Source organism: Carlito syrichta, unplaced genomic scaffold (assembly GCF_000164805.1).
Source record: "Carlito syrichta isolate Samal-C Ts95f unplaced genomic scaffold, Tarsius_syrichta-2.0.1 Scaffold304669, whole genome shotgun sequence".
NCBI lineage: Eukaryota > Metazoa > Chordata > Mammalia > Primates > Tarsiidae > Carlito > Carlito syrichta.
In genome coordinates this window covers 84,219-148,421 of record NW_007248765.1, presented here as the reverse complement: position 1 = coordinate 148,421, position 64,203 = coordinate 84,219, and the positions used below count along the sequence as shown (strand labels likewise).

At 38.7% G+C, this 64,203-nt stretch overlaps 1 protein-coding gene across 1 annotated transcript; it reads right to left on the bottom strand.

The window, feature by feature from the left end:
- Window positions 1-11,428: 11,428 nt before the first annotated feature.
- LOC103262935 (potassium channel subfamily U member 1-like) lies at window positions 11,429-51,110 on the bottom strand. The gene is made up of 9 exons (XM_021713679.1): window positions 51,031-51,110; window positions 48,689-48,785; window positions 39,315-39,539; window positions 37,459-37,645; window positions 28,471-28,524; window positions 24,258-24,397; window positions 16,422-16,622; window positions 14,545-14,663; window positions 11,429-11,885 (listed from the first exon to the last, which is right to left on the bottom strand). The coding sequence occupies exons 1-9, from the start codon at window positions 51,108-51,110 to the stop codon at window positions 11,429-11,431; spliced, it is 1,560 nt and encodes a 519-aa protein (XP_021569354.1).
- Between the last annotated feature and the right edge of the window lie 13,093 nt (window positions 51,111-64,203).

Genomic DNA, 64,203 nt, shown 5'->3' with positions numbered 1-64,203 from the left:
CCCCCTCCTCCCCCCCATAGTTTCCCAGTACCATCAGTCATTTTCTCATAGTATTGCATTGGATGTTCAAGGTCCATTATATGAGTGAGAACATGTGATATTCAGATTTTTGTTTTTGTGAGAGGTCACTCAGTATTATAGACTCTAGTTCCATCCAGGTTGCAGCGAAATTCATGATTTTGTTCTTTTTTATGGCTGCGTAGTATTCCATCGTGTATATGTACCACATTTTTTTAATCCAGTCCTCTTTTGATGGGCAGCATGGTTGTTTCCAGGTTCTTGCTATTGTGAACAATGCTGCGATAAACATACGTGTGCAGGTATCTTTTTTATAGAGTGATTTGTGTTCTTCAGGGTATATTCCCAGTAGGGGGATTGCAGGGTCATATGGAAGGTCAATTTTTAGAGCTTTTAGGAATCGCCACACTGCTTTCCACAGAGGTTGCACTAGTTTACACTCCCACCAACAGTGTAGAAGTGTTCCCTTTTCGCCACACCCTCTCCAGCAGCTGTTATTTTTTGAGTTGTTGATAATTGCCATTCTGACTGGAGTTAGGTGGTATCTCAGTGTGGTTTCTTTTTGTCTCTTAATCGCTCATATTTTCCATTTATTTATCTCTTCATCCTACTTTTTAGATAAATTCTTCAGATTTTCTGTATCTAATATATTGCTTAACTAATACATTGAATTTTTAATTTTATTAACTATTTCTGGAAGATTTAATACTTTTTCAACTTTGCCTATTCAGTTTTTCACAGTGCCCTCTCTTTAAAATTATTATTTCCAATTAAATTTTAAATCCATTTCATCATATTAAACATATCAATATTATATTTATTTCAGATTGTTCTAATATCCAAAGTCTGGGGTCATACTAATTCTCATTTGATTTGTCTCCTCACTCCCTCTTAGGAGGAAAATTTCCTATGTCATTTATTATTATTATTATTATCATCATCATCATTATTTCAACAGTTTTGGGGAATACACATAATTTTTGGTCTGGGCTTTGAGAGTACCCGCCACCCCCACCTGTCCACATTGTACCCAATAGGTAATTTTTTTGTCCCTCAGCCCGTTCCCCCTCCTCTTTTTGAGTCTCCAGGGTCCATTATACCATTCTCTATGTCTTTGCATATCCTTAGTTTAACTCCCACTTATAAATGGAACATGTGGTGTTTGGTTTTCTGTTCCTGAGTTAGTTCGCTTAAGATGATGTTCTTCAATTCCATCCAAATTGCTGCAAAAAACATTATTTTATCCTTTTTGATAGTTCGATAGTATTCCATAGTGTATATATGCCACATTTTCATTATCCACTGGTTGGTTGGTGGGTATTTAGGTTGATCCACATATTTGTGATTGTGAATTGTGCTGTGAGGAACATGCAGACACAGGTGTCTTTTTTATATAATCACCGATGTTCCTTAGGGTAGATACCTTAGGACAGTGTATAAGCATTCCCTTTTCGCTGCATCTGTGTCAACATTTATTTTTTTTTTTAAATTAATAATGGTCATTCTGACAGGTGTAAGATGGCATCTCATTGTGAATTAAATTTATCTCTGATGATGAATGGTGTTGAGCATGTTTTCATGTTTCTTGGCACCTTGTGTATCCTCATGTCATTTCTAATTTGTTTATTGGCTTATTTTCTTTTTCCTTTTGAAATCAATTTAATTTCTACTTGATGGAGTCCTGTGTGACCTGAGTTGTAGAAATCTTTTTTGCAAAGGATTACTCATTACTTTCTACTAGTCACCTCAAGAGTATTACTCGTCTGACAACAGACTTTTTTTCCATGACAGTCTTAGTTTTAAATTCCTGCCATTATCATGTAAATCTGGATACTACATAGGTACATGATATGAGCTTGGGTCTTCAATGTCTCATGACAGGTGTTTTCTCACCCAATTGCAAATGAAAGATAAATTGTTTTGCTCCTTTTTTGGGCCAGCTAAAGAAGACAGTCTATTGTCTCTTTCACAGATGAGCTGGTCCTTCCCAGCTGATGATTAAATTGCATCTCGATTCTCATCTATGTCTTATGACTCCCTATGGCATTATGATCCCAGCTACTGATTAAACAGTCTTATGTATCAGTCCTATGGCTCTCACAGACACCCTCTCTGAGTTCCCTGTTGTTTCTGGTTGCAAGTTTCCTTTTTTTTTCTTTTTCAAATTGCTGTTTATTTTTTAAAATTTTGTTATAACACATAGAATTTCTGAGTGTTTGTAGCAGGGAAAAATTTGTTTAACTTCAGTTAGTCACTTCTGAAATCATACATGACAGAGTTGCCTTTGAAAAACATACAGTTGACTCTTGAACGATGTAGAGGTTAGTGACACCAACACCACACATAGTCAAAAATCCACATGTAAATTTTGACTCTCCCAGAACTTAACAACTAATAGCCTACTGTTGACCAGAGGCTTTACCAATAACAGTCAATTAACATATTTTGTACATGTATTATGTATTATATTTTTGCAATAAAATAAGCTAGAAAAAAGAAAATGTTATTCAAAAAAATCATAAGAAACATAAAATATATTTAGTCTTCTTTAAGTAGAAGTGGATCATCATAAAGGTCTTAATCCTTATAATCTTCACTTTGAGTAGGCTGAGGAGGAGGAAGAAGAGAGAAGTTGGTCTTGCCATCTCAGAGGTGGCAGAAGTGAAAGGAAAGCTGTGTAAAAGTGAAGACATGCATTTTAAACCTGGGTAGTTCAAGGGTCAACTGCAAATCACATTACTCATGATGTTATTTAAATTGTTAAATAGTTTCTTATTGGACTGAAAATCATATGTAATCTTTTTTTTTCACACAGTGTATAGTCTTTCTTAACCAGGTCCTGACTCTCTCTCCAGTCTCATCTCCTATAAATTGTTCTCTGGTTTATTCACTGTGCTCTAACAATGCTGGCTTCCCATCTCATCTTCTGCCTCTTTCAACCAGATCGTACGTTTTATGGAGAAAGCAACTTTGTCTTGGTCATGACTCTATCTTTGGCATCAAGCACAGTGCCTGACACACAGTAGGAAAGGAATAAATGTGTTGAATAAATAAAAATAGAAATAATGTTCAAAATATCCTAGTGTGACTTCCTTTTTTTATAAACAGTAAAATGAGAAGAGAAAGGTTTACAAACTTCCCCAAGATAAAAAAAAATCTCTAATGAGATATCTACAAGTGCTCAGGTCTCCTGACTTCTCTGTCCTGTGTTTTATCTGGTGATCACTCTGCTGGTTATAGAACGTCTGTATCAGAAACTTGGGAAGAGAATGAATAGAGTATAAATGATCCATGCCCTACTTCCCACTTATATGAAAAATTTTGTGAAACATATGTATATATAAAATTTTCTTGGGATGGAGTCTGTAATTCTCATCCAATTTTGAAAGTGTCAAAGCCCCTTTTCCCTTCTTAAAAACTTCTGGTTCACATATTGTTTGTGAACTAAGTTCCTTGTCTGTTTTCCCTTGTCTTCATTACAGTTCTTCTAAATAAGCCCTGAAAAAATTATTATGAATTAAATATCCACAATAATGCTGAAGGATCTGGTGTTATGACTTATATGATTAAAATGTTGCCATTTATAGGTGAAGAGTTTAGTTCTAGAGTAACAAAATCACCTGACACACGAGTTTAGGGATACTCTGCCAATTTTACTTATTAAGGTTGACAATATAAATGCTCACGTGTTGGCTATAGTTGCACATGCCTTAATAATTCTATAGCCAGATTCCTAGTACCCATTTATCTAAAATACTAGAAAATAACATATTTCTCATTTAAATTGCTCTATTCTGTTGGAAATACAATTATCTGTAGGATATGTTTTGCTCTGGTGACCTGAGGTTGAGATGCTAAACAGATTGGTCAATATGTGCACAGCAGTGGATTTGTGGATTTTGCATATCCATAGGACTAATCCACAATTTCTTTCTCAGGAATATTTTGTTTTTACTAAACCTGCTATGTGTATTAAATGGCTAGGGGAATGAAAAAAAGGGAATGATAGGGTCTTTGTAGTTACCATTTGTGCCACATCTTCCCTGGCTACGGGCCAGTCTTCCTTTTCTGAGAACAGTCCTTCCTTCAAAGGCACCCAGCTCCTCAACCATTAATAGTTGGACTGTAGTGGCCAAAGCTCAGCCCATCACATACTTTTAGAAATTAGGATTTGAGATTCAGAGACGGTTCGTCAAATTTCTGATATATTTCCACCTCGATCTATAACTGTGGGATTTTAGGATGATATAATCTTGTCATGTATTTGGATAAATAAAGAAAATAATTCTACAAAGGGGGGAACACTCAGGGAAGCTTCAAAAACGCTAAAAAAATTCTCTTCCCTTGACAACAACTTTCCTTAAAATTACTGTTTTGTATACATATTGAGGTGTTTTTTTTTTTTTACAACAAAGCTTAACTAAAAATTTTATTTCCTGTGGATGTTTGTGTTTTTCTTTTAGTTTGTTTCATTTATTTTATTTGAATATATAGAGAAATGATGCCTGTAAGTCCTGGAGTCAAATAAACCATGCTTGAATGTTGATTCAATCACTTACTAGCTAAGCACAATAATTTGGACATACTTATGCTAAAAATTCATATGTTTTTTTATCTGAAATTCAAATTAAACTGTGTCTGTTTCACTTTATCTGGCAACACTATTTGTAGCATAGTTTCCTCATTTGTAAAATAGGAGCAATAATATCAAATCGGCAAAGATGTTTAAAATGTGAAGGATATCATAAACATTAAATAAAACAATTTATGAGAAATATGGCTTATTATTTTCTTTCGCCTTCCACCTATGCTGTATCTATGATGAAAGAGGGTTTTGCTTACAAAGTTCATCATTATGAGACCAACAGTTGGGAGTGAAAATTTTCTAGGTGTGCTGAGCTTTTGTTTACTATGGTAACGAGAAATGCCTAGGTGAAATGACTTATTAAAGATAAGATTTATACAGCAGAGGATTGTTTTATTTTGGAACATGGAATGGTGGAATATTTTATACCTTCTATGCAATGATGTCTCTAATCTTGAATCAAAGAATTTGGAAGGTTACATTTTTTAATCTACCTTATTTCACTGAGCCACCCTATCTCAGGGTACTCTAATTTTATTAAACATCTACTATGTGCCAGGCATATACCTAGGTCTTTGTTATAGACGAATTGGTTTCCAATTGCAACCAGCATCTCCCCATCTGGTTTTTACCTCTTCCTGCAAAATGAAATAAAGTTAAATAGAATCAAATGAAAAAAATTTTATAAAGCATGAGAGCAAAAGAGAAATAAATATATATTAGTTTATTATTTCTTTGCTCTGATATATATAATATACATACAAAGCCCTCCTCAGGAAGAAACCACAGGGAGAAACTGCTGCTCAGTGCCTGGTGCCTGGCTTCACTATCACCGCCTTGAGCACCAGACCACATACTGGCAGCAAAAATCATGGTGAGAGCCTGAGGAGGGGGCCAGAGGCTGAGATCCACCAGAGGAAAAGACACGGGCACTCTGCCATCACCATCATCCTGGAACCTGGTCAGAGGAGTACTCCAGAGTGCTCACTATTGAGCAACAGAATGGAACCCCACATCTCTCTGGAGTTGATCATCATGAACCAAAATGTATAATACATGATCCCCAGAGGGACAAGGCTGGTGTAGAGTTGCAGTCACCTCATCTCCCATGCTATCCAACCATGGGACAGCAGGTGTGATCAGAAGAGGAAGATCCAGCCATAGAAGGGTAGGGGTGATTGCTGAACCGATCCAGCCTCTTTCCCCCAGCAGTCCGTGAAACATCTAACCCACACAGAAGGAAGTCTGGTCAGAGCATGTGGCTAAGGGAGCCAAACACACAGGTGGATCTGGGAACAGCTCTTGCACTGAAAGGACTCTCCTAAGGGGTGAACACAATGCACCCACTGCCAGCACCACCTAGGGCTGAAACAATTCGGGGCCTCTTCTGCAGAGTGGGGCTGAGAGAGGAGGTCCAAAGACCCATTAGGGACCCCCACCTCCCTGCCAAATTTGAAGGGTGGAGCCTCACTCAGCGGGGAGCAAACCATTCCCCCACCACGTGAAGAGCAGAAGGGCAGGACTAGAGGCCAGGGGCCCCTTCCTTCTCTGTTATCCAGTAGCTGTGGAGGTTGAGACCCACTGGCAAAAAGGAAACTGGTTACAGAACCTGTCTCAAGAGGAAGCTCCATGCTCACAAGTTTTGTTTTTTTTCCCTTCTTGTTCTATAATTTTTTTCTACTTTCTTTTTTCGCGCACGTGTGTGTGTGTGTGTGTGTGTGTGTGTGTGTGTGTGTGTGTGTGTGAGGGTATATTTGTTTTTCGGTTTTCTTTTTGCTTTTCTTTTCCTTTTCTCTGTTCTTTTTTCCCCCCTTACATTATTTTGGTCTCAGGGCATAGACATACATTCCCATCACATGGATATATTGGGTGTGGTGGGAAGTGGGTCTCAGGAAGCCCACACCCTAGTCAGTGAACATTGTGACCTGCAGATAGCTTCTGAATCTTAGCTCTCCCCATTCCACTTCATTAAATTTTCAAAACTGCAAAAAGAGAGCACAGCTTCCCATTCCCAGCACTGATTCGACATTGAACAAATCCTCTATTCAGGAAAGGATGGGGGTTGATCAATCAACAGAAGTAAAAACTATTCCCTTTGCTCACTGAGGAACTAAATTAAAGAGAAAAAAATAAATCTTTCACAAATGAGGAAAAATCAACAGAAGAACACAGGTAACCCCTAGAGTCCTAAAAAGGCAACACCCAAAAATACAGATCACTGAGCTTGAAGAGTGGAGATCTCCCAGAACGACTGATCTCAGAACACAAATGTAAAGATCAGGGATTAGATGAAGAGAATAAACAAGAATCAAAATAAATAAGAGCAAAAATGAATGAAATGGTAGCAGAGATTTGGGGCATAAAAAACAGTGTCCATGAAATATATAACAAACTGACAAACATGAAAAACAGAATGAATCAGGCAGAGGAAAGAATCCCAGAGCTTGAAGGCTGAAATATGGAATTAACACAATCTGTTAAAAACATAGAAAAAAAACTCAGAAAAAATGAACAAAACCTCCAAGAGATATGCAATTATATCAAAAGGCTGAACTTATACCTGATTGGTATCCCTCAAGTGGGAAGGGGAATGGGAAACACTTTGAAACGTGCATTCTATGAGATCATTCAATAAAACTTTTCCCATTTCACCAGAGATGCAACCATCCAAACACAAGAGATTCAGAGAACTCCTATAAGGCATCAAATGGAAGACCAATCCCTAGACACATAGTAATTTGCCTACACAAAGTAGGTATAAAAGAAAAAAATCCTAAAGGCAGCAAGATAGAAAGGTCAGCCTAAGTACTAGGGAAGAGCAAACAGAATAACACCAAACTTATTCAAAGATACAGTATAAGCTAGAAGGAATTCAAGTTCAATTTTTAAAAAAATTTTATTTTAAAGTTGAAGGGTATAATTCAGGATCAGGTACACAAATGGTCATTATACGGGTAAAGTTTGGGCCTCACTTTGGTCCCCACTTCAGCTAGTTTGAGATCAGGTACCCTTATTGATGATGTATGCCACCCTCCCCAGCAGTTTCCTACTACTGCCAATTTCTTTCTTGTAGTATTATGATAATTGTTCAGAGTCCACTTAGGAGTGAAAACATGTGCTATACAGTTCTTTGTTTTTGTGATAGATCACTGAGTATTACAGGCTCTAAATTCACCCAAGTTGCTGTGAGGTTCATAATTTTGTCCTTCTTTATGGCTTCATCATATATATGTAACACACTTTTTATCCGGTCTACTTTCAATGGGCAGCATGGTTGGTTCCATGTTTCTGCTATTGTGATTAGTGCTGCAATAAACAAGTATGCACAGGTATCTTTGGTATATTTTTTATAGTTCTCAAAGAAAGGCAATTTTAACTAAGAATTTCCTACCCAGCTAAGCTAAGTTTCCAGCAATAGAGAATTAAAATCCTTCCCAGATATCCAGTACCTAAGAGATTATGCTGCTTCCAAAACAGCTCTACAGGAGATGCTTAAGAAGATATTGAACACAGAGGGGAAAAAAAAGACCAAGAAGTTCACTAGAGTACAAGCAAGCACAGAGTCAATAGAACATGCAGTGAATCCACACACATTAACGCTAAAGTTAAAAGAAAGCAAGATAGAATCCCAAGAGCCCTAAGACAGGGATAAACTCTAATATTTCAGTAATCAGTCTGAATATGAAAGGACTAAATGCACCACTGAAAAGACACAGAGTGACAAACTGGATAGAAAACCATGAGCCAACAATCTGCTGCCTCCAGGAAATCCATCCCACTACAAAGAACACTCACAGACTCAAAACTGGAGGCTGAAAAAATGAACTTTCAGGCAAATGGAAAACAGAAAAAGGCAGGAGTAGTGATTCTAATATCAGATAAAACAGCCTTCAAGCTATCAGAAGTTAAAAAGGATACAGAACTTTATATATTAATAAAAGGTTCAATCTACCAGCAGGAAATATCCAACCTAAACATATATGCACCCAAGACAGAAGCACCAGGTTTATAAAGCAATTGAGAAGTAAACTAAAAGAGAACATTGACTCATACACAATTAAAACTGGAGACTTAAATATTCCACTAACAATTGTAGATAAAACATTGAGGCAAAAAAAATCAGTGAGGTGATCTGGAACCTCAACTCAACACTTGACCAAATGGACTTAATAGACATCGACAGAGCACTTTACCCAACAAATACAGAGTATACATTCTACTCATCAGAACATGGAACATACTTCAAGATTGACTTCAAAGGAGTCTGTTAAAAATCTCCTTGCACTGACAAATGACTTTGGTAAAGTTTCTGAGTACCAAATCATTGTGCAAAAGACAGTGGTATTTCTAAACACTAGTAACAAACACAGAGAGAACCAAATAAAAAACAATTTCATTCACAAGAGCCCTTCTTCCCTCCCGCAAAAAAAACCCTTGGTCTCTTCCTAATCAGAGACGTGAAAGGTCTTTAAATGAGAACTATAAAACACTGCTCAAAGAAATCAAAGAGGACACAAACAAATGGAAAAACATTCCATGCTCATGGATCTGATGAATTAATATTGTTAAGATGCTCATCCTACCAAAGGCAATCTACAGAGTCAATGCAGTATGTATCAAATTACCAACATCAATCTTTTTAGAACTGGAAACAACAATACAGAAAATCATATGGAAACAAAAAAGAGCACAAATAGCCAATGCAATCCTTAGCAAAAGAAATAAAATGGGAGGTATCACACTTCCAGACTTTAAACTTTACTATAAGATTATAAAAATCAAACAGGCTGGTTTTGGCATGAGAACAGGCATGTAGACCAATGGAAAAGGACAGAGATTTTAGAAGCAAAAACTTGTTCTCTCAACCAACACATTTTTGACAAAGCCATCAATAACAAGCACTGGGGAAGGAGATCTTATTTAGCAAATGGTTTTGGGAAAACTGACTGACCACATGCAGAAGAATAAAACAGGACCCATGCTTTTCACCATATACAAAAAATCAACTCTAAATGGATCAAAGACCTAAACATAAAAAGTTCAGACTATAAGAATCTTAGAAGAAAACACAGGAGACACTCTTATGTACATTGGAGTAAGCAGCCAATTCTTGATCATAACCCCAAAAGAATTTGCTGTAAAAGACAAGATGGACAAATAGGACCTCATCAAACTGAAAAGTTTTTGCACAAAGAAACCATCAAGAAAGTGGGGAGAGAACCCACAGTGGGAAAAAATATATTTGCTAACTGTATATCTGACAAAGGTCTACAATCCAGAATCTACAAGAACCTCAAGCCAAAGGGAAAAAAACATATAGCCCTATAGAAAAGTAGGCAAAAGACATGAATAGACACTTCTCAGAAGAAGACACACAAACAGCCAACAGATACATGAAAAAAAAGCTTAGCCTCACTAATCATCAGAGAAATGCAGATCAAAACCATATTCAGATACCACCTAACTCCAGTAAGGATGGTCATCATTAATAAATAAAACAGGTCGGGCACAGTGGCTCAAGCCTGTAATCCCAGCACTTTGGAAGGCAGAGGTGACGGGATTGCCTGAGTCTATAGGTTCGAGAACAGCCTGGGCTCAGAGACCTTGGCGAGATATCATCTCTACAATAAATTTTTAAAAAATTAGCCTGGCATGGTAGTGCATACCTGTAGTTCCAGTTACTTGGAAGGCTGAGGTGGAAGGATCTCCTGAGCCCAGCAGGTCAATGCTGGGGTGACCATGAGAGTGCTACTGAACTCCAGTCTGGGTAATGGAGTGAGACTCTAACTCAAAAAAATAAAATAAATAAATAAATAGATAGATAAATAAATAAGTAAATGAGTAAAACAGATGTCGGCAAGGATGCTGAGAAAAGGGAACACTTCTACTCTGTTTGTGGGAATGTAAATTAGTTCAACCTCTATAGAAAACGGTGTGGCAATTCTTAAAAGAACTAGAATTGACCTTCCATATGATCCAGCAATCCCCTCCTAGGAATATACCCAGAAGAACTCAAACTTGCACACACATATTTATTACAGCACTACTTACAAAAGCAGAGACTTAGAACCAACTGTGCTGCCCATCGAAAGTGGACTGGATAAAGAAAATGTGGTACATATAACATGAACCTCAAGTATTACACAGCCATAAAGAAGGACAAAACTTATGGGCTTTGCAGCAAGTTGAATGGGTTTAAAGTCCATTATACTGAGTGATCTGTCACAGAAATAAATAACTGAATACCACATGTTCTCACTCATAAGCAGGTCCTAAACATTTATCACGATATTACCAGAGAGGGATCGGCAGTAGTAAGACACTGCTAGGGGAGGGAGGGGACACATAACATCACTAAGGGAACCTGATTCTAAACCAGGAGAAGTGAAGACCAGTTAGAGGTCCAAACTTCATCAGCACATAGACCACTTATGTACCTAATCCTGACTTGTACCCCACATCTTTATAATAAAATAAAGTAAAAATAAATAAATAAAAATTTGAAAGAAAAAATATATATGATTCTTGACTTGTAGAGGCCCTTTATTTCTTATCCCCATCTCTAAGTCATTCTCATTTTATTCTGATTACTTATATTTTCTAAGCTAGGGAATCCAACAGAAGTTCTTAAACACAGATCAAACTATCACGTTTTCTGATCAAGGGAATTAGGGCAATGAACTTTCAAACAAGAGCACGTCTCATATATTTATGATATACTTATCATAGCATAAGATTTATCACACCAGATCAGGTGGGCTTAGTTTGGACTAAGCAATGGGCACAAAAATTGCATACTTCCATTTTTATTTTCCTTGTTCAAAGTTACCATCCCTGGAGATGCTTTGAACTTGGTTGTGAATATGAAGAGTAATCATCCTCCTCCTCTGAGGTTTCCTCTTCATTTTTGTTCACATTTTCCTTTCCATTTTCTTTCATGTTGTTACCTTGAAGTATCCAGGATGATTCAATATTTCTTGTACCACTCTGGTCCAATGTTTTTTGCTCATATTCAGATTGGCAGCTAGTTCTTGGCTTCATATAACGGTCTGATGAATGCAACCATTGTGTTATAGTCTTGCTAATTGAGTCAACTGGGGGAAGACAATTTATGTCTGCATGTGTCTCTGATGTCAGTGACACTATATTTGCCATCTCATATGGATTTTCAGATGAAGCAATATTATTCCTTTTATAACAATCAGTGCTGAAAGGGATGGCACAGAACACGAGATCCGAGGACAGCAGCTTGAACTCATTGGCTGGCCGGGTAATCACAAACCTGTAAGACAAGCCCAAGGTGAATGCTGAGCTTGTGCAGCAGGGGTTGTGTGGCCACAGTCAGGGGTCAAAACAAAAAGGTCATTTTGCTGGGCCATAAGAGGAAATGTTTTTGTTTTGCTTTGCTTCACTGATTTCTGATTAATAGTGAACATCTTTGGTGCCATGCAATAGGAGAGGTCCTAGAGTAGGAATTAGGGGTTTCCCTTTCATCCCTGCCTCTGAACTAATCACCTTGGACTCCTTCTCTGGGCCTTGCTGTTTCTCAACACTTTAACAGAAGAAGAGTAAGACTATGGTTTGGCCTGGTTGATATCTAACAGCCTTTCTGACTCCAGGCTTAGCTGCCTTTAACAGATACTACACTCATGAATTCAATTGACACAATATTGAGTACTTAGCCAAGCTTTACCAAACCAGAAGATTACATATATTTCAGTTATTTCCATCCTAGTTGACAAGGTCTACCCTAACCTACTGCTTATGCCACCAATTTTCACACAGAAGGTAGCCTGACCATTGAAGGAAAGAATTTACCTAAAAAATAGACAAACAAACACAAAAACACCAAAACAAAACCAACAAACAAAAATTCAAAGGTTCACTTGAAACTTTGCTATTTTGCGATTTGGCAAGCGGCAAATGTCACTGAATCTTAAAGAACACACACAGCCTGGACCTGCCTGGAAAGACTGTAGGGAAGCGGGGTTCCTCAACACACTCTCAGGCATAGCAAAGCACCAATAAATGTGAGTTAAATTAATTAGTACACCAGTGCTTATATTGGAACACTGAGGCAGAGTAACCCTGAATGACCTTCATCCTGCATTTTCTCACTGCTGCCCAAGTGACCACCTCTTCCTTCCTAACATGAACCTCAAGACACCATTGACCTTCTTTCACTATCCACCCACTTCTACCTTTCATAATGAGTCCTCTGTAGCTTCCATTATATTCTAAAGAAGATCAAATATTCCATTTAAAACAGAAATATCCTTTCCCCCACCCCCTAGGATCCCATCAAGTATTAGCTACATATTCTCTCAATTACCATGTTGCAAAGATTGTCCATAGGTTTTGAGGGGAAAGGATTAATTCAGAGAGAGAGAGAGAGAGAGAAAGAGAGAGGAGAGAGAGAGAAGGGCAAGGGAGAGGAGGAAAAGAGAGAAGAGGGAGAGGAGGAGAAGAGAGAAGAGGGAAAGGAGGGGAGGGGAGGAGGAATGGGAAGGGAGGGGAGGGGAGGAGAGGGGAGAGGAGAGGAGGAGAAAGCATAACAGCATCATTCATGTTTCCCAACACTGTTTACAGAACATCACTCCTCCCCCAATGTCATGGGTGAGTGCTGTAGAGCCATCTCACCTTAGCTCCTAACTCATCAGTGTCATCTATAGACCTCCATGCTTATCTAGGCCTTTGGCTTTTGGGATGCATTTTCTTTCAAACACTAGTTCCCCTATCATCTTGGGGATCAGCAGTGTCGATGTGGTTTACAACTCCAACATTCCAGCATATTTCTATTATGTCCACTGCCCAGTGATCTTTCTCACCTGCCCGCTCTCCTAGCCATCCCCCTAAACATTATAATTTCCTCACACTGTCTCACTTCTAAAATCTCAAGTTTTAGTAACTCACTCTCACTTCCCATATTCTTTCCCTCTCATTCTCTTACACTGAGTGTGTTTACTCTTAGATTCATTAGAATTTTTTGATCTTTTGTCAGTTCACTTCATAGTCTAGCATTGCTTCGAAAATCCAGAATAAACCTCCTCTTCCACTCTCAGCAGCTAAGCTGTTACCTCTTTCTCAGCTCCTTATAATACTTCTTCCAACTTTCTCTCAGCAATGGCTATACCATGAGAAATCTTAGTGACAAAAACTCCTGTAAGCACAGCCCTCACCTAAAACTACATGTGCTTTGGCATCCATTCTCCTCCTCCTTTTCTCCTATAGGCAGAAAAACTGTTGTTGTTTTATCTATTTAAAACCTCTCTACTTTGTGTAATTTAGTTTCCTTCTCCTTTCTCCTGGAACAAATTTCCAACAATCCATTTTCACTCCATTCTTTTAACTTCTCTTTCTCTACTGAGTCCTGTTTACTCCCACTGTGAGGATCTTATTTTGGACCTACATGGTTGTGTTGTCTCTAGACTGCACCCTGGCTCTTCCGCTACTGCCGTCCGCACACAGTTCCTCTGTCTTCCTGATGGCTGTCAGAACAATCTTCTTGTACACTGAAATCTGAACATATCACTGCCATGCTTTATACGTACAAAGCACAGTGGTTAGAAAGAAAGTACTCAATCAATATTTACCCAATACATCCAGTGGAAAACTTTCCAGTGAGGACACTGACTTCTAGTTTTCGAAAGTTGCACAGACATGGATGAAGGGTAAATGACAAAAGGACCCTGATTTAAAACCTAGGTCTTCAAGTTTCACTAGAAACAGAAACTCCATTCTCTTTACATGGTCCACATTAACTGGACCCTAATTATTAGAGTTCCTTTTATTTATATCCATTCTGACATCGTTAATTTCCCACCTACCCTTCCTTGCAACTGTGGACTCTGAGCTCTGGATTTCTCTTTCACATCGAATAAAGAAGCTTTGCTTTTTACGCTTGGGTGGGTGACTAAGACTTTCTAAACTAACATATTCACCTTCTGTGTTCTGGGTTGCTTTCTAGCTCCTCTTCATCTATCAGGCGATATAAGCCAACACACAGGATTCCAAGAATATTTAATGAGCCACAGAACAGTTGTCCAAAGGTGTCTCTTGGCTGAGGAGAGAAGGGAAAAATGAATGTCTACCAGACATTTTGATCAAGCAATAACAGGCACTCACTGGAGTGTCATTTGCCTTTCCTTAGAGTAGTAGCTTTGACCCTACAGCCATACCCTCATATCTTTATGGTGGCAGTGTCAAGGGTCTAGGCAATGAAATGTATGCTTAGTTTTGATACTCTAAACCCAGTGATTGGTTTTATTGTTCTAGCTCTTTCAAAAGCCTCTGGTGGGTGTGGTTGTGGCATGTTGTTGTGCTTGTCTTTGTTACCATTGCTGTTCAGGTGACCACTATAAATTAGCCATGAGTGAAAGGTTGGGAAATTCAGCCTTTAAGGTATATAATGAGTTAGGATTTAAATGACCTCCTGAGAGTCATCTTCTTATCCCATTCTAAAACCAATCACGGCCCCAAGCACTTGTCTTGTCATTGCTATAACAACCTAAGGTCACTAAGAGTAGAAAACATGTTCAAAATCCTGTAGCAGCAAATGGGTTCAGTAAAGTCAAAAGAGAACAGTCTGTTTTGTTCTGTGATTACTCAGGGTAGAGAATAAAGTAAGGAGAAGACATCAATGGAGAGAGGAGTGGGGGCCAGTCTACCGCCCTCTCTGATGCCCATAGGAAGCTTCCAGGGGCAGTTTTCTGGGCCTATATTCACTCACAAGTCCACTGGAGGTGAGGAATCCAGGGCCACAGGCATGCAAATGTCCATACCATAGTGAGGGAGCTTTTGGAATGAGGTTTGCGTCAGGAATGCAAATGAACTCATCCTGCTTGGTAGCACATGTTGACACACACCAGGCACTGAGGCCTTGAAGAATGTGCTTCTTGTGCAGAGGGAGGTCTGCTGATGTCCTCTCAATCAACAAAAAATATTTCCTTGCAGAGGACTGCCCCAGCAACAACACTGGACAGCAGAACGTAGAGCCAATCAAACTCAACCAAAAGGCACCACACTGAAAAGTAGATTACTCATTTTCAACCTAGACTCTACTTTGATTTCCAAATGCCTAGATGCCCCTTGGAATTTTCCAGAGTTATTAGGTTTTCCATTGCTATAATTTACTGTTCACCAGATCCCTGAGCTAAGAAAACCCAAGCATTTTCTACTGGCCGAGTTGAGTCAGATTCTTAGATATAAACGTAGAATCCTTCTGCCTGATTTCAGCTAACCTGATCAGATTTCTTTAGATCAGTTATAGGGAAAGAGGGCAAACCTGGGGTCAGACTGCAGACCTGGAGTCAGACTGCCTTAGATGGCTCCCTGCTCTGACATTGGTTTATCCCTGTTTCTCTGGGCCTCAGCTTCTTGATCTATTATATATTATAGCATTAATGACAATGCCTACCATATAAACCCTTGGACAGATCAAGTGAAAAAAAACTATAGTGGACAAGCACAGACAAATTACTCAGTAAACATTAGCTATTATAATTATTATTAATACACTTGTCAAGGTACAAAGTTATTGAACATCTGATACTTCCTACAGATTTAGTTTATTTATCAGGAAGATGGAAGTAATAACAACTGCTTTGACTGTCTTCCAGGATTGTTGTAAAAATAAATATAGTACATAAACACGCTGTGATCTGTAAAATACTCAAATATAGAGTTACAATTTTTTTGTTAATATAATTGTTAGTATTTCTGTGCTACAGGTCATCTATGAACTCAAATGGGCTGGATTATTTCCAGAAACTCTGAGCTGTAAGGAAGTAGAAAACTATTATGATAAGAGAAGACTCACTTGAATGTCTGACAAAATGGTTTCGTTTAAGGACAGAAGTCCCAGCTTACACCGGGTTCTTCCAGACAAGAACGTTATGCTGCTGTTGGTGTCGGTTATATCAGAGAACTTGCCCTTATCCAGATGTTGTTCTAGCTGAGAACTTATCCCTCCTGTCACCAGCATCTGAAGTAATTCCAAGACATGATAATTGTAGAAAGCCTGGAAAGCAAGGACAAGGCATGTGCAAAGTTAGAAGAGCTAATATGCGAATGGTGAGAATGAATAGATATTTAGTGAGCATCATTGTTTAAAAAAGGCCTGAAGGTGCACTGCAGTGTTTCTCATCATCTTTGATAAAATCCATGAGAAGTTGGAAGTTTGGGTAAGGTGCTAAGCTAGACAAAATGCAGAGAAAACCCTGACCTATTTTCTGCTTCCTTGGAGCTTACATTGCAGATGAAGAAGAAAGTGGATAATGATACTGACATCAGGGACGGCCCTTTTTCACAAAAGATCAGAGGAGAGTGTCAGGCTACAGATACCCTAATAATTATCAATTTATGTTTAAAAATACACATGTTTAATAAGAATTTCTATAGATTTTCCCCTAAGTGTCTACTAATATTATTGTCATCTATACTTGAGTTTTCTGGCATCTACTTATAACCTTTTTTCTAATTTTTGAGAAAAGGTCCCACTCTGTCATCCCAACTGGAGTGCAATGGCACAATCCTGGTTCACTACAAGCTTGATCTCCTGGGCTTAGTCAGTCTTCCCAACTCAGCCTCCTGAGGAGCTGGGATCATAGTTTGCCACAACATCTACCTAATTTTTTTTATCTTTTGTGGAGACAAGGTATCACTATGTTGCTCAGGCTGGTCTCAAACTTCTGGGCTCAAACAATTCTCCCACCTTGGCCTCCCAATACTTGTGAACACATATTGACTTAAGTCTTATAATATTTGAATTTCCCATAGCTCTTACTGTGTACTTCAGAAATTGTAGGAGCTAAATAAGTAAATGAATCTTTGGTACTAAAATGAAACCAGAGGAGGACATGTGGGCCAATTTTGTATTTTGAAACAGGCTTGAGTCTGAATTATACCAGCTATTTCTGTAAAGTGTATTTCCCCATGAGTCCTACCACATTCAGTGTAGACTAGGCATTAATATACATGAAGATGTAGTTGTAATATATGACTCATTAGCTTTTTTCAAGTTTATACAATATAAAACATTTTAATTTCTACCCTTTGCCTTATCTAAATCAGACTTTTGCTCCATTAGAAATAAGAATTTCAGCCGGGCTTGGTGGCTTAGGTTGTAGTCCTGGGCTTTGGGAGGCTGAGGTGAGTGGATTACCTGAACCTGAGGGTTCGAGACCCACCTAGGCAACTTGGCAAGACCTCATCTCTACAATAAATCAAAAAATTAGCCGGGGGTGGTAATGCGTGCCTGTAGTTCCAGCTACTTGGAAGGCTGAGGCAAAAGGATTGCTGGAGCCCAGCAGGTAGAGGCTGCGGTGGTCGGGAGCGGCCACTGCACTCCAGTCTGGGCAACGGAGTGAGACTCCAACTCAAAAAAAAAAAAAAAAAAAGAAATGAGAATTTCTATTTTCATATATTCCCTATAGAAAAGTAGTATTATACTTCTTTTTATAATACATAATTAGAAATGACTATAAGTATTATTGTTTTAGAAATTTGACCATTCATGCTTTTTCCTCCCAAATTCAGGGATTCATCTTCTGAAGCCTGGATTACCACAGTAACTCTTATCTAGCTGTCCTGCCTTGCTTTTTTCTCATCTGCTATTTATTGTTAATAAATTCTTCCATAGTGATTCTTCAGAATCACAAATCAGATCCTACCTCCACCTCCTCTATCCTTTAATGTCCTGTTTTAAAACCAGGCCCATACTCCTCACTGTGACCTTCAAAACCTTCATGATTTGATACAACCTTCCTTCCCAGGCTCCTCTCCTCCATGAACTGTTCTCTCGAGTGCAAGTGAGTCTGTCTGTGGTTGCTCAAGGCATCCTTTCACTCCTTCATGCTTTTGCTTTTGAGCATCTGGTTCATCTCCCACCATCTTGGTCCCTCTTTTCCGGGCCTCCTTATCAGAATGCAGTTTTTCTTTCTTTGTGATTTCATGGTCACTGAATTTTACTCTATTTAATTCTTCTGTATTTTATAGTAAGTTGTTTCCATGAAACACACTTGAATTTGAATCTTAAACTATCCCATCCTTGCTTGCTGCCTTTGGGCAATTCATGTATTCTTTTTCAGCAACAGTTTCATAATCTTTAAAGTTGACATAACATCCCTCTTTCAGCATTTTTTGCATGAGTGAATAAATTCACTGGACACTTTGCTAAATTCTATTCTCTTTGTCATTGGTACTCATGTATCTGGATATTTGGAGTGATATTAATGAGTGTAGATTTCTGGGATCCCAGATCTCCTGGATCAGAATTTATGGATAGGAGTGGAAAGCAGAATTTAAAGAGCACCCTGAATTTCTGACATGGATAGTCCTCAGATCAGACTGAGCACTACTTCCTTAAAATTATGTGCTCCTTCAGAAGATAAACTTGTCTACTTAATCTTCACGTCCTTAGGAATGCATTGAAAACTGATAAGACTATTGACTGCAATGGGTAGCTGATTTTTTTTTTTCTTTTGAGTTGGAGTCTCACTGTCGCCCAGACTGGAGTGCAGTGGCCGCTCCCGGCCACCGCAGCCTCGACCTGCTGGGCTCCAGCGATCCTTCTGCCTCAGCCTTCCAGGTAGCCGGAATTACAGACGCGCACTACCACGCCCGGCTAATTTTTTGATTTATTGTAGAGATGAGGTCTCGCTGCCCAGGCGGGTCTCGAACCCGCGGGCTCAGGCAATCCACTCACCTCAGCCTCCCAAAGGTGCAGGATTACAGGCTGAGCCACCGAGCCTGGCTGGGTAGCTGATTTTTAACAAACAAATATTGCTAGTAAAATGTGAAGGTGAGTGGGATGAGTTGATCTAACAAATAATATCTATATAAATTAAGAGAAAATAAAAATAACTTTTACAACACTTTTCAGATTAAAAGATGACTTCACTCTAGTCTCCAGACTAAGAGAATCCCCTGAGCAATGGCTTCTTCTTTAGGTTTCTTCTTTGTCATTCCCATGGCCATCCAGAAGGGTTCTTAAGGACTCAGGTCCCTGACACCCAGGAGGGAGTGGAGGATGTAAATCCAGGTTGAGCCATGATCTGTTTAAGAACATGTGGCCATAGTGTAGCGTGATCAAGCATATGGCTGTTTGAATAATTCTCCAGTGATTAAAGAAAATGTGTAAATTCTAGGGTTATCCTGGTGTCAACAGCTCTAGGGAGGTACATGCTTTACATTTTTAACTGAGACAGGTTTAGTTTTTTAATATATTATTTCTTCAGTTTGACATCAAAAGGATTGCAATTCAATGATGAGGAAAATAACGTGATTTATATGTCCCCTTAATTCTGTGAACTCATAATTCTTATCATTTCAAGTTCTCTGGTATTGACTTTCCTCAACCTCTCTTTCTTTCCTTCTTTCTCCCTTCCTCTCTGCTTCCCTTCCTCCTTTCCTCCCCTTCCTTCCTTCTCTTCCTTCCTTCCTTCCTTCCTTCCTTCCTTCCTTCCTTCCTCCTGTCCTCCCTTTTTTGGAAAGCTAAGAAGGGAGTATCACCTAAACCCAGGAGGTCGAGGTTGGGGAGAGCTGTGACTATGCCACTGTACTCCAACCTCGGTGACAGAGAAAGCCTCTGACTCTTAGATTTCTAAGTGGTGATAAGTTCACAGCACATTATTGTAGGCTTTGATGCCTCCTTGGGAGTCCTTGAACATTCTTTCTCATTGGTGCTTATTGGAATTATGGTAAGAAAAATGTGCAAAAATGCTGTTAAGCTTTCGGAGCATGCATGGGAAGGAAGAGGGCCCTTAACAGTAGGTCAGAAATACAGTTTGTCAGGACTGAGTCAGGACTGGTGCTCACATTTGTTTCTGAAAGTGCTAAAGTGTTAGCCTTTTTTCCTGGGACAGTCTATTCCAAATGCATGTTTGTTTCCTCGCCATTCTGTGTAGTGTGGGAATCAGGAAAACAGACATTTTGAGTATAATTATAACCTCTGACTATGTAGTAATGAAACACAAATCTCTTAGTGAATTAAGCTGGGCCTCAGGTTGGAAGGGCCAAACCTGGAAGATGGTCTTGGAAGAGATCTTAAGGGATAAAAGGGACATGAAAAATGGGGCAAAAGGGCTAACTCCTGCCTCCCATATGAGTTTTCTGACTGTAAATTGGAAATTAGTCTAGAAATAGAGGAGAACGGGATTCTGTTTAAGTTGCCCCTCTCTGTTGGTCCTTTATTCTAACTTCAAGGGAATGGTTTTAAAAATCTTCTTAATGACAGAAATCTCTCTTCCAATCAAATCTTGTGCAGGTTCCTTACATATGACACTATGATGAAAGTAGAGTTACTTGATCGAGGGAGAGTGTAGGTGGACAAGGCGCGGTAGGCAGATCCTCACCTCCTTCTCCCTGCCTGTCACCAGCAACTACCAGGCACTCTCAAAGATGGATTCCTCTAAGCTAAACTTAAAAACACTGTGTTGGAAGGACACTAATAATCACTGAAATAGGTTAGGTTTCTCGAGAGGCCATTGGCTGTGGCAGTGAGGTCTGACTCTGGGATTGTATGCATTTGGGCCTGACAATCAACTCATTATTTGTAAGTGATGCAACCTTTGGTAGATTACTTACCCCACTAAGTCTCCATGTTTGACAGGAGAATCAGACAAGGTAATGTATTTAACAGAGTTCTTGACACTAAGCAAATGCTTAAGAGATGTCTTTACTCTTTCTAAGGCAGATATTGCTATTATTATTATTATTATCATCTTAACAATGAAACTCATCAAGAAAAGTTGCCTAGAGGGCCAAGCCAGGAAAGACTCATAGCTATGATCTAGGGAAGAAGACTTGTGCTCATCAGTGATGTCTGCCATGGGGATCAGACACGGGGGTGTTAGCCAGGAGGCCCATAACTGCTGTGCAAACTTTATGGGGAAATCAGTCTTTGGCCTCCTACCAAGCCTCATCGAAGAGATTCTCTGACATGTGTGGAGAATAAAATGGAATGATCTGAAGTCATCAGAGTGACTCCACATGTTTTAAGTGGAAGATAATAAATACATGTTCCCTTTCTCTCTGAGCCTATTTTCATGTGACCAGCTGGCAAGATCAGGAGTCCAGCCAAGATCACATCATACACAGAAGAGAAGAGAAAATGGAATTGGAGGAGTAACCCTGACCATAGGTTTCTTTGAGTTCTTTCTTTTTGTATGGATGATATGGTAGAAAGTCACCCCCACCCTTATAAGGGCAAGTAGAACTAGTAGTATTAGAAATAAGACTGGACAGCATTCACTGAAGGTTTTCAATAGTCTAGTTCAGCTCACCATTAAAATAGTGTTAAAATGTGTTCATGTTGCTACTCTATACATCATTAAAGGTTCAAAAACTGGGATAGAGGCCACTGGGTAGAGATTTAGAGGTTTAAACTTCAAGCTAGCACCCTTAACATAACGCACAACTTCTACCCTGATGCTCCATTGCCATCTCTCCTCCAATCAAAGTGACCAATATCAGTCCTAAATTAAGTACTTACCAGGAGTTCTTAAGGGAAAGCTGACAATCCAATGTAGGTTGTCACCTAATGTGACTACCCCTATATCAGGCCACACTGTGGTACTCTCTCTCTTTCCAACAGACTTTACTATAAGGTGTCAGAAAGACCCCATGAATTTTTATGTAGTCCATTTTGTTTTCCAGCAACAATCATTCTCTTACACTGATGAAGCCCACTGACACAATATTTGAAAGCAGCCTGGGAAGAAGCGGCACTCCTTAGACTGCCTGAGGCCGACGTCATGCTAATACTGACTGATGGGAAGCACCAGTAGGCCCAGCTGTCAACACCCGATTCTGGACTCTTATTACCAAGTCTGTGTTTCCCATGCTGGCTTGTGTTGTATGTTCTCTGGTTTTTATCTCTACCTCTCCAGGCTTTCCCTGTCCAGCCTGCCTTTCCAACCAAATCTAAATTGAATCTGTGGTGTTATTCCTGGCTATGCGGGCTGGTGGAGTTTAATCAAGTCTCAAGTTTAATTCAAAGCAGAAGCCATCTGCTATCTAAGGATCCTTGAAGAGACCTGGGACCTGAAACCCCTCTATAGATAGGTCAAGTGCATAAAAAAATCACTTTTTGTTTGATACTCCAGTCATTAATTCCAAGAGAGTTAATTGACATATCAGTGACAGACAGTGATACAGCACTTTCTCTGAGAGCTATCATCTCAGACAAGTAACCCAACTTGACTTTCTCCAAAGCATCCCTGCCTGGCTCATTCAAGGCTTAGTGCTGCTTAATTCTTTAGGAGCCTTGCAGTTTACCAACTTGTTTAATGTTAAACTTACACTGATGCAGGGTTTTGCTTCTGAGAGCTCACTGAGGTTTATGAGATCCCCGCTAGGGCTTAGGGGCACAGTTCAAGGCAAGAACACGATCCCCCCAGTACTGAATGGCATTGATGTCACGAGGGGGAGGCATGTACCTAGTCATACTCCCCTAAATGTGCAAACTGTGCCTTTGAGGCACCCCTACAATTCAGGAATAATACCTCTCTGCATGGAGTTCAGAAGGCAGCAAGTTCATCAAACTGTTCTCTTGCATTTAAGCATCTGCATATTGACATTCAGACATTTTGCCACCTATCCCTTGAACAATCTGGGTAGGAGGAGTCTGTGAAGTGGTGGGTCATGTGGATTTCCTTTGAAGAAGTTCTTGCAGTCATTCACAAGTTGAAGGTCTTGGTCAATTTCAAATTCCTTGAACTGCGCCTCCTACCAGCCAACTCCCACCTTACCACCTCGGCCTGGAGTATTTCCTCCCCGAAGCTCTGAAAGCCGTGTTTCTTCTTCTTTTCCAGAACTGGGCTCATGTGCCACCTTCTCAGTGCCACCTTCCCTGGCCACGTGACTGAAACTTGCAGCCCCTTCCCCAAACTCTACATTTCCATTCTCACTTCTCTTGAGCCCCTGTGATAGCATTCCTGTGTGTTACACATTTATCATGTGCATATCAGTCTCCTCTATGCAGGAAGACTCCACGTGGTGAAACCTCTGTCACTCTCATATTGCAGTGTCGCCTGCACCAGGGACAGTGCCCAGTGCAGAGTAGGTGTTTAATAGGCATTCGTATAAACAAACGCATTCCACTTAAGGAAACCCTGCCATGGATGCAAAATATCTTCTTGGTGGCTAAAGAGATGTTGAAAACTAAGAACAACCAAGTAGTCAACAATGCCCCTGTGAAACGGGCAATGTGGGGGGAGATTTGACTTAGTTCTGAACAAAACTCAGACGACCAGAGGCCAGAGTTTCTTCCCTGAAATCCCCGGATCCCACATGAACAATTCCACATGAACAATTGATGATAATTTAGAGAAAAGAGAAAGTGGTATCTCCCAAGCTCTGACACCAAAGGACCTGGTCTGCAGAAAGGTACTTGGAGCTGAGAGGACGGCACTAACTCCTCCTGGCAGCTGATGGTCCTGCTCCAAGGGTCTCAAGTTTTTAATCTTGAAAATGTTGTTCCTCTCATCAAATAGTTGTGAGAAAAGTTGAAATGTTGCATGCAAGCCAGCTTTTTTAGGCAATCAAAGAGATCTTTGAATTGTGAGGTGTGATCATCTACTCAGCCAGACCCCACACACTCACTGTTCTGGAAGGGACTTGGTTTTCGGGGGTTCTGTGGCCTAGCTTTCCTTACCGTGGCCAGGAGGGAATCTAAGAAGTTGCCAGAAAAGACAGTGCCAGTGGAAAAGGCAGTGCTGAGATGCAGGTTTGTCCCTCGGAGTGACCCTTCCAGTCCACCAAGTTGTTCAATAAAGTGAATGTTGGAAGGATTTTCTGCAAGACAAAAGAGGCAAAAAGGAAGTGGAAGAAGACAAGTTTAAAAATACAGAAACTGTGATCGAAGGTAGGCCAAGGTGTGGTCACATGACCATAGGATCTGATGCCTACTTTGGAGTCTCTGTGGGATTTACCCTAGTCCAGTAATTTTTTTTTTCCTATCCAAATATCTTACTCCCCTAAAGACATGTATCCCTGATGCACACCTTTACCATTAAGGGGACATTTCTGTACCACATCAGGCTCAGTTTCTCCTGAAAAGTGTCCTGATTGTCATCCTTATGTAACTGATCCTTCAAACAGGACACTTTTGGGAGTAAAAGGGAGTACTCTCAATAACTGCACTGTGATCACAGGCACAAACTGGAACACATGATCACCTCAATTATAGTATTTTCTCATAATAGTATGCTCTAGATTACTTGGTATTTACTTGGATTCCTAAAGTTATCTGAGCCCAGTGCCTCTCGAAACAATGTTGGAAGAATCACTTGGGGGTCTGATTACAATGCAGATTCTGACTCACACTGGCTCTAGGGTAGGGACCAGATGTATATATGCCCAGCAAGTTTCCAGATACTACTGATTCTGTTGATTTATGGATCACACTCTGTGTGGCAAAGGTTTAGAGAATCTTCCTAATTGAGTTCAGTGCAGTAGTAGCCAAAAATCCATTAGCATGTCTATGCTGGCCCCAGGCTTCAACCCAGATCCCTGCAGGCAGCTCTTGAAGTGAACACAACTGGTCACTGTTGGGCGTGAGAGCAGAGTCTGCCTGTGTGCCTAGACTCTTGCTTCAAGAAAATCTGTTTAGAGAACTGCATTGGAAGACAGAGATGATGTCTCACTAGAGCAAAGAGGAGGCATTGTTACTGTCCTTTATAAGAGATTCTGGTTTCCTAAGCTCAGGTTCCTACTCTAAAAGGCCATCCACTGTGGGAACAGGTGTCACCTGGACCTCTTCATGTCACCCTGTGGGAAGCAGGGCTTGGGCAACCAGCACAAAAATGATAATACTCTGGCTACTGTTATTGCTGTAAGTAATAAACTGCTGCTTGGGCTTTCCTGCCTCCCCCCCAACCCCCCGCAGGCCAGGTCTTGTGTCTTCTACCAATATCCATGAGACTATGGCAGGTTAACTTGTTGGTTTGTGAGTAGAATAAAGACTTAGACGCTCCACAGTTCTTGACACTAGAGTTCATGATATTATTAACAAAAACAAAACTGCTGGACACACAACTCTGAATACATTCCTTACCAAGACTGGATCATTCCCTAATTCCTTAAGTTATTTATTAGTAAATTCATGGGGAATGACATACTGGTGTTCTGAATCACTTTCTTTTGAGAACAGCATTATTTTTATAAAAGATGAGCAAGATGGATGGACTTGGAGTCAATCACACTCAGTGATTTATCACAGAAACAAAGAACAGCATTCCATATGTTCTCACTCATAAGAGGACCTTGAACAATTATAATGCTATAAGAAAGCAATTGACAGTAATGGGAAACTGTTAGGGGAGGGGAATGGGATTGGCAGTTGAGCGAAACTGCTAAGAGAGGGAGGGGCATAGCTCATCAACAAGGGTACCTGCATGATCAATGTTTGTATACCTAACCCTGAAGTGTACCACGCATCTTTATAATAAAAATTAAAAAAAAAAGACAAGCAAGATGACTGTCAACCCACATTCCTCTCCTTGCATTTCTAACCTCAGCATACACACACACACACACACACACACACACACACACACACACACACACACACCATGAGCCTTTGTCCAAATCTTGCTGTGTCATGCTAACTCAGCAGCCTCAGCTTTCCTAGTCATTTTCCTGCAGACCATGCTCCATTTTGTACCAAAGTGCTGGGATAAGGCCTGCAGTTTTCATGTCAACATGGTCCTTTCCAGTCAGACAAAAAGGACTTAAGAGAGTTGGCAGGTAACTTGTTAGACCAGCTTGACAAGGGCTGCCTGGTGCCAGAAAATCTTTTTTTTTTTTTTTTTTTGAGTTGGAGTCTCACTCTGTTGTCCAGACTGGAGTGCAGTGGCCACTCCCAGCCAGCGCAGCCTTGACCTGCTGGGCTCTGGCGATCCTTCTGCCTCAGCCTTCCGAGTAGCCAGAATTACAGGCATGCGCTACCACGCCCGGCTGATTTTTTTATTTTATTGTAGAGATGAGGTCTCGCTGCCCAGGCAGGTCTCGAACCCGCGGGCTCAAGCAATCCACTCACCTCAGCCTCCCAAAGGCACGAGATTACAGGCTGAGCCACCGAGCCCGGCCAGAAAATCTTTAGTGGAACAAAGCCTGTAAGTCCCTGGAGAGTGACCAGACACATGGCTGGGCTGATTTTTCCCAAAAAGACTCTAACTTATAGTCTTCTTCAAATTAACATATTTAGTGTATACGGTAGGCCCTCTATATCTGCAGATTGAATCCAAAGATTTGAATTCCAAACTGCAGATTTGAATTCCAAACTGTGATGGAAACCCATAAATACAAAAGAGTCAAACGTACTTTGCCATTTTATTTTATTTTATTTTATTTATTTTTTTGAGTTGGAGTCTCACTCTGTTGCCCAGACTGGAGTGCAGTGGCCGCTCCCGGCCACCGCAGCCTCGACCTGCTGGGCTCTGGCGATCCTTCCGCCTCAGCCTTCCGAGTAGCCGGAATTACAGGTGCGCGCTACCACGCCCGGCTGATTTTTGATTTATTGTAGAGATGAGGTCTCGCCAAGTTGCCCAGGCGGGTCTCGAACCCACGGGCTCAGGCAATCCACTCACCTCAGCCTCCCAAGGCACAGGATTACAGGTTGAGTCACCGAGCCCAGTGTACTTTGCCATTTCATATAAGGGACTTGAGCTCTGTGGATTTTGGTATCTGGGAGAAGTGTGTGTGTGTTGGGGGGGGTTGCAGAGAGCAGAGGCACAGAAGGGTGGGTCCTGTAATCAATTCCCCCACAAATAAAAAAGGTCAACTTAATACACCTGAGGACTTGAAGAGTGTCTGCTCCAAGTTCCAGGGTGCTTAGACTGTCTCCCACCTGCTGAACTATTGCTCCCAGCTTACGTGGTGGAGAGATCTACGGATTCCTCTCTGTGTTCCCTCTCTTCATTTCTTGGACTAAGAGTGCTGTTCATCTCATTTGGCATAAGTTCCATTGGCTTAGATACTCTAAATCATAAAAGCCTACTAAACATTTTGCTGTTTAATAGAATCAGGTCAAATTACACCCGGGACAAACTTTAAAATTCATCTCTGAATTGATTTGATCTGTGTTAAAAACATTGTTCCTCTCTCCTTTGGTATTTTTGTCTTTTCTCCTCAACCATTCTCAGTAGTAAATTCCAGTGTGTCCCTTGATGCCCAAGAAATGCCCTTCCCCCCACACAATACACACAGGCAACTTTCTCTGTCTTCCTCACACTTGCTTTCTGAACCCACAGCTCCTTGTCTCAAGGGAAATTTCATACAGGTATTGGCGAGAGGTAACAGGATAGGCTGTTTTTCTCCAAGAGGTTTTCCATTTCAGGAAAACAACACTAAGGACTGGGCTTAAGATGACGTAAGGGAGATACCTGACACCCTATATTTAAGGACTTCAGAGTGAGCACCTCCTCTAAGTCTGCAGCTTACATGCCTCTCCTGCCTTACCCTGATTCCAGCCCTGGTATCACTGCCGGAAAGGAAGCCATCTGGCCTAAAGTCCCGAGATGGGATAGATAAATTGGTACAGGGAGATCCTGTCTAGCAGTCTTCAAATCCAGTTCCCTCCCTCTGAATTGGACTGAGCCAGTTACTGGTCTCCCTTCCTCTCCTGGTAACTGGAAGGTGGAGAAGGCAAATGTTTTCCCTACAACCTGATACCCAGATATCACAGGTTCCTCTATGCTGTCCCCAGTTGGGTAAAAGCTCATTGTAACATCAAGCCAAGTACTCAAAGCTTTGTGTCCTTTTGAGTTCCTCAGTCCCTTGACTGTAGATTCTAAAAAGAAACTTGGGGCATCAATTATGCATCACAAAATTTCTCCCTTGAGTTTTGCCATAAAAACACAACTTACTCAATTCAGTGAGGATGGGAACTCTTCGAGTTTTTGGATTCTCATGAAGTTCATCTAAGTAGACACAGACAATAAAAAGAAGAAAAGAGATGATAAATACAAACATAATGCTTTCAAAACTAGACGAGAATATAAAGGAACATCATGTAACTTGGTGCTTTATCTCAGCAAAGTTACTCTTATACAAATCCAAAATATTTTTCTACAGTGGGAGCCAAAAATGTATACATATTTTAAGAAAGGAAAAATACTGTATCAAAATTGTAATAGTCAACATATACTAATAACAAAATATAAATAAAAGTTAAGTTTGACTTCCGCAATTACAGAAAAGGTTCAAGGTGGTTACCATCGGCATCCAGACACTTCTGATTATGGCAAGCTAAAAGTAATAAATAGATAACATCTCTTAAAATGTGCATACTTTTTTTGGCACCCCTAGTATATTTAGAAAAAATATATATTATTTGGGTCTCCTCAGCATCTCTTTTTGAGAAATGTGGGCTGTGTGTGTTTGTGTGTGTGTGTGTGTGTGTGTGTGTGTGTGTGTGTGTGTGTGTGTGTGTGTGTGTGCTTCTTTTTTAAAAACTTATCCTGGCCACACTCAGAGGCTTAGCCTGTAATCCCAGCACTTTGGAAGACTGAGGCCAGTAGATAGCCTGAGCCCACGGGTTCAAGACCTGTCCGGGCAACTTGGGAAGACCTTGTCTCTACAATAAATCAAAAATTAGCAGGGCCCAGTAGTGCATGCCTGTAGTTCTGGCTACTTGGAAGGCTGAGGCTGAAGGATCCCCAGAGCCCAGAAGGTCATTGCTGGGGTGGCTGTGAGCATGCCACTGCACTCCAGCCTGGGCAACGGAGTGAGACTTCAACTCAAAAAAAAAAAAAATTATCCTGATCATGGTATCTCTCCTGCCAGGTAAATATTAAAAAATCATTTTTATTTCATTTTATTTTTTAGACAAGATCTTACTCTGTCACTCAGGTTGGAGTTCAGTGGTATAATCATAGCTTATTGAAGCCTCGAACCACTAGGCTCAAACAATCCTCTTGCCTTAGCCACCTGAATAGCTGAGACTATAGGTGTGCTACCACATTGGGCTAACTTTTCAAATTTTGTGTAAAAATGGAGGTCTGATTCCATTTTCTAGGTTGGTCTTGAACTTCTGGCATCAAGTGATCCTCCTACCTTGTCCTCCTAAATAGTTGAGACTACAGGTGCACATTACCATGCTCAGCTAATATTTTTATTTTATTTTGTAGAGACAGGGTCTTGTTATGTTGCCCAATCTGGTCTGGAACCCCTGGCCTCAAGCAATCCTCCGGCTTCAGCCTTCCAAAGTGCTAGGATTACAGGCATGAGCCACCACAACCAACAATGTGTGTGTTTTCTAAATGACACTTTAAACGAAACAAAAAAGGCAAAGTTCTCCCAATAGTTACTTATTGACATCACAAATAAGACACGATTATTCTCCAGAGAGAGGCTGTGCTGGGTAATGACTCAGTCAGGAAATGCCTCAAACCACATCAATTTGCTCATAAAACTTTTAGGAAACTGTAAATAAATGGATAGGGCTGCCCTCATGAGTATTTCTGGATACATTCCCCCTGGCTCTGGCTCCTGGCACTTGTTGCCTTTCTGATACCCTCTCTGGGCTGAGGCACTGCTTATGTCTCTGCAGAACTGGCTTCCTTCCCTTATGGTAAGCCTGCCTCCACCTGGAAGACCTTGGGGTTTCTTAAAGACAGGAATGGAATGTCATTTAGAGTCATTGACCTCTGTGCTCAGTTTATGGACACATTATCCTCCTGTCTTAAAACAGGAGCCTACAACCCCTGGGTCACGGACTGGTACTGGTCTGTTACCTGCTAGGAACCGGGCCACACAGCAGGAGGTGAGAGGTGGGTGAGTGAGCGAAGCTTCATCTGTATTTACAACCGCTCGCTTGCTGTAGTTCACATTACCACCTGAACTCTGACTCTTGTCACATTAGCAGCAGCATTAGATTCTCATAGGAGCACGAACCCTACTGTGAACTGTGTGTGTGAGGGATCTGGGTTATACACTCCATAGGAGAATCCAATGCCTGATGATCTGACGTAGAGCTGGGGAGTGGCTGAAAATGCAGATTAACAGTAGCAGTGAGGTTTGACTGCCCAGAGATCATGATAAATCAATTACTTGCAGACTTCATCAAAATCCTATCAGTGAGTGGTAAATGAGTTGTACTCAACTGCACAGCTGCATCTGGTAGCAGGCTTAAAGGCAGAATCCGACACTTATTTAAGTCTGTGCATGGTCTGCCCATTATTTTATTTACCATTTCCATCCACACCTCTCTTTTTTATGGTGAGTTGTATAATTATTTCACTATTTATTACAATGTAATAATAATTTAAAAAGTACACATTAAATGTTATGCACTTAAATAATCCTGAAACCACCCCTCCGCCCTGTGTCCATGGAAATTATCTTCTATGAAACTGGTTTCTGATGCCAAAGAGGTTGGGGACCACTGCCTTAGGAGATAAGTCACTTCATTCACATCTGTGAGCCTCAACTCCAAAACAGAGTTAATGTTCTCCTTTTCCTTATTCTTTCCTCCCTCCCTAATCTCCAACCTAACCTCCTCCCTTCCTTGCTTCCTCCTTCCTCCCTTTCCTTCCTTCCTTCTTTCCTTCTTTCCTTTCTTCCTTCCTTCCTTTCACAAATACTTAAAGCATATCTACTCCTAGGACTGTGGACAGTCCCTGCTCTAATTACTATTACATTTTTTAATTAAAATTAATTTTTTAAAAAAAATTTAAGCACTGGCCTGAAACACAGCTTTGATACCAGAAGCATGATACCAGAGGCTTAGTCTCCAAGTTAAACTATACATGTAAAGAAAGAAAAGGAAATAGAGAAATGGGAAAATAGAGTGCAGTTAAAAAAAAACATACAATTATCATACGTTACACTTTAAAACTATTGGTTATTTTTCTTGTACTTTCATGAGAGTAAGAGAGAAAAAATACTGTGAATGTTCAAGGTCTACTTGCAATCAAGACTCCTTGGGAAGGAGGTAACGTCACTGGAGGGTCCTTTGTTTACAGATCGAGGTCATTGGTGGTATAGTGGGATATGGAATGAATGGAAGTGAGCCAAGTGGGTAAGCCTCCAAAGAACAGACAATGGAAGGTCTACGGGGAACCCAGTCACTGAGGTGGATACGGACAAAGAGAAAATCCAATGAGAGTTTTGTTTCCAAAGGGAGTGTTATGACTACAATATTTAACACCACCTCCTCTCCTCAAATGACTCTTTTAGAGTCACTTTTTGTGAATGCAGAATAGGGACGAATATATTTCTGATAGCCATTAAATTTCTGAGTCATAGCTGGGCTCGGTGGCTCAGCCTGTAATCCCACGCCTTGGTAGGCTAAGGTGAGTGGATTGCCTGAGCCTGAGGGTTCGTGACCCGCCTGAGCAACTTGGCAAGACCTCATCTCTACAATAAATCAAAAATCAGCCGGGTGTGGTAGTACGCGCCTGTAGTTCCAGCTACTTGGAAGGCTGAGGCAAAAGGATTGCTGGAGCCCAGCAGGTCGAGGCTGCGGTGGCCGGGAGCGGCCACTGCACTCCAGTCTGGGCGACAGAGTGGGACTCCAACTCAAAAAAAAAAAAAAAAAAATTTCTGAGTCATGAATATAGGATAAAAACTGACTCTTCACATGAAGAAACCAACAAATTTGGTTTTCAGTTAGAACCAGCAATAACCCTAGGAATTAGCAAAACCCTACAGTTTTAGGTTAGCAAGTGGAAGGTTTACATGGATGGCTACAGCTCAGATAGTCTAATTCACCAATAAATCTTACTGCTGATGGAATCTGAATGCCTTAAATTGGTTTTCCTTAAAAAACAATTTTTTTTTCTGAGATTTCCATAATGCCAGAAGACTTGGGAGAACTGAGATTCTACTTTATTCTCAGACTGAGTCAGATAGATGGCTCATCTGCTTTAAGTGTCCACCTTTCCTTTCTTCCTTCCCTCCCTCCCTCCCTCTCTCCTCCTTCCTTCCTTCTTTCCTTCCCTCCTTCCTCCATCCCTCCTTTTTTTATTTCCTTCCTTCCTCTCACAAATGTTTGAAAAGAATCTTCTCCATGCTTGGATTGTGGACAGTCCCTACCCCAGTTACATATCACATTTTTTTATTTTAATTTTTTATGTAAGAACGTATAGGGTCTTGCTATGTTGCCCAGGCTGGTCTGAGAAGTCCTGGCCTCAAATGATTCTCCTGCCTCAGCCTCCAAAGTAGTTGAGATTATATTTATGTGTTCTACCATGCCTGGCCCCCACATGCTGGAAATACAAAATATCTCCAGGTAGTGATGAATATAAAAACCAAACAAACTTTAGAGGTTATTGATTGAGGATGGGGAGGTGACTTTAGGATTTGATCTGAATCTAATATCAGGCTCCTCTGGCATTGGGATGAAATCCTCAAGAATGAAAAAAGCTTCCTGGAGGAGGAGATGAGATAAGAGACTCATAATAGAAAAGAGCCAGTATAAACAGGATGCGGTGGGAGAAAAGTCAAGCTCCTTGCTGGCCTGCAAAATCCTACGTGATTTTCTTTTCATTGCCACAGGGCAACATGATAGGGCAAAGAGTAGGGAAATGAGAGTGTCACACAGATTTGCCAAAGATCTCTGGTTGTTGTGAACAAAGAAGATAAGAGGTATATAACTGTCATATCAACCCAGTGAATTTATTATAGTCAAATTACCTCTGAAGATGAGAAAACAGCAGCTCAGGATTTCCATACCTTGCCATAGATCGTACGTTTTGTAAATAACAGATGGGGTACCCTGATCTGCACAGACTCAAAACCCATGTTCTTTTCAGGGTACCTGCTATGTAGCCTAGTCTTATTGAAATACAAAATTTGACTTGCATTTTCAGTAAAATATTAAGATTTGTTTCCCTCAAAGGAGAAATCCTCTATAAGAAAATCTCCTCTGAATCCCACTTACTGATTCCAGTTCCTGCTGGCATAACCTGACTTTTAGAGTCAAACATTCTAATTGGGTGCAGACACATTCACGTCAGCTGAAGTGTCCTGTTTCTGATGCCAGCCAAAGGACAGCAACTGGATTTCTACCTTAACTCCATCTCCTTGTAGAGCAATGGTTAACTGGTATGTGTCAGATTATAGCCATAGTATATTTTACTAATATCAACATTTTTGCTATGTATAGTATGCAGTATTATACCTGAAATCTTCCAGGATGGCAGGGAGCTATTACAAAAAATTGCTTAATTATAAATTACTACTGTATATTTAAATTTCAGTAGCATATTAAGTTCTGGGACTTAGTTACCACTTTGCGTTTTGATTATGCCACCGATTACTTAGGTTTGCCAACCTGTTCTTCTTATGGTGTGACAGGTCATAATTAGAGCATTACTGAAAAACCTAAAGTTTTCCTAGGAGATGTCCAGCAGGACTGGCATTCTTATTGATCTTTCAGAGTCCTTACTCTGCCATCCAACCTTCAACCCCACAACCCTGGCAATATTCCTTGATGAATATCTGTATGGAATGGCCTTGGTGGTCCTAGTTTAGTTTTGTATGTAAATTTAACATGGCTGCAAAAATGTGAAAAAGCCCAATGATCCCACAAAGAGTTCACCAGATGATATGCTAGGGCAGGGTTTTCCAATCTTGGTACTATTGACATTTTTATTGTGAGGGACTGTCCTGTGCATTGTAAGATATTTAGCAGCATCTCTATCTTGTCTCTGCTAGATGCTGATAACATCCCTCCAGTTTGTGACAACCAGAACTGTCTCTAGCTGTTGTCAGATGAACTCAGGGGACACAATTGCTGTCATTGAGAACTACTGACCGAGGAAAAAGGGAGATAAAAACTGCCTATCAGCTAATCTTATTTTGGTGCTCAATGTGGAAGACGTTTTCTGTCTCTTGATGGACTCTCTCAATCCTGTATACTTTCAATTATTGGAGGTGAGTATTCTTGATTTCACCTCTTACATATGATACGAGAGAAGGATAAATATAAAACGGGAAGAATGATTAAGAGGACCAAACAGATTTCTCTAAGGTTGGGAATTTCTATATTCAAATTCCAAATAGAGTCCTATGACGCCAGAGTAATTGGTGAAGTTTCTGTGTAGTGGTTTTGCTGTTTATGTCTCCTCGAAATGGGCTCAAGATGTGACTTCACTGATGCAAGAGTGCCAGATAAGCTGACTTGACGGCCTTCACTAGTTGGGTTGTTAGAGCCGGTCTGCCCTACCACACATATAAGTATAATACCACCCATACAAGGAATGGTTCAGGACCTATGGCTCATTCTTCTCTAAATGTGTTTTTAACCTTTAAGAAAAGCACCGACTGTGCAACCTCTTTGGAGGACGGTGTGGCGATTTCTGAAAGAAATAGAAATTGACCTTCCATATGACCCAGCAATTCCCCTATTGGGAATATATCCCGAGGAACTCAAATCATTCTACAAAAAAGGTACCTACACACGTATATTGGTTGCAGCTCTATTCACAATAGCAAAAACATGGAACCAACCATGTTGCCCATCGAAGCTGGACTGAATAAAAAAAAATGTGATACATACACACAATGGAATATTATTCAGCCATAAAGAAGGACAAACATATGGACTTCGCAGCAACTTGGGTGGATTTAGGGTCAATCATACTCAGTGATCTATCACAGAAACAAAGAACAGAGTACCATATGTTCTCTCTCATAAATAGACCTTGAGCAATTATAATACTATAAGAAAGGGATTGGCAGTAGTGGGAAACTGTCAGGGGAGGGATGGTAGGATTGGCAATTGAGGGAAACTACTAGGGGAGGGAGGGGCATACCTCATCAACAAGGGTACCTGCATAATCAATGTTTATATACCTAACCCTGAATTGTACCCCATATCTTTATAACAAAAAATAGATAATTAAATTAAATTAAAAAGAAAAAGAAAGAAAAGCACCTACTCATACTCATGACGATTCAAATACTTTAAATTTCCTTCACTTATTCTTCACCCTTTTATCTCTTTCTTCTCTCCCCTCTATCTCCTTCTACTAAAGCAGCCAGCTTCTCCCTTATGAGTAACCTTCTTGCTTATAACAGAGTACATGACCCATCATACAATATCAACATATTTTTGTTGAATGGATAAATAAAAGTTTAAAAGCGCTGATGATAAAGGAAATCAGAATTAGAATCAAAGGTTTATATCTTTCTAACTTATATAGGAGATGAGAATGATGATGATGATGGTTATGATGAAGATGACGATGATGACGATGATGACGGGAAGAACTACTCATCCCACTTATCATATGGCTTATGGCATTGTCAGTTTATCCCAGGCTTACACTATGTGGGCACTTTCATTTGTATATGCGTGATACTGCTTTTAAAGTGATTTCTTCTTCTTTGTCCTATTATAGAAGTTAAAAGCATGCTTACATGCATGCACACATAGACACACAAATCACGTGTGTTTCTGAGGAGTGACCCTAACAGTTAAGGAGTCAGTGACAGAAGGCACTAGTACTCTGATGGGCCTTCAGATATGCTCAGCAGAGGTAGGGCTCACACCTCCTGAGTCTGGCTGTTCATGGCACTTAGATATTCAAGAAGTGCTTTGTTATTAGTTCTGTTTTGCAAAACCCCCTTAAACCCTGAATGCTGAGTTGGTATTGGTTTCTTAGTGAGGTTGTATCTAGTAGCTGGTGCAGTTTACCTACCAAAGATTAGATTACTTTTTAATTTCCTTGTCCCAATGTCCTTACATTTTCCTGCCTAAGTAACAGTGCCTAGGAGAGAATTCGTTTGGTTTCCCAAATTGTCTCATTTCCGTTATCATGGAAAGTCTTGCAATGCCTTTGATAGTTTAGTTTGACCACACCAAATGCCATGTGAAATGGATCACCTATGATCAGTTGCTCCATAGCCTAAGGACCTGATCTTGAAACAAAGGATTGATCATCCCCAAGGGAAATGGTTGGATCCAGGGGATTCTAATCATGATTTACTTGTGTTTTGTAAATTAAAAATATGCTTTAGATACAGAAAATTCTTCAGTAATAGTACTTTCAGATTAGGTTGAGTAAATGGAAGTCAATTTTTTCTGTAATCAATAGACTAATATATAAGCCTTTTCCCATTTTGAGGAAGAAGGACATTAACAATTTTGTAGTGTGGATTAACATAGGCACATTTTGGACACAGTGAAATAAGTGGATGTGCCTCAGGTTTCCAGTTCATAACTCACTTCGTTCAATTTAATAGGTACTTGTTAAGCATGTACTAATGACAGTAATTGTACTAGGCACTGAGAGGAATACAAAGAACAAAAAGACATGATCCCCACCCCTTGAAGAGATCTCTGCTTCTCTCTCACTATCTTTTCAAATCTTAAATTGAAGTATGACATGTTTAGACTATAGAAGTTGGAAAAGATCTTAGTCTTCATTTATATGTTGAAGTCTACTTGAAAATTAAGAGAGAATTATAGTTTGTTCTCTCAATCATAAAACTAAGAATTGTAACTTGAGCATTTATAAGACCAGTGAGAATTGATGAATAATAATACCTCTCATGGATTATAACAATATACTAATTACTCTGTTCACCGATAATTAATAGCAACAAAAATATTGGCATTTGCAAATTCTGAATTATGTTATTTTCCCCTTAAGATAGGTAAACAGTATTATGTGCATTGCATTTAGAAGATGAATATTGCTTTTCATTTTACTTAGAATCCCAGAAGACCAAACCAGAAGCTATAGGCTATTCCTATTACAGTATTCTCAGATTTGGAAGAGATCTTAGAGGACATCTGACCCATCTCTCCTCTTCCTTATAATCAAAATACATCAGAGAGGAGTTAATTCTCCCTTCTTATCGTATACTTCCTAACTTCTTCCTGTCAGGGGTGTGGTTCTCACTTGGCACTGAAGATGATGAGACAGAGGAGCTAACCCGCAGGGCTCCGATGTTGAGGGTGGCCATAATAGTCTCTGTGTCCACCAGAATCTGGCTGCTTGAGGGATGATATGGGCGGGAAAAGACAGCACACATGGAACATTGCTCTATGTTGGCCACAAGTAAGTCTGTAGAATATAGTGCAGAGCCCTAATGAAAGAAAGACAGAGAGAGAAGGGACTTGTCAAATGGAGAAATTGTATTTTATGGCTCAGGGTGCTGAGTCTTTGTAGGCAATGTGGTCTTTGAGTCAAAGCCTTTTCAGCCCACACTGATTTGATTTTAAAACTTAGTTACCTGATATCTAACACACTTAACCTTATTATTAACATCGTAGCAGAAATAAATTTCACAGACCACTTTTTTGAGCAAGTTTGGATAAGATAACGAAGAGTGGGATGAAAGGAGCATAAATACATGCAGATGATTCAAGTGGAAAGGAGCAGTACAGTAGTATAACAGTGGTGAGGAAACAGTCCAGAGAGAGATTATGGATCCAGAGTCAAAATTTGTGTCCTCACAATCTTGCTGGTTAATTGCTGACCCTACTTATACTCTTCAGATTAACAAACATAGTGGCAGTTCCTTCTTTCTTTGGTGGAGATATAGGGATAGATCTGGTCCCACTTTCCGGTAGCATAGTGTATAATACTGGCAACTTCTAACATGAGCTGGATCTGGAAATTGTGGTTATTTTCTCCTCTCTCTTTCTTTCTTTTTTTTTTTGAGTTGCAATCTCACTCTGTCACCCAGACTGGAGTGCAGTGGCCGCTCCCAGCCACCGCAGCCTCGACCTGCTGGACTCCGGCGATCCTTCCGCCTCGGTCTTCCAAGTAGCTGGAACTACAGGCATGCGCAACCACACCCAGCTAATTTTAGATTTATTGTAGAGATGAGGTCTCACCAAGTTGCCCAGGTGGGTCTCAAATCCGTGGGCTCAGGCAATCCACTCACCTTGGCCTCCCAAAGCACGGGATTACAGGCTGAGCCACTGAGCCCGGCTTCTCCTCTCCCTTTCCATGGACTGAAGCAATAGGGGTGGTACAGGGAACTCTATGGTAGCTTTTGTTTTTCCATGCCATTTTCTTCTTGAGAAATTTATTTTTGAAGTTTGAAAAAATATTCCTTATGCATTGCCAGCATTAATTCATTATCATGTATCAAATGCTTTGGTACACTTTACAATGCAGATAATGGACTTTTCATCTTGGGAAGTAGTGGCATAGATTGGGATACAGACATATAAAAGTTAAGGAAAAATATAATTATAGCCACAATATTATATATGTAAAATGGGTCTATTTCTAAAAAATGTAAAGCCTTTTCTTCCTGTTTATCAGCTATCAGGGACCATATGGTATTAGGTGATCCATACAAGATGTCTCCAGAAAAGAATAAAATATTGGTGCCCAAAAACTGGTCAGTATTAGCTTAGATTTAGCCATTAAATTATAATCAGACTCAGAAATGCAGAAACTCTTATTTGTAAAAGGATTGTAAAACATGATGATTTGAGCATAAACTCAAGAGCCACAATGTCTGGATTTAAATTCTCACTTTGCCATCTGCCTGCTGTGTAATCTGGATTAAGTTACTTACTCTTTTCATGCTTAGAGTCGACATCATTAATATCTACCCCATAGGGTTATTTTGAGGATTAAATGAGTTGATATATATATAAAACACTTAGAACAGGTACTAGTATCTGATAGGCACCATATAACTACAAGCTATTATTATTATTATTACTATTATTATGAACTCTAGTACTATTAGTATAATTATTATAAGTATTGACCATTCCTTATATGATACTTACAGACAGAATGTATATCCGGGGAAAATTCCGAAGGAATCTCCATTCTCTCTTCAGATAATCCAGAGACCCAATGAACACAATGTCCTTCAGCTCCTGCCGGGTATAATTGCTAGCTCTCAAGGGCATCACAAAGTTCCGAAGGCCCATGAGGGCTGATTGGGCATCTCCAAATACACATGCTATAATGTGGTTTTGAAACTTGTGTTTTGGCTTGTCACTTCGTTTCTAAGAATAAGCATGCCAGAGTCTGGTCATTTTTATAAACTAGATAATATTCCCTCAAAGTGGGCTCCCTGCCTTAAATTGAAAATGGGACTTATGCTTAAGTGGTACAATTATACCTTTTACCTTTTTATTTTAAAATAAGAATTCCTTCTTATTTTACTTTAAAAAAAACCCACAACTTTTCTATTAGCCAGGAGTGGTTGATCACAATTCACATTCGCATCATTCCTCAGGGAGAAAAAAATCATTGGATCAAATGGAGAAAATATATCTTGATTTTTAGTACATATTTTTAGCCTTCTACATGCTATAGTAAGAGTCAGTGTAAACAGAAGACATTCCAAATTTCATTGCTAAACTTATGTCTTCTAGTAGACCCTGAAAATTATAGCAAGTTGCATAACATGTTGCAATATTCAGTGGGTTTTCACAAAAGTGGGTTTTCACGGTTTGAACCATATGAATTTACTTTTTCAATGGATCAAAAATGGTTGAACCTTGGCAGTTTCAAATGGTTCAACCTAATACACTAAACTGATTCAATAGACTCCTGCAGCAAAGAAATTCATCATGTGAAGTCATAAAATAAATAAAAAGATTATAAAAATTCCATTTGACCTCAAATACTTAAATATGTCTCATGCTTTCAACAGAATTACCAATTGTTAGCATTTCTCCTATAGAAGCAAAATCATATGCATAACTTATATTTAGATTAGATTCCATCACATTCACAGAGACTCATAAAAATAATAAATACGACTTTGAAAATTATATTCCTATAGGAAACTTATTTTAAGTCTATTGTCTGGTTTCTTTCAGAGGCTAGGCTAATGTCTCCTCATACAGCATTGGGATGTAACAGAAAGAACACTGGAATTGGAGTCAGAAGACATAATTTTTTATTCTGGTTCTATTGTTAAATATATATAATAACTGAAAAAATTACTTAACCTCTCTGATCTTTAATTTCACTATGTTTCAAATGATAAAACAAAATAAAACAAAAAACCCTGAAAAGTTAATCTTGTGAAAATTAAATAATATATTGAAAGTATAAATTACTTGACTCAGTTGTAAAGTATCTATTAATCAAATCTGAAACTTATTGACCTTCTACATTCTAAAAGGAGGACATTTTGAAACTAGGGAATAGGTTAAATGTTTAAATTTTAGTAAGAGCATGTTCTACATTACTAGACTCAGACTATTTCAAATGAATATATCATTGTTCCTTATGGCAGTCCTTTCATGGGTTAGATGTCAAGACGCTAAGAAACAGGGTTTGACAAAAATCTAACAGGATAAATAAGTAACGTCTAACATTTCAACAATTAATCAAGTTATCATATACTGAGAAATACTGTACTGTACTTATTTTCTATAAGGAATTAATTTCCCTGGGGAGAAAATAAATCTACTTGTCTGGAGAGCCTTGCTAGAGTGATATGAGTCTTAACCAAATCTTTTAAATAATTGTCTTTAGTTCATCTGATTAGTTTTAACTTGGATAATGAAGCCTTTAACAGTATTTAATGTAACATGTCTAAAGTCCAACAGTTGCTCTTCTGAGTAGAAACTTAAGAATTAAAAACAAGATACATGACAGAATGCATTAATGGGCACGCTAGAAGGGAAATTTTTCCATGAAACTATGGCACTAAATTGACTCCCAATTAAGAAAGATGGTGGCTTTGGGGAGAAGAGGAAGATGTCCTATTTGCTCAAATTAACATAAATGTAACACTTCCACTTGACCCTCCTGCAAATGAAACCAAGTTTAAAGTCTCCCCGGATTTTGCAATATGGACATTTCTTCTCTAAAGACACATATTTCCAAATCTTTGGAATTTCTAAAACTGGAAGGCATTCTAAACTCAACAAAAGACTCAGTTAGTATTCTGAACTATATTCCATATCAAACATCATAAAGGAAATATCTATCATGGCAGCCTTTCTGCATACTTAATAAATATGACCTAATAAAATATCTGCTATTTCCATTCCTTGTACTCAGATGTCTCAATATGCAATCAACTTCCCAACCTTTCTAAAGATTTGCTTCCCATCTAAAACATGTTTGGTTTCTGTTAAATGGATGTTTATTTTTCATAGCTTAAAATAAGATATAATTGCTAAAATGATGAACTTCAGCAACCCTAACAGTTTTGCAGTTGAAATGCCATCTCTGACAATTTTGTGCTTCTGATCAAATAATTGATCATGCTTTTATAAAAATTGAAATATATTCTGTCAGGACACTGGCACTAATCCACAAGGCTGTTGTGTGTATAAATTTGTGCAGCTAACAAAAATAAAATAAACTACTTTTGAAAAGTAAAAACATATATATATATATAATATGTTATATAACATATATATATAATTATCAATTAGCCCTAGGTGAAAAAATTATATAGATTTCATACAGCATGCAAGAAATCATTTTATTAGTTAAATTGATCAGCTTCTGCTTATAAGATAAACCACTGATAGTTTCCAATGTGAAACTCCAGAAAATTAGAGTAGATGGGGATCCAGAAGCAAGAATGAGAGCCTGAATTAGAACACAAGACTTTTCACATCTCAGTAGTAGGCTATTCAGTGAGTTGAGTTAGCTTTTCTTCTTGAGAGGAAAGATAGGGACAGGACTGTAGTATCTACAAGGAATCACCAAGGTTGTATGCAGCAATTAGAAGGCATATTCATAGCTAATGTATTAAAAATAAGTATAACCAGCTTTAAGAAAAACCATTATGGAAAATCCAAATTTCAAGACCAATAAATTAGGAAAATGCAAATTTATTTTAAAATGAAGAAACTTCTGGAGAAATCCAAGATGGTCACCCGGGAGTAGCTAGTTGGCACCTTTTTTGCAGAGCAGAACAAGACAGTGCCAGCTGCTGGGAACCTCAGGCTTCTTGAACAGACTTAAATGGAGGATGCACTCTATATTGTATAGAGGACTGTTAGAACACATAGGGAACAAGAAAGGATCCCTCCCCACCAGTTCTCATGCTGGCACAGGATTTACAGTTTTACCTCATATTCAAGAGGGTGTGAGAGCTCCTGACATGGTCTGTGACAGTTTCCCTCTCCTCAACTTGCATAGGTCTTTGGTCTCACGTGGGAGAAAGCCTGGTTAGGGCCTAGAGGTATTCTGCCAGAGCCCAAGTGGAGCTGGGAACACACCCTAGCTCAGAACAGCTGCCATCAGTCAACTCCTGAAATTGTTCCCTGCTGGGATTGCTTGGTAGCCAGCTTCCTGGATGGGAAAGTCTACCTGCTGACTGCACTCACTTGGTATCCACTGCTAGCATTTGGCAGCCAACTCCCCTACCAGGAAGAATTGCCTGCCATCTTCACTTGCCCCAAGGGCAGGTCCCACCTCAAAAAGGATTCTGCTGCTTTTAAATTCTGAGCACAGTCTTTGGCAGGAGAGGAAGTGTTGTGAAAGGCACCTGGCAGCCCTGTTTTATGGCTGGAACACTTCTGGGCTGTGGATGGCACCACACTCTGCCACGCTACTTCAGTGGTGAGTGGTCCCATTCTCCCTTCCAATCCCCTAAAAGCTTGCAATTGGGGGTCAGAAAGCAGTCAGTATGTGTAGCCACAGGAAAAAACTTGGCAGTAGAAAGTCGCTTTGAATTCTGAGCACTTTGAGTTCTAGCAATAGTGGCAGAGCTGGAGTATCTGTCCTCTCTCCCTTCCTGTGTGAACTATTTTGGCAGAAAAGGCCCTAAGGCAGCTAGACCACATCTAACTACAAAATAATAAAACTAAAGAAGAAGAAGATGAGGAGGAGGACGAGGAGGAGGAAGAGAGAAGAATTGGTCCTCACGAATGAGGAAGAACTAACAAAAAAACAGTAGTAATTCTCAAAGCCTTGAGGAGGCATCACCCGCAAAAGCACCTCCCAGGACTCAAACAATGAGCCACCCAGAACAACCTGTCCCTAATGACAGACACAGAATTCATAAAATGGATGGCTAAAATGACTATGAAAAGCCATGAGAAGTTGAAATCAAAGATAACTCAGGCAACAAAAGTAATGCAGGAAACAAAAGTTGAGCAGGCCAATAAAAGAGAGGTCCAAACTGAAATCCTAGAAATAAAGAATTTCTTCTTGGAATTTGAAAGTACAATGACAGGCCTAGAAAGTGAAATCAACCAGACAAAGAATCTGAGTTTGAAGATCAAAATACTGAACTCAACCTGACAAAAAAAGGAGAAAGGCCTCAAAAGGAAGGAGCAAAGCATACTAGAGGTGTGGGATTATGTAAAGAGACTAGGTCTATTATTGATTGACATCACCGAAACAGAAGGGAAAACTGAGAACATCCTGAAGTAAACCTTCCAAGATGTCATCCAAGAGATTTCCCCTATCTCACTAGCGAGGCAATCATCCAAATGCAAGAGAGTCAGAGAACCCCTGCAAGGTATTACATAAGAAGACTATTCACAGACACATAATAATCCATCTCCATAAGGTGAACATGAAATAACAAACTCTAAACACAGCTAGAGAGAAAGGACTGACCATCTACTGGGGAAGAACTATCAGAATTGCAGCATACTTCTCAACAGAATCCCTACAAGCCAGAAGGCACTGAAGTTACATCTTTATCCTTTGTAAAGATAAAATGGTATAGCCAAGAATTTCCTATCTCACTAAGATAAACTTCATTAGTGATGGAGAATTAAAATCCCTCCCAGACATCAAACCCTAAGAAAATACATCACCTCTAGACCAGTATTCCAAGAGATGCTTAAGAAATATCTGAACACAGAAATGAAAGGATACTTATACTCATAGCAAAAGCACAGGCAAGCACAAAGTTAATAAAGCATACAGACCACCTGCAAAATCAAAGAAGAAGAAGGGAAAAGCTAAGGAGGAGAAGGAGAAGGAGGAAGAGGAGGAGGAGAAGGAAGAGGAGGAGGAGGAGGAGGAGAATAATACTAAGAAGAAGACGAAGAAGAAGAAGAAGAAGAAGAAGAAGAAGAAGAAGAAGAAGAAGAAGAAGGAGAACTTCTTAAAAACATTATAACAATATATCTATAATTATAAATCCTTACATTTCAATAATCATGAATGTGATGGACTGAATGCACAACTACAAAGGCATAGAGTAGCAAACTGGTTAAAGAAACATGATCCAATATTCTGCTGCCTTGAGGAAACCCATCTCACAACAAAGGACACCATACAATTATAGTCACAGACTTTAAAACTCTGCTAACAACCCTAAACAGATCATCAAGGCAAAAATCCAACAAGGATTTGAACCTTAACTCAACACTCAACCAATTGGACCTAATAGACATCTACAGCACACTCCACTCAACAACCACAGAGTATATATTCTACTCAACAGCACATGGAACATATTCCAAAACTGATCATATTCTCAGGCATAAATAAAATGTAAAGTTTTTTTAAAAGGTTGAAATAATACCAAGCATCTCTGAGACCACAGTGAAAACAAAATAAATGTCATCACTAACAAGAACCTCTCAAAATACACAAACACATGGACACTAAATGACATGTTACTGAATGTCTTTTGGGTCAACAAGGAAATCAAGAAAGACATAAAAAGATTCCTGAAAACAAATGAAAACAAAGACACAATATATCAAAACCTCTGGGACATCATGAAAACAATGTTGAGAAGGAAGTTTATAACATTATACACATATTAAGAAGATAGTGGAATCGCAAGTAAATAGCTTAACATCACACCTAAGGGAGATGGAAAGGCAAGAACAATTAAATTCTAAATTCAGTTAAAAAAAATCCAGATTGCAAGATAAAGTCACAATTACAGGAAATATAAGACAAAAATATCATAGAAAGGATCAGTAAGACAAAAACTTGGTTCTTTGAAAGGATAAATAAGATTGACAGACCTCTCTGGCCAGACTGACTAACAACAAGATACAGAAAGTTGAAAATAAACACAATTAGAAATCAAAAAAAGAGATATCACAACTTACCTTGAAGAAATTCAAAACATTATCAGATTACAATGAAAATCTATATGCAAAAAACTGGAAAATCTAGAAGAAATGAAGGAATTCCTGGCATCACACAAGCTCCTATGGCTGAAACAGGAATAAATTGAATCTAAGCAGACCAATAACAATCTATGAAATTGACTCAGTTATAAGAAACCTCCCCACCAAAAAAAAGTCGAGAGTTCAGATTGTTTTTCAATTGAATTTTACAAGACATACCAGGAAGAGCTGATATCAATCCTATTGAAAGTATTCCAGGCAATCGAGATAAAAGAAATTCTTCCTTGCTCACACTATGAACCTAATAGCATCCTGAGGGACTGCTTAAGATCCAACAAGGAGAGAATTACAGGCCAATATCTATAGTGAACACAGATGCAAAAATTCTCAAAAAGATCCTAGCAAATTGTATACAACAACACATTTCAAGGATCATTCATTATGACCAAGTGAACTTCATTCCTGGTTGAATATTCACTAGTCTATAAATGTAATTTAGCATATCAACAGGTTTTAAACCAAGAACTACATGATTATCTCATTAGACACACAAAAAGCATTAACAAAATCCAGTATCTATTCTTGGTAAAAACCCCTAAACACCTAGGCATAGAAGGAACATTCCTCAAAACAATAAGAGCCATCTATGACAAACCTGCAGCCAACATCATGCTTAATGGGCAGAAGCTGGAAGCATTCCCCTTTAGAAATGGAAAAATGCAAGGATGCCCATTCTCATCCCTCCTATTCAACATTGTACCATAAGTCCTAGTCAGAGTAACCAGGCAGGAGAAGGAAATGAGGGGTATCCAAATAGGAAAAGAGTAAGCTAAGTTATTCCTCTTTGCAGATGATATGATTCTATACCTAGAAAACTCTAGAGAGACTGTCAAAAACCTCCTTGCACTGATAAATGACAATAAGCAGGCTGAGAACCAAATTCACACACACACACACACACACACACACACACACACACACACACACACACACAATTCCATTCACAATAGCCACCAAAAAAAAAACAACCTTGGCATCCATCTAACCAAATATGTAAAAGACCCGGACAATGAAAACTACAAAATACTGCTCCAATAAGTCAAAATGATACAAACAAATATAAAAAATCCCATGTTCATATATTAGAAGAATCAATATTATCAAAATGTCCATCCTATCCAAGATAATCTACAGAGTCAATGCAAACCCTATCAAATTGTCAAAATAATTTTTCATAAACCTAGAAAAGACAATACAGAAATTCATATTTAGAAAACCAAAAAAGAGTCCGAATAATTAAATAATTGTCAGCCAAAGGTATAAAGCTGGAGGCAACACACTTTCAGACTTTAAACTTTATTACAAGGCTACAGTAACAAGACAGCATGGTATTGTTACAAAAATAGGTGCATAAACCAATGGCACAGTACAGAGACTCCAGAAAAAAGAACATAGTTCCTAAACCAATTCATCTTCAACAAAGCTATCAATAACAATCACTGGGGAAAGGAAATCATACTTAGCAAATAGTGCTGGGAAAACTGGCTAGCCACCTGCAGAAGAATGAAACTGGACAACTACCTGTCACTGTGTACAAAAATTAGCTAAAATGGATCAATAACTTAATGTGAAACCTCAAACTATAAGAATTTTAGAAGAAAACATAGAAAATACCCTCCTGAACATCAGACTAGGCAATGAATTCATGGCCAACTGTCAAAAACAAATGCAATCAAAGCTAAGCAAGAGAAGTAGGACCTTATCAAACTGAAAAGTTTTTGCACAGCAAAAGAAACTATCTGGGGAATAAAGAGACAACCTATGGAATCAGGAAAAAATACTTGCAGGCTATGCATCTGACAAAGGTCTAACATCCAGGATCTACAAGGAACTCAAATGAATTGAAAGGATAAAGGCAAACAACCCTACTAAAAAGTGGGCAAAGGACATGAACAGACACTTCTCAAAGGAAGACACACAACCAACCAATAAATACATGAAAAAAATGCTTAGTTTCAGTAATCATCAGAGAAATGCACATTGAAACTACAATGAGATACCACCTAACACTGGTAAGGATGACTATCATTCATAAGTCAAAAAACAACAAGTGCTGGTGCAGCTGCAGAGAAAAAAGAATGCTTCTACACTGTTGATGGGAATGTAAGCCAATTCAGTCTTTGTGGAAAGCAGTGTGGTGTTTTCTCAAAAAACTAAAAATTGACTTTCCATATGATCCAACAATCCATCTGGAAATATACCCAGAGGATCATAAATTGCCCTACCAAAAAAGGATACCTGCATACACATGTTTTTATAGCACTATTCACAACAGCAAAAATGTGGAACCCATCCAGGTGCCCACTGAAAGTGAACTGGATAAAGAAAATGTGGTACATATATACAATGAAATATTATGCAGCCATGAAAAAAAAAAACCAATCATGGCCTTCACCGCAACTTGGATGCAGCTGGAGACCATCGTGCTAAGTGAGTTATCACAGAAATAAAGAACTGAATACCACATGTTCTCATTTATAAGCAGGCCCTTATTAGTGGACACATTAGCACAAAACTGGGATCAGCAGACTCTAAACACTGCTATGGAAGAGAAGGAGGCATATGGCAATGCACTGGGTACTGGGTCCACTATTAGAGGGAGATAGGGCCAGCTGAAAGCCCAAACTTCACCTGCATGCAACCTATTTATGTAATAAATCCACACTTATACCCCACAACTCAATAAGATAAAATGAAATAAAATACTGCAGAATCCTTGTAGACAGTAGGTTTCTCTGGTACACTTAAATTGACTAGATTTACTAGCAAACAGCAAGGATTCAGAAGAACATTATTCTGAATAATCGAGTCACCAAAACTGTTAAAGGATGGAGAAAATAGTTGAAGACATATAAATGTTTCAAATCTCAGCATATTACCCACATAGTCTTTTTTCAAATGTCACATGTATTACCTTGTATATCATTCATACAGCTGCTGAGTTATGTGAAGTTTTTTCCAAATACAGTTTACAAGGATAGATGACAGGTGCTTATGAATAACAGAAGAATGCCATTCACTCTAAGGGATATTTAAACTTATTTAAGATTCAGTACAAGATCACCTACCAGAATCACCTTTTCCAAAGGGGTTGCTTTGCACCAGTGAAACATGCCACTGCTATCAAGCTGGTCAAAATTTTGCCCTGGCTCATATAGAACAGTCCTAAACAGGGAGAATGAAGAATTAGTCTAAGAACATTTGAGGGTCTGCTGTAACAAAGTCAAGATGTAAAACTCATTAGTGTCTTGAGCCCAAAGTGAAGAATAAAATGAGGAGAATGACATCAGGATGTGAGACTCCAGAATAATCCAGGCTTAGGCTACAGAAACAACCTTAAAACCCCAAGGACCTAACACAACACAGGTTATTTCTCAGCTACACTATGTATTTGACTCATGCAAAAAGGTGCTTTTTCTCCACATGGCTACTCAGAACCTTGAAGGGAAAAAGGTTCTACCATCATCTTGTGGCCTCAACACCTGGGACATGCCTCCTTCTCAGTTACAAGGTAAGGGAAGAGTAAGAAACTGGAAAATCAAGCCCAGTTCTCTAAGTGCCTTGGCACAAAGTGACATGCTTTATTTCTGCTCACATCTCATTGGCCAGAACTAGTCACATGGCTCTGCCTGCTGACTTTAAGTGGCTGGGGAACCTGGGAAGAACTGAAATATTTTGTGAGCATTTCTATCTCTGCCAGAGACCTTAAAGATTACCCTCTTTTATTTTATGGATAAAAGTCAAAGTGCTAACAAAGTGTAAAGCTGGCATTTGAATATAGTGCTGAGGTTAAGGTTACTAGTGCTTCCAACATTCAGTTCTCATTTCTTTCCTGAGTGTAGGTTACAGGTAAGTGGAGCCACATGACTAGCTCTGTTCAATGAAATTTGAGAAATGGCAGCTCAGGCAGGGAGAATCCCCATTGTGATTCTCCAGGCTCTCTCCTAACCTGCTACAGAGATGACCAACCTGAGTACATGAGTGGATGTGTGGAGCAGAGTGTCTCTGCCTGCTTGACTTGTGCTGGATATATAATGTGGACAAGAAACTAACCTTCGTTGTGCAGAGCCACAAATATATTTCATAGTTGTTACCACAGCATGTTCATTCTATTCTAAAACCAATACCTTTTCCAAAAAAACAAAACAAAACAAAACAAAACAACCAACAAACAAAAAAACCGTGCTCCATGGTATATTAGTAACTGCAGAAGTCCTGTAAAAAGGTTTTCTGTAGTCAAATAAAGTTTGAGAAAAGTAACCCTTTTTGGGATCCCTGCTGCACTTTAACATACGAAAGGTTCTGAAAATAGCATAAAAAATGATTTCTCCATTTTAAAAAATCCTTTAAAAATTGTATGACCCGGTGTTTCACAAACTAATATGATGTTTACTATTTACCTACAAACTTATGTGCGTATTTTGTTATTTAAAAATTTCTGTTATTATCCCCCAAAATACCTTTTTGGATGTATTCTGCTATGTAACACTACAGATTCAGGTCTGGCGATTAGTAGCTTAATGAGAGCATTCTCCTGTATGACTTTACTCTACATCCTAGAAGAAATACAACCTATTTCTCTCCATCCTGAAGGATTAGGGGTTTTCCCTGTAAACTAACATAGCTTATTATTTAATACCTGGCCCAAAGGCTCAGACTTCAACATAACGACAAGCTAACCAAGTTAGCTTCTCAATTGCTATCCTAAGTCATAATTTTTCAGACAAAAGAACTTACTCAAACTTAGATTGAAGTGTCAGACTTAAAGTAATGGGATAGAGAGAGGACATAGGCAGAGAGGTCAGGATAGGAGGGATGGGGGATGAGTTTGGAAAGGCGGGAAGAACAATTCCTATCAAAATTGGCCAAGGCCTTGATGCGTTTTTTTATCTCCTTCTGCACTTAAGATGTACCTATAAATTTTGTGGATTTAGTGAATTCTAATCATTACCTAGCCAGAATATGTAACAATTCTCAAAGTCAGCTTGACCAAAATGGGCTACCTTGTTCATTCAAATTAACATGGCTTTTGACAATTTAAATAACCATAAGTCGTGAGCCCCAATATCAAATTCCAAGAGCCACACAGACTCCCTTAATGGTACCAGACTGGGCCGTGGTGATGGCCTTATGCCAATCCTGTTAAAGGGACTCACCAGGGAACACACCTAATAGATAGTCTAGTTTTGATTTTTATCAGGATTTGGAGAAGTGGCTATGTTATTTATGTATGGAACCCTCTTTCTCTCCATCAGCAACTTCCCAGACACTGTCGGTTTAGATTTTTCAGAATATGTTTATGTAATGTAACCAAGTTGGTGGTGACTACCTTTCAGGGACTCTTTGAAAACAATCTGAGTAGCTATCTTACCTTCACGTAGGTGGCACTTTCTTGCCCTCAGCACCAAACCTGCAGCGACTAGTACTACTTTCCTTCAGGTCCTTTTCTTCAGGTTTTTCCCACTCCCTCTCCTTCCCCACCCTTCCCATCCCCTATGACGAATGAAGAGTCCTTGTTCAGGTAATTAAATGCCCTTTTGGCAAATGGAAGATGATTTTCTCCCAAGCACATTTTAACTTGACTCAGGATAGCAAATCAATCATTATACATTTCTATAATGATAAAGGCGTGATCTATGTATACAGGCTATCACAGCAATATCTTTCTTCATTCTGATGTTCTGAAAAACAGATATGCCTTAAAGGAAACACCAGTTGGACAACCACATTTTAAGAATGCTAGAGGAGATCCACTTCATCATAATGGCTTCCATCTGGTGTACTTGCCAAAGCAAAACCTAATGCAACGTAGATCACCTTCTCTCAGCTAAAGCTTCCATCTGCCATATGCTTTGTAAATGACATGATCCTTGGAGAAATATACCTCCCGAAAGAGACTAATACATCTTCTAAGAGAGTATGCAGCATAGCAGTCTTAGAACTTAAAGGTGATTGAAGGAAAAGGGGCACCATCCAGGTCAAAAAAAGACCTGTCACATCCTGACCAAGATAGAAGCCTTTTGGGTGAAGGAGTTTTGTGTGTGGGAAAGGCTGACAAAAAACGTGGTGGGAGTTGTCTAGGATGGCTCTCAGGAGGGCATGTTTGAGATAAGGGTGGAGTTGGTTCTCTAATGATGAGACACACTTCTTACTGCCCAGTCAAAAGTGTGGTACTTCTGCCTGGGAGCACTGAAGAAGTATTGGGTCTTGAAATGGCCTCAGGATCTCTGGATTCTACCTTTGGAAATTTATAGATCTAGTGTGCTGGATGAGAACCATTTTTGCAGCCAGTCCCATTTGTGGGCATGCAAAACAGCCTATAAATGAAGCCTCTAGCTTTCTTTTCTCACAACTGCCTTTTTTGGGGCTGCTTTGGTATACATGGAAACAATGTCTTTTGAGCACATGCTTGAACATGTCCTAGCATTTATTATCCCATGTTCATAGCAACTTACCCTATGTAAATCTTATCACTTAAAAGAAGATGCAAATGAAAGATCATGTGCCTTTAGTTTCCAATATTGGCACCTGATGAGAGAGAGCAAACCATGTAGGAAAAACCTTTATTAAGAAGGTAGATTAAGTTTCACAGTGCCAGGTAAGGAAGCATGGTTTCCAAGAATGTAAATCTGTTGTCATTATTTTCTCCAATTCAGACTTGACTCAGATTATTCTTTTTTATTTTTTTTTTAAGTTGGAGTCGCACTCTGTCTCCCAGGGCTGGAGTGCAGTGGCACGCTTATGGCCACCACAGCCTTGACCTGCTGGGCTCAGGTGATCTTTCCATCCTAGCTTTCCACGTAACTGGAACTACAGGTGTGCATTGCCATGCCTGGCTAAGTTTTTGATTTATTGTAGAGATGAGGTCTTGCCATGCTGCCCAGGCTGGTCTTGAACCCGTGGGCTCAGGCAGTCCTCTCACCTCCGCCTCCCAAAGTACTGGGATTACAGGCGTGAGCTACCACGCCTAGCTTGACCCAGATTATTCTTGAAGATGATCTTCCAATGGATGAGATCTTCCACTATGAAAAAGTGTCTGTTAGAATGTGCAAAAATCTCCTACAGTTCCTTTTATTCATTTGCAGGCCTTGCTTTCAGCTGTGTTGGGAAATCTTGGCTTTGACCATTTCATCCGAAGTTTCCTTAAGACATCACAGATGGCTGGTACATTCTTAAAAAATAATTTTCTAGCCTGGATGCACAATAGTACATTTTTTGTACAAGACTTGAGTTAAACAAAAATAATTAAGTTTGATGAAGTCTTAGCATAGGGAGTGGAACAAGTTCCCTGGTGGAGTATTGGGGATAAAAGAAGGAATATATCAGTGTGCCCAGGATTTTCAGTGACCTTCTTGGTTCAATCTTTTAAAAATCCATTGCAACTTTCTTGAAAGTAATAGTGAAGCTCTCACCAAAATAACGGGAAAATCTCAGTCCCAGAATGCCTTTGATGGTGCTGAGGTTTTTGCATCTTGAATACTACAACTACCTTCTCTCCAGTGACTTTGTATATAGCAACACGGCTATTCAGTTCATATTTGGCTTGGAAATACTCATTTTTTATCCATTCTAACTACTTTTTTGGTGTTACAAACAAAAGGAAAGAAAATCACTTAAAACTTGGGAATGTAAGAGCAGGTTGTAAAAGTGCTTTTCACTTTATCTTATTCCACAGTTTCTCTCACACACACCCCTGCATATCTACACATATACTAATATCAGTCAAATATCAGAAACTGAATCTAATCTTTATGGACACATTATGACTTCATTTTTCTTGGTTTCATCTAGTTGCCATTTACAAGACATTGTTTTCAACCTTAGAAAGAAATGTAAGGTTTAAAAAATGAGGAACTTTATATAGTTCATTTCTCCAGGAACCTGTATATGAGCAAGTTATAAAAGGATCCTGTGAGCTCCAAGGAACTTTCAGGACCAAGCAACTGGGGAAAGATCTCAGGAAGGTAGAGGGCACAATCCAAATCCCTGTTAGAAAGGCTTCTGTGATCTCTTCCTTTTCCATGAGGAGTGGAACATGCACCAAGCTCTGTGCCTTCCATCCAGGTTGACCAGCTATCTTTGATTCTCCAATACTGAGCACAATTGGAAAAAATCTGCCATGAAATGTCATGGGATGCAACATATGCTGACAGCAGCCTGGTTACTGCCAAAGCACCAAGCCTTAGGAAACCATTTGGGAGGAGGAAAATGGTAAGTCTACTGTCTGCCATCAAGGAGTGATTGGTTGTTCTGGTTTGCTTGGGATTGGGGTTTCCCAGAACATAGGAATTTCAGATGTAAAATGGTCATGCTGTTATCCAAAGTGGAGTCTTTCATCCTGCTAATTTGAAGAGCTTCCAGGGAAGGAGGAAGAGGAAGAGAGAAAGAATAAAACACTTAAAACACCAGGCCCAGAAAATCTTCCACATCAGGCAAAAAAATATCCACACATCTATGATAATAAATGAATTTTGCTGTTGTTTAGTGGAAGATAGGACAGCTAGGTGGCCATAGTCCTGAATGTTTTAGGATAATTGAGTTCTAGTGAATTATATTCTCCAACCTCCCTCTAAATCTTCATGTTTTCTAATTCTTTGCATATGCAAAGTCTTCATGACTTCATTGTGAGATTATAAACTTTAATAGTAAAACCAGTAGGTATGATTGGGTATGATTCAAAAACCATCTGCAAATGCTACTTAAAAAGGAAGTGTATGAAAATTCAGGATATCATTGTATTCAGTATACTCTTATTTCAGTCTGTACAGGAGAATGTAAACTAAAAACTGCCTTCTGAGGTAAACTAAATAAGCTGTGAATAGAATATTCTGTTTGCCTTTAAACATTGGTTTATAGATGGGTTCTATCAAACTCATGGCCTCTGTTTTCAATGGTCACAATTTAAAATCTCCATGAAATTATTAATCTAATGAATGAATAATCTCATGAATTAATAATCTCTTGAAATAATCACAAAATTATTTCTACCCTCTAGTTTAAAAGTTAGATCCAAAGTCAGAACAGCCCCAGCCCAAGTGAAGGCAAGAATAGGATGGTGTTTCTATTAAATAAACTCATGACTGATCCTACATTTGAGCATCTTTCTGTTAATCTTTGCTTATTTCTAGTGAGTAAAAACTGACAGTTTTTCTGCAGAACATTTTCTGTGAAAACATGTGTGCAGGCAATTCAGAATGTAAATTGTTACCAGACAGAAGATCAAGGAGAAAGATAAAAAGACACTTTTCCTCTTTCTCAACCATTCCGTAGATGGACCCTCATTTAAACTCTTTATATTTTATGGATATTGCATTTTAGATTTTCCACAATGTGAGGACAAATGAGACGTTACCCAGAGCAGCACATATATTTAATAAAGGCCCGTGTCTGTGTCCTGGGCAGAAAAACCTGGGACTCAGGGAAAAGTATCAAATCTCATGGGAACAATTTCCTTAGTCAATTTTTTTAGCAAAAAGTTGTATTTTTAGGTGTTCTTTTCCACACTTCCTAACACTTTCTAAATATTAAATGACATGGCAAACATATAGGTTGATATAAATGAAAAATATTCCCTCCACTAGACAATTTTGGGATATGATTTTCTTTGTTCAGTGGACGAGAAGCTGAACAATTAAGGCAGCTACTCTGACACTTTCAACCCTAAAATACATTATTTTTAAAAAATGCAAATTTCAGACAAAAGACTTTTTTCTCGTGTTTTATTGATGAGGTATGTAGGTGGGATAATCTGAAAAATATATCCCTTTTCTCTGTATTGATACACTTCCCAAAGTTTTATGGGATTGAGTCCTGATTCGAGATTAATAACATTAATATGCTTTCCTTATGCAGTGAGGTTAGAGGCTTGGTCTGGAAAATAACATCCATCAAAATATTACTGGTGTGAATGTGCAGATGTGCTTCTGTGTGTGAGAGAGAGAAAGAGCTAGAAAGGGATGGATATCAAATTGAAAGGTATAAGCTCTGCAGAGAAAACTAAAATAATTCCAGGGTAAATGGATAAGATGAATTTTTCTTTTAATAAGAAAAACTTATTTAATAAGAAGTTATTTGTAAAGTTTTCTTATGCATACTACTTATTTTCTCTGAAATCCCTGTGGCTGAATGTTGAAATGGAGACAATATGGTGTGCTAGTGATTGTGGATTTTTGAAAACATTGGAAGGACCTAATGGTGTGTCGAGGGCCACAGACTTAAAATTTCCTTACATCTGAAAACCATCAGCAGAGGGAAGCCTGTTGAATAAAGTTATACTGAGTTTTATAACATTATATTTAGCACTAGTGATCTGTCAAAATTGAGATACTGGAGATGGAGAGCATTTGGGATCACTTATGACATGAACCCCTCCTACTTGGTGTGTTACGTGATGGCCATTTTAAAAAAGGGACATGCCTTCATTAAAGATGAAAGGTTAGAATTAGGAGTCTCTGGTGGAAGGAAAGGGTTGTGGACAGTGTTCTTTAACAAGAAAATGTGATTAATGTAGGGCTGTGAATAGGGATGAAAGGTAAGACTCAAGGTTTTTAGTGAGAGATAGAAGGAGAGTTAAAGGCAAGATATCCTTAGTAAGGCAGGGGCACTTTCACTTAGATCTTTCTTAGGTTTTAGTTCTTATGATTAAAGGTGAATGAGAACAAAGGGGGGATAAGAAGTAGAATATTCACCCTGTTCTGCTCATCTCTAGCTTGAAGTTAAGTTTCTGAAGCTTATTAAGTCCTTATTTTTTCTTATGTGTGACTCTATTGGTAATATTCATATTTGTGCTCCTTGAAGCTGAGGTCTATTGCATCAAGAAACTGTTTAGATATTGCAACTCTTATCCTAAAGCCCCAGAGGGAAATTGTGGAAGTCATTTATTTCTTTTTTAATGTTTTTGTTTAGTTGTAGCCATTTTGGGGGTGGGGAAAGAGAGAAAAAAATGATTCTAAAAACTTTATGGAAACTTTCCTACAATTTAAAAATCACCACCAAACATACACACACAGAACTTTCGGCAATAAAATTCCTTCTGGGCTGACCAAAATGCCTGTACCAGGGAATCATTGTGTGTGTTGATAAATGAGTTTTGACTCAGAGCCTCTTTGCTATTGTCTCACGACAGGGACAAGGTTACCCCATGGTTAACCACTAGTCATTATAGTAGGCAGAAGTCCATATTATCTCCCTTTTTACTGCCTTTGTAAATTTGATGGAAGTTCCAAAATTGTTCATTGTCAAGGTTTTCAGGTAAGCAGCTCTGTCTTTTATCAACTAGAATAAATTGTCATCTGTATAAAACTATCTTAATACAAATAATAAATAGTATTTGCTTTCCTGGTGATTAATTTTTTGACTATTTTGAAAGAAAAATGGGTTTCTATCAGCTTTTTCTTTTCCATAACAAAATCTCCAAGGAAATAAATTCCCAGTTGTGTCTGAACTCTTGACATTCTGTGAAAGAGTAGAGAAACATGCAGTTACATGTTCTGTGAAATCGTCTCACAACTTCTTCCATTTGATCATCTTAGAGGAACCGACACTCTCAGAATACTAGGGCAAAAGTCTAACAGTAACCATATCACATTTCAGGTGTCTTAATGATCATCTTATTCTACTCTTTGATTCCTCTATCTACTGTATTATTTTGTGGTTTCAGCCAAAAATTGAGATTGCATAATTAAGAGTTAATTATTCTTTATAAAGTATTCTTTATTTGCACTAATTTTCCCAGATCTCCAACAACCTTTCAATCTAAACTCAAAATTTGTAGCAATAGCTTGGGATGAAAATTATTGACTTTGCCAAATTACTGTAAAACTAATCCTTAACTATTGTTTTCATATATCTGATGCAATATTGGTCAACTTAACTATCTAGAAAAGGATCAACAAATGTTTAGTATGAACGGCTAGATAATAAATATTTTAAACCTTGCAAGCCAAAAAGCTAAATTGATATTACATAGGTACTTATATAACAAGAGAGAATATAAATTTTCACAAAGTTTCATTAATGACATTCAAAATATAATAATAGTTCAGTACATTATTTAAAATTATAGGCTTACTAACAAAAATAATTTTAAGAGAAATTGGCATTCAGAGTTAATATTCTCTATCATTAAAATAAACTGCAAATGTTCATATGTTAATGCTGACCTGTAATAAAATATAATATATTTCATTTCAGCAGATGTCTTTTCACACAGTAGGAACTGCCAAATCTGATAGTGCTCAATGAACATATGATTCTAATTGAGCATATTCAAGACTTAAAAAGCATTTATAGTATTCTGTTTGATGATTCTCTTGATATTTACATTTTAGCATGTCATTATAGTGCACATTTATCACTTGCAATAGAAGTTTAAGTAGCAATTCTCAATTGTGCAGTTTAGTAAACTCTGAAATATAGAAATTTATGCATTTGTACTAAGGTACAAAAAGATGCAACTGAAGCTGAGATTAAAAATATTCACTGAAAATTTGACTTTTTAAAAAAACTTTGACAGCCTAGGAAGTATATAAAGAAGCATGATGTTACTTGTGATTCAAGAATTAATCATTGTCATTGTCATCGCTATATAATAGAATAAGTTTCACGTATAAGCTCTGTTTTGACTTTCTATTTTAAATTTGATTTAGTAAGAAAAATGCTCAAGCCAAGATAGGATTAAGATGACTAACCTGAGGCAGCCAGAGTGTGTTTCCCCTACAGAGTAAACCAAGATAGAGTTTCTTTAACACCCAGCAAGGAACAGGCCGGGGAACACACTCCACAACTCTCCAAAGGAGTGATAATAACCACTTAGAGCAAAGAAGAAGGTAAAATCCATTAACCTGGGCTGGAACTGGCCAGACTCTTGCCTACATCAACATAGTCCACCACAGCCTCCATATACAGTGGAAAAGGTGAGTGAGGGGAAATCAGGAATTCTGTGCTCCTGCTGTGAACCTGCAGAGCCCCTAAGTCTTGAGGGACTCCAGTTCCTCATGGTAAACTGCCTTACCCATAGTTGTGCTCTGCCATGTAATGATACAGCAAAATGCCTTGAACAACACAAGCCACCATTTCCCAGGAACTCAACACTTGTAGGCAAGGCCACCATTTGCCAGGAACTCAACACTTGTAGGCAAGGCAGCTGCTTCCCAGCTGACCTGGGAGAGGATGGTGCCATTGGCAAACTTCACAGCTGCAGACAGTTCCTGATTGGATGGGTTACCTGAGAACAGCTGAGGCCCTGAAGAGAGCTGCACTTTGACATTCACAAGGCAAACTGCCTGAGGCCAGGAGGGAGGCAGGTGGGATGCTTGCCATAGCAACATCTTACTTCCTGTGTAAACTCTTCTATGCCTGCCTGCACAACAGTATAACTCCAGTGGCCTGGGACTTCCTCCTGATCTCCACTGGGGTAACCAAGAGCTCCTAGTCCCTGTACTCCCCAGAAAGGCTCAAAACAGACAGATAAGTCACATAATCTCCAGAGCCCTGCCCTCTGCCTAGGCTGACTGGGCACTTACTGGAAGTAACACTCAACAAGGAGAAACCCTATAGCCACCATCACAGTTGACTTTCTCCTACAAAGGCCACCTTTAGGCTGGAGGTCAAAAGTACAGTCCACTACATTGGCTTAATACTTCAGCTTTGGGGAGGGTCTGATTCAAAAACACAGCTAACACCACTTTCCAAGCCACTCCAGCCACCATGAGCTAGTACTGGTATCTAGCATAGATGGCAATTGAGAAACTCACCACACCAAGGCTATATATGACCGAGGGAACCCTACAGAGCCTACATCAGCCACCTGACAACTTCAAATATGAAAAAATAGTCTACTAAAATGAGAAGAAACCAGCAAAATAATTCTGATGATATGGAAAAACAGGATTTTCCAACAAACCTAAAAGACCACACCAATTCTTCAGCAATGCACCCTAACCAAAATGAAATTTTTGAAATTCCAGACATAGAATTAAAATTATTGATTATAAAACTGATCAATAAACTCCAAGAGAAATTTAAAAACATAACTTAACAAAAACATAATAAAATTAAAAACAAAGAAATTAAAGCAGATTGAGACATGAATGAAAATTCCTCCAAAAATATAGACACCTTTTAAAAATTAAATTAAAAAGCTAAAATTCTAGAAATTAAAGAATCATTCACGGAAATACAAAATTCAATGGAAAATTTTAATAGTAGACTAGAATAAGCAGAAGAAAGGATCTTGGAATTTGAAGACAAGACTTTTTAATTAAATCAATAAGACAACAATAAATAAAAAAGAATGAAGATTAAAAAAACAGAGTTTCCAAGAAATATGGGATTATATAAAACATCCAAATCTAAAAATCATAGGTGTTCCTGAGGAAGAAAAGAAGCAACAAGTTTGGAAAACTTATTTGAAGGAATAATGTAGGAAAATCTCCCTCTCTTGCCAGTTATCAAAGCATCCTGATACCAGAAGTCCAAAGAATTCTCAGATGATTCATTACAAAAAGGTCATACTCAAGGCATAAAGTAAACCTATCAGACTAAGGATAGACTTCTCAGAAGAAACTATACAAGCCAGAAGTGGTTGGGGCCACATCTTCAGTCTTCTCAAACAGAAAAACTGTCACCAATGGATTTTTTATCCCACAAAACTACATTTTCTAAATGAAGGAGACATGAAGTCCTTTGCAGACAAGCAAACACTGATGGAATTTGTCACCATTAGCTTGGTACTACAAGAAATATTAAAAGGAATCCTAAATACTGAAACAAAAGATCAAAATACACAAGTAGACAAATGCTGGAAATCATAAAATTCACAGGCCTTATGGAAAACCAACACAGTAGAGAAAATAAAGACAGCAACCAGGTAACAACCAGTATGATGAAAAGAATAGTACTTTACATATCATTATTAACTTGAACATAAGTAGTCTCAATGCCCCACTAAAAAGATATAGACTCACAGAATGGATACAAATTCACAACCCAAATATCTGCTTGCTTTCAAGAGACCCACTTTATTCATAAAGGCTCCTATAGACTCAAGGCAAATGGGCAAATCAAAATATTCCATGCAAATGGAAACAAAAAATGAGCAGAAGTAGCCATTCTTATATCAGATAAATCAGACTTTAAATTAACAATAGCAAAGAAGAAAGCAAAGATAGCTATTATATAATGATAAAAAGAAGAGGTAACACTTTTAAATACATGTATGTGCTTAATGCCAGAGACCCCAACTTTATAAAAACAAATCCTACTAAACCTCAAAATAGAGATACACAGCAATTCAATAATAGTGGGAGACTTCAACACTCTACTGTCAGCAATAAACGGATCATCAAGGCAGAAACTCAACAAAGAATCATTGGAGTTAAACAGGACTCTAAAGCAAATAAAACTAATAAACATCTAAAAAACATTCCATCCTCAAACTGAGGAATATACATTTTTCTCATCAGCACATGGAACATTCTCCAAGCCAGACTATATGATAGGCCACAAATCAAGTCTTAATAAATTCAAAAAAATCATAATCATATCAAGCAACTGCTCAGACCACAGTGGAATAAAACTAAAAATTAACTCCAAGAAGAACTTGCAAAACCAAACAAAAACATGGAAGTTAAATAATCTGCACCTGAATGATCTTTGAGTCAACAATGAAATCAAGATGGAAATTTTAAAATTCCTTGAAACAAATGACAACAATGAAACAAGCTATCAATACTTCTGGGACACAGCCAAAGCTGTGCTTAGAGAAAAATGTATTGTGCTTAAGGCCTACATTAATAAGACTGAAAAATCACACAGCAATAACCTAGCCATCACACCTCAAGGAACTAGAAAAATGCCAAACCAAAATACCAAACCAAAAGATAGCAAAATGAAATAATTAACAAAGACCAGAGCAGAACTAAATAAAATTGAAATAAAAAAATACAAGAGATCAATGGAACAAAAAGTTGGTTCTTTGAACAGGTAAACAAAAATGATAGACTACTAACTAGATTAATTAGGAAATGAAGAGAGAAGACTCGATCAACTCAATCAGAAATGTAAAAGGAGACATTATAACTGATATAACAGAAAATCAAAAGTTCCTCCATGACTATTATGAACCTTTATGCAAACAAACTAGACAGACTAGAAGAAATGGATAAATTCTTGAAAACATAAAACTTCCCAACCTTGAATCAGGAAGAAATAGAAACTCTGAACAGACCAATAATGAATAGCAAGATTGAAACAGTAATTAGAAGTTTCCCAAGGAGGGGCAGAAAATTAAGGACCTGATGTATTCACAGTTGAATTCTACCAAACCTTCAAATAAGAACTGGTACCAATTTTACTGAAGCTATTCCACAAGATTCAAGAGGAGAGCATCTTTCCTAACTAATTCACGAACAATATCACTCTGATATCAAAGTCAAGGAAAGACACAGGAAAAAAAAAACTACAGACTAATATCCCTTATGAACATAGACACAAAAATCCTCAACAAAAACGAGCAAAGCAAATTCAATAGCATATAAAAAAAAAATCCAGCTGGGCTCGGTGGCTCAGCCTGTAATCCCGCACTTTGGGAGGCTGAGGTGAGTGGATTGCCTGAGCCGGCGGGTTCGAGACCTGCCTGGGCAACTTGGCGAGACCCCATCTCTACAATAAATCAAAACAAATTCGCCAGGTGTGGTAACGTCTGACTGTAGTTCCAGCTACTTGGAAGGCTGAGGCGGAAGGATCGCTGGAGCCCAGCAGGTCGAGGCTGCGGTGGCCGGGAGCGGCCACTGCACTCCATTCTGGGTGACAGAGTGTGACTCCAACTCAAAAAATAAATAAATAAAAATAAACAAATAAATAAATAAATAAAATAATCCAGCAAGACCAAGTGGGTTTTATCCCAGGGATGCAAGGGCAGTTCAGCATATGCAAGTCAATAAATGTGATCCACCACATAAACAGAATTAAAAACAAAACTTATATAATCTTTTCAATAGACGCAGAAAAGAATTTGATGAAAATCAGCATTCCTTTATGATAAAAACCCTCAGCAAAATAGATATAGAAGAAAAGTTCCTCAAAATAATAAAAACTACATGACAAACCCACAGTCAATGTCATCCTGAGTGGAGATAAGTTGAACAATTTCTCCTCAGAACTAAAACAAGGCAAGTATGCTCACCTTCACCACTCCTATTCAACATAGTATTGTAAGTCCCAGCCAGAGCAATTAGGCAAACAAACAAACAAACAAAAAATAATAAGGCTATCCAAATTGGAAAAAAAGAAATCAACTATCTCCGTATGCTGACAATATGATCTTTTATCTAGAAAGGCCTAAAGACTCTAACAAAAGACTCATAGACTTGATAAATGTATTCAGTCAAGTTTCAGGATACAAAATCAACACACACAAATCAGTAGCACTGCTATATACCAATAGCGACTAGGATGAGAAATAAATCAAGAACTCAATTCCATTTACAATAGTAGCAAAACAGCTAAAATACCTAGGAATATATTTAACCAAGGAGTTGAAATATCACTACAAGGTGAACTATACAACTTTGATGAAATAAATTATAGAGGACACAAACAAATGGAGACACATCTCACACTCATGAATTGGAAGAATCAACACTGTAAAATAACCATAGTTACCAAAGTAATCTACAGAGTCAACACAGTCCCTATCAAACTTCCAATGTCATTGTTCACAGAATTAGGAAAAAAATCCTAAAATTCATATGGAACCACAAAAGACCCATAATAGCTTTAAAAAAAAATCCTAAGCAAAAAATACAAAGCTGGAGGCATCACATTACCTGACTTCAAATTATACTACAAACACCATGGTACTGGTACAAGAGTAGACCAGTGGACCAATGAAACAGAATAAGAAATCCAGAAATAAACACAAATACCAATAGTCAACTGATCTTTGACACAGCGGACAAAATCAAACACTGGGGAAAGGACATCCTATTCAATAAATGGTGCTGGGAAATTTGGATAGCTACATGCAGAAAAAAAGAAACTTGATCCCTGTCTCTATCCATATAAAAAAATTAACTTGAGATGGATTAAGGACTTAAATGTCAAAGCTGAAACCATACAATTCCTAGGAAAAAACCTAAGAACAACTTTTCTGGACATCAGTCTGAGCAAATAATTTATAGCTCAAACCCCAAAAGCAGATGAAATGAAAACAAAAATAAACAAATGGGACTTAATTAAACTAAAAATATTTTGCTCAGCAAAAGAAATAATAGAGCTAATAGGCAACCTACAGAATGGAAGAAGATATCTGCAAACTTTACATCTGGCAAAGGACTAATATTCAGAATCTACAATGAACTCAAATCAGTAAGAAAAAAGCAAATAACTTCATTGAAAAGTTAGCAAATGATATGAACTGACATTTCTCAAAAGACATACAGATGGACAACAAACTTATGAAAAAGTGCTCAACATTACTCAACATGAGGGAAATGTACATTAAAACCACAATGAGATATCACCTTACACCAGTCAGAATGACCATTATTAAAAATCAAAATATAATAGATGCTGGTGCGGA

Excerpts from the sequence above, each read along its gene's own strand:
- LOC103262935 (XM_021713679.1), bottom strand. The coding sequence starts at position 51,110 with ATGGGAAGGGTGGGGAAGGAGAGGGAGTGGGAAAAACCTGAAGAAAAG. Across the intron at positions 28,525-37,458 it reads CTCATCATCTTCAGTGCCAA|ATGAACTTCATGAGAATCCA; the intron begins GTGAGAACCACA and ends GTGTCTACTTAG. Across the intron at positions 24,398-28,470 it reads TCCCATCCTCACTGAATTGA|AAAATCCTTCCAACATTCAC; the intron begins GTAAGTTGTGTT and ends TTTGTCTTGCAG.